We start from the raw sequence: 72089 nt of genomic DNA, 5'->3' as shown, positions 1-72089 counted from the left end.
GCATCGCAATCGCGGAAGGGGCAACAGTGGTAGGGGAGGTTATAGTGGCAAAGCCCCCTCGACTTCTTCCTCAATTGAGGAAACCTCTGAGTGCAGAAGGCCGAGGGGAAGGCCCCCGGGCAGAGGCAGACTGGGGGAACCTCCTGCGCGCATGGATTGTGGGCATACGGAACACCCAATGGTGAGATACCGCCTCCCCTGCACCTTAGCCAATTCTACTTTCTTTGTGACTGTCTCTGTGGAGCATTGCAGCAATCCCTGGGAAGATGAGGATGGCAACCCACGGGCCAACCCTCCGCGTGTTCCTGGGATTGTTCCTACGGTGGATATGGAATTCCCTGCTGTTGAGATGATGCGGCCCTTACATGACCCGGGAGCGAGCCTGAGAGAACCTGTTTGTGACTCAGGCGCTGGCCCAAGCGACCGTGGAACGCGCAACCTTGGTAAAGCTATCCTACAGCCTCCATGCTGCAAGGCAGAAGATGAACCGCAGACCACTGATGAAGATTGACATGCCCAGCTCGCGCTGCAGGTTTTACAGCAAGAATTTTTCTCAGTCAGCTTCCAATGCGGTTATATATGAGTCTGTCACTCTGTCTCTATGTAATTGTGTCGGTTTTATGTTATCTCTGTTCTGTGTCGATGTTCTTCAAGTGTTTTTGTCCATGTGTCAGCTACATGAGTGTGGCTCTAAGTCTTTGTCCATGTGTCCTATGTAATTCTGGCATGAATTCTCAGGTGTCTACTGTCTGTCCTTGGACAAATTTTACAGGGCCGCGGCCCCGTTGTAATTTTCACAATGTAACTCTGCTCTTGCTGTAATATAATAGTTTAGCTTTACTTAGAAAAAAAAAAAAAAAACATGTGAATGGAAAAAATGCAAGATTAATTGTATTAATTCAATAGAAATAATGGATATCCACCAATTTTCACATAAACCACATTACAAGAGCATTATGTCGAAACATCATAGTTGTGAAATATAATAAGACATAAAGATTAATCATGTTTATTCGATGAAAAGGATGGATTAGTCACCAATTTCCACTTAGATCGTGACAAGAAAATAAGGTTCTATCATTAAAATTATGCATAAAAAATTAAATTGATTATATAAGTTCCTAAATTTTCCAATAAAGTAAATACATTATTATATCAAAAATACTATAAAACATCACCAAATAATTATATTAAAAATTAGAACATATTCCAAATAATTAAAAATGATATATGCACTAATTCATAATGATAATTTGTTAATTCTTTTAATTTGGATAGTTACTTAGAATAATTGTCATTCTTCCCATTCAAATTCCAATCTTAAAATAACCTTATATAATGAATATAAATAATTAAAAATAACTAATTCTAAATCTTTTAAACTAAAACATATTTATTTTAATTATGACTAAACATTTATTGTTAGCGAAGTAATGTAAGCATTACTTCACTAGGAAAAAAACTAGTTGATAATGTATTGGTATATACTAGTTTTAAACTAAGCTAATACAAGGTAATATAGGTCAGTGCCTTGGGAAGAGGCCAAATAACATCTCAAACTAGACAATTTGGTTAGAATTGGGTTAAAATCACCATTATAATCTTAAAGAATTATATGATTTTTGAGACTTTGGCTTAAAATTTCTAAATTAGTTTCGATATCCGTGCAGACTAATACATAGCTAGAATTTATTATTATAAGGTTGTTTGATTTAAGTTACTAGTTTCAAAATAAAATAACATATTCCATTGGATAGATGTCATATTTAAGTTTTAAATTCAACATTCTTCATACTTCTTAGTATCACAGATTTACCTTATAATGATGTCATATCATTCTATTCATTAACATGGGAAGATTTGTAATAGTATAATTATTACTAGTTTCACATTAAAGTAACGTATTCCACTAGATGGATTTCCTATTTAAGGTTTAAATTTGGCATATTATTTGGTATATTCAAATGCATTTCTGATTTAAGGTTTAAATTTGGCTTATTTCTTTATATTCTACTAGATGGATGTCATGATTATGTTAGACTGATGTCATATGATTCTATTCATATGTAAGAAAAACTTTGTTATAGTTATTTTTTGTAAGTTTGGTAGGACTACATCTTTATCATGTCCAAATGTCATACTCTCTTCATATATAAGAAAATTTGGCATTCTTCATACTTCTTAATATCATGGATTTACCTTATAATGATGTCATATCATTCTAATCATTAATATGGGAAGATTTGTAATAGTATAATTATTACTAGTTTCACATTAAAGTAACATATTCCACTAGATGGATTTTCGATTTAAGGTTTAAATTTGGCATATTATTTGGTATATTCCACTAAATGGATTTCCGATTTAAGGTTTAAATTTGGCACATATTTCTTCATATTCCACTAGATGGATGTCACGATTATGTTACACTGATGTCATATGATTCTATTCATATATAAGAAAAACTTTGTTATAGGTTTTTTAATCGAAGACCTCTGGTTCAGTGAGACTTCATTTCCACAACCATTACCAATTGAGCTACTCCAAACAAACTTCTAATTGAACTACCCCAAACAAACTTTTATGAATATAGTTTCAATAATTATACGAAACACATATTTATTAAATAATTATGCAAAATATATATATATATATAGATATATATATAATACAAAATTAGAATTAAAATTATAAAATTTATTATTTTTTAACCTAAATTAAAATTTAAAAATAATATTACATTATTTATACATTTACATATTTAGAAAACTGTAATATTAAAAAATTTTAAATTATTATTTAAAATGTAAAACCATTTTTATTCATATTAAATTCAAAATGATATCATAAATTTCACTGTCCAAAACTTCACTTCACCAACCTCTATATGTTAATTACATCTGTCTCACTGCCAATTTTTGTTTTTTTTCCAAGCCCGATAACAAAATTTAAAATTTAAAATAATAATATTTATTATAAGAAGAATACTACTATTTTTATTGTGATATAAAGAGAAATAATATATTCAACCCATTTTCTTTAATCAAAACGTGCATTTTAAATCTAGCTATATTCAATATTCAAATAGTGAAAAAAAAATATCTTATCTAAATAATCCATAGCCGAGGACTCAGCCATGCACCAACTTTATTTTTATATAACACGAAAAATTATTTAGGTTAGCTTTGCAAATGAGAAAAATAAAATCTCAGTTATTTTTGTATAACAAGGAAAATGATTTAGGTTTGTATTGCAAATGAGAAAAATAAAACTAACATTCTCACTAAATGTTGCAAAAGAAACGTAGTAAGGCATAAATTGAGGAACAATCACTACATGGGAATGGGCAAATCTAAATGAGATGCAAATATGTAGCAGAAATGAAATTCTAACGTTGTATAAACAGAAGTTGATTTAGGGTGCCTCACACTATTTTTTATTAATTATGGAATTAATATTGCATATAAATCTCATAAAATTCAACCAACTTATAATTTAAGGCTCTGATCTAAATTTGACTTTGGGTCATTAACATGGTGATGTCGTGTCTCAACTATTTAACCACTAAACCACAGGCCAACAAAGAAAAAACTGCAAAATGTTATAGACATTACCATTGTAAACCCAATGACTCTACACACAAGAATTTATTCTTTATTGAAAGAGCATATTGCTTACCCATATCCACAAAAAGAATGCAAGGTGGAAAGATTTTGCAGAACAAAATCTATGTTATTATAACTTGTAACATTAAACTTTGTATGAATTAACATTACAGCCTTTAAAGAAACCATTAAACTTTATATGAATTAACATTACAGTCTTTTAAGAAATCAGCGAAAACTAGTATAATTAAATCCAACATAACCACCAATCATTAAGAAATAAAGAGCATAGATAGATTGTAGCAACTTATAGTCATGTGTGATGATTCTTGACAACTTCGTCAAGATTGTATAGTATGACGAAAGGGATTTTTGAAATACAACTTGAAGGCTTAGCCTCAATTGCCTTTCCATACCAACTTCTCAATTTCCTTTCGAGACCAACCCTCCTAGCTTGCAAGCTTAAGAGGACACATCAAATCGTAAGTTAAGATGGATCTGTGTGCTAAATTTTGAAATATTTTGGAAATTTATATTTGCAATGCTGAAATTTTATTGTAAAACTAAAAACAATCAAAGCCAATAAACACCATTAAATATTTATATTTCTATAATATTATTATTAATTATACTAATTATAAATTAAAATTCTCATTTTATAAAAATGATTTTTTATTATTTTTTTCTAATCTATTAAATAAATAAAAAATATGAATAAATTCAAACTTAAAAAATGCTTGAATTATATTATGTATTTCATAAAATTTTATCTTTCAAGTTTTCTCTTTCACAATATAATAATTTAATTCAATTTTTTTTTTTTTATGATAATTAATTTATCATATATAAAGCGTTTTAAAATGAACAAAAATAGTTTATAATTTCTACTTTTATAAATTTATTATATTTAATAAATCATGAAATCCTTTTACTTACCCATATAATAATTTATCTAACAATGTCACTTACTTAACAATTTAACTTTATTGCTATCACTTTATAACTCAATTATAACCACCTACAAATTAAGAAATTATACCTAACTTTATATCTTAGACCCATCTCAAAATTTATATCAACAATTCATAACTGTACATATCAATATTTTGTACGAAAATTTGTATCTTAGACCCATCTCAGAACTCTTATATAAATGATTCATAGTTAAAATATACAATAATTAGGCCGATAGGCCTTCCTTTGAATGAGTTTAGTAGTCTACCTTTTGATTCTCTGATTGACATCTGGCATCAAACTGGCATCTGGTTTAATTGACTTCTGGCATATGTTTATATGGTCTGATTAACATCTGTTCAGGTTAAATATCTTGGACTATTTCTCCCTCACCAAAACTACTTTTTGATTTCTTCTCCTCCATGATGACTTGTTTTCCGCTTTCTGCTCTTCCACGACCTGCTACCTTAATGCTTCTAGTTTTTGTTGTGCACTCCGTTGTGCACAACTTGCCTTGCTACCATAACAATGAATTTAGGTCTCGGTTATTTAGTGTTGATTCACTATTCTGCTATACCTATTCTATTCTGCTATACCCTGTTTATAGCTTGATTTTGCTATACGTTGTTTATATCTCGGTTGTTCTGTTCAAAAGTTGTTTGTTTAGGTGCTCAGAGTTCAATGGTTTTTCTAGAAAGTTTGCTTGGATAATGCAATAGTAGCAAAATGTTATCATCTTCTCGCAGATTTTGCTACAATGGCTCTGACAGTTCCAATGATTTGCAGCATTCTCCCCACAGGAGGGTAAAATACGTACTACCCATCATACATAGAAACCACTCTTTTTGTGGGTTTTTCAATTGTAAGTAGACTCCTTCAAAACGAATATTGAGAAAAGAGAATCCAGGATAAATCTCAAAGGCCTCAAGGTTGCTACCCATAAAAGAGATATTTCTATCTGGGCACATGGCCAACTTTAATAGCCCACTCACATTCACCATTTTGCTAGAAGTTGTGTTTGGATCTACATCTGTGATCCAAAAAGACGACAAATTGATAGCTGGAAGGTTTTGGGGCAGGGTATTATTGGAATTAATAAATGGCATTACACAAGCAGAACCCTTGTCTTGCTTCTAATCCCCATTTACAAAATAAAGCTCATTCTGAATGATATCTCTTAGGTTTGGATTAGAAGGTAGAGCTGAAGCCTCTAATAAAAAAGAGTGACATTTTTCCTTCACTTCATTAAGGCGACTATAAGTGGGAGTGGGAATATAATTTTTGTTAGTTTTGAAGGTAGATGGAGCATCGAATTCCAGTAATTTGTAAGGGGATGAACTGGCCTCATTGTAGTTGTTGTGGTCTAAAGTGTTTATTAGCTATTTTTGTGGTTAATTTGAGTAGTTTTGTGAGCGTGGCCTCAATGCAGAGTGTTCTTTGTCTTCTGTGCTTCTATTGTATAGTATACAAACAAATTCTAGTGAAAATTGGGCTTGCTAGGAATTTAATGCAGGACCTGCTCTACCATTGAGCTACCTGCCCTTTTGATGATGGGCATATTTACCGGTTTGATATCAAGGTGTGAATTGGTACCTCCAGCATTCCACTAGGTTAATGCCAAATGGTGTAGTAGCACATAGGTAACTTTTGCAGTGACGTTTCGGGGGAGTAGTTCAAGTTTTGCTGATATTCACCTTCTTCTACTAGCTAAAAACGTGTTTTAGGTATGGTTACTCAAGGTTGAAGTTATGATAACGAGAAAGATCAAGGCCTAGGTTTTGGGCTGAGTTCTTTGTATGTTTAATATGCTACATGTGCCTCTTGTTAGAGTTCCTTCTTGAATACTTACTTGAGTTGGTGGAACTTGGAGTTCATAACACTTTCCAGCTTATTTCAAAATTCATTCCATATTTTCATGCAGCATTGCCTCAAAGTTTCCATGGTGGAATGGATGTCGGTACTAGTTGCCTTTTCTCTAGACCAATCCCAGTTCAATTATGCAAGTACTCTTCTTAATAGAATATGTTGTGTTGGGTGCAAAATTATACATTTTTGTTATTGAAATTCAACTCAAGAATATGGTGGTCATATGGTCATATGTTTATTGTGTTTTCTATTTTCCAGTTTTAGTCTGCCAATCATGTACATGACCTTTTTTTTCTTATCTTCACAAGATAAGATAATGCATGCTATGTATGTTTAGGACTTCTTATTTTAGTAAAGCCTATTTTTAGATTTTGCTATTGATAACAAGTTTCTGTTTTTAGATGGGACCATTCATGCTTACTTCTTAGTGGCAGAACTTCAGGTTTTGATACTTCCTGTCTTTTTAGGAGGTCACTGCCATTTTTAGCAGGTGCCATTCTGGGGAATTTCAGTTACCGCGTGTCTTGGTCATTCTTTTGGCACTCCAGACTTTGCACTGGCAATGAGATGTTTTCTTGATTCGTAAAGTTTCCCTATTGGGATGACATGGAACTAGAGATCTAAATTTCCCTTCTTTAATCAATGTCAACAAAGAGTCTTTTCTTTGTCCATTATATCCGTAGGAAGATGAGCTTGCTGTGATTAGGCCTGGAATTTGACGTCCTATAGGACGTATTTTAAATTATAGGACGTATTTGATGGTAAGTGTAAATGTTTCCATGTCAATTTTGATGTGTATTAGATATTTGCAACCTGTGAAAATGACGTTTATATCTGGATTTCAACCGTCAAAATTTATGATACCTTTTTTGAGTTAGTAACGCTATTCAGGGACCGATACACAATAGATTTTGAACTTAGTAGAGTGTAGGGTTTTGGTTTAGAAAGAGGAGAGAATGATGAACAAGAGGAGTACGGAAAGGTAGATATCCATTGCATTCCTGCCTTGTTTATCATGTCTACGCATTCGCAACTCGAATTTTAGAAACTCTAGGTGGCCTTGAAATTGTGATATTGGCACAACTTCTATATAGGAAACATTGTTGATGGGTTCATTTTTTGTCGGTTCGAGACGGAGGAATTAGAGGAGGAGAATGTACTTACTATTGCGTCAAAGGTCTTTCAAACTTATCCTAAAAATCCAGACTTGGGCACGACACTTTTTCATTTTTTTTTTTTCATGTGACTCCCCGGGGTTGGGGTTTAGTTTGGCTTGGCTCCTAATTTTGAGTGTCAAGAATGGTGGAACAAGGAGGAGATCCATACGGGGAAGAATGATGGAACATGGAGAAGGAGATCCATAGGGGGAACTTCCATTGTAGTGAATATGGAGAATCAAAATTGGTCCATGGTGGAATTGCAAAGCCCAACGATGATTTCCATCACTCAGATAAGTAGGGCCGAGAAAAAATTGGCAGGCTACTTAACTGGGTTTGGCTGCTGAAAGCCCATCGCGCCGTGGGCTATGGAGCCTTCTCAAGGCTGTAAAAAGAAGAGTCACTTTGAGAAAGAATTAAAATCGTGTGACACATGAGGACAAACTAGGGAAAGGTAAGTTGTACAAAGTCATTAGAGGGTTTATGTTATTTTCCATCCTGATGCCAGGGTTTGAGATTATGGCTTATATGAAAGGCTGGCACTTTAGCCACTGTTACTTCGACTTTTCTCTGTTGCTGGACTTGCAGGGCATTTTGTATTCCATTTATTCTGAATGGGTATTTGTCAAGGCCACTTAGCTTATCCTTTCTCTTCAAACATTGGCCAACATTTGCATTGTGTTGTTTCTTATCCAATTCGTAGATAGATTGGTGTTGGGAATGGGGTGCCTGTGGATCCACTTCAAGAAGAAAGTTGGTGCCTCAATTCAAATTTCCTAGTTCTACTGCAGATTTGGAGAACAATGTGACTACAAACTATCTGATGGTTCTGGTTCAGATTCCCATGTGTAATGAGATGGAGGTAAGTTTAAGCCTAAGATCTTGTATTGCAATGTGGGTTCTTTTAGTCTCCTCAACCTACATTATCTAACAATGCTCTTGTTTTGTTTTATATTTTAGAAGAGAAGCTAGGCTACATAATGCTAGATTTGACAGGCAAAGGGTTTTGAAATTCTAGGCTTGGTGGCTAGTAAGGGTTGAAGTGGATGAAGTTGGATATTAAATTGAGTTGCAGCAAGATCAAGATACAAAGTTAGTTCTTGACATTAACTAGAGAAGAGGAGAAAACCAAACGATTGAACAACACCAAAACATCTTAAGGTAGAATAAACACATTTTTCAAGTATTTGGTGGAGCCAATGACATCAATTAATTTTATTATTAAACGTCTACTTGACATCACATAGATTATTTGTTCCATAATGGTAATTGTATCAATGTTTGTTCTCCACCAGTAACAAGAAAACCTGGTATTCATGGCTACTTGGGTAGAAGGAATTGTGAAAATTTTGACAAACAAGCCAGACTACAACAGGAGTCCTCCACAACACTTTTCTGCGAGACTTTTCTTTAAGTCAGAATGTGTACATCATTCAGTCAACTTTGCAAGGTATCGTATTACTATTAACCGTATTTTAAATGTTCTATTTTGTGTAAGAAAATCTCTAGCTTTTGGCTTTTGTTTATAGTGTGGAAAGTGAAAGATTCATTATAGTTTCAAGCATTCACATTTCTATCTTTGCAAGCTCAAACACTGCTTACTCCACCTTCCCTAATTCAATTAAATTACCACGTCTGAAACCCATGATTATTCTAGTTGATTTCAGAAATTACTACTGCAATAGCTGGAAACCATTATTATAGTTTATTCAAACAAATTTTTGCCAGTGACATATTTCTACTTCTATTACTAATCATAGTAAACTAATTTTCATGTTATGTTATCCAAAAATGAAAACTCAAATGATATTTTGAAAGCTTGATTGTATACTCACTTTTTCCACTCACTTTGTCCAAAGGATTCCTTTTGAGATGACATTTAAATATCTATTGTATGTATGATACTTACACATATAAATCCATATATTATAAAATACATGAGATTATATTTTTGCTTGAAACATTTTCATAATAAATACATAGGTTGAGAAAGTATTTGTGTCTTGCCACTGCCACTCGTAACTAGCTGTTGAGGTTCTTTTTTTTAACAAATACTTAGATTGAAGATTAAATGCACTCTTCATATATATTTATATATTGTATTTTCTTTTAATAGAGAGATCTAAAATTGATACTAAAGTAGTTGAACACTGAGAGCTAATTACATCTGACATGTTCTCCTGCTCCTAATGTTTGTAGAGCATGATGCCTCATCATTTTATCATAAACATTCAAAAGTATGAAATCATCAAAAGTATTTCTAATTGAAATCATCAATGTAGAAAAAAAAAAAGGTATAAAAGCCATATTCACATTACCACTGAAAGGAGAATTGAGTAATTGATCTATAATGTATTGAGTGAGTGAAGCCTATTAAATGCTCTATTTAATCAAGATATTATTACAACTTACTTTCCAACTTCTTTCCTCATCATATCAATATTTATTATTGATTAGGAGGGATGTCGTCTTTTCAAATGTCATACTTCTACAATGTGTTATTATTTTCCAACTTCTCATCTAATAATGGTGATTGAGGATTTTTATCATCTCAATCATGTGGTTTTTTTAGTGTTCTTTACGTGTTAACATTTAAGTATATAATCAAAATTATTAATCTCAAAAGCTAAAAAATTTCAATAAAGTATTAAAAGTATGGTTGCATGCTATTTAAAAACACCTATGTTAACTTAGGAAAACAAGGCACTCTAGGGAGATTAATGGAAGCTGGGATGTAAGAGTAGTTTCTATATAAGGGAAAACTGACACTCAGAAATTTGATTAGACTGTAAAATGAAAGACATGAAAGTTTAAAAATGTCATCAAATTTTCATTTGACGGGCAAAGAATATTTGAAATTCCAGGCCTAGCTATGATGAAGAAACCACCATTTTAGAAGACTCCCCTGAGATTTTGTATGGCCCTAGAATGGTACCAGTTAGGGGATTTTTTTTTGCCCTATTAAGTGATATAAAGTGTTGGAGTTTGCAAAAAATTTCTGGTATAATTAAATGGGAATCGACTACTGCAACACAAATAGAGTTTATTGAGGTGTCAGACATACTTGATGGAAACTATATAAAAACATTTGAAATCTTCTCAGAATTGATGGAAACAATAGATGTTACTATGGAAAAATCAGATGAGTCCAAATTAATATCACATGGATCTTTTCATGAACTATTAGTTGTACCTAAGCTAACCTTAACTGACAACACCTACAAGTCATTACCAACTCCCATGTTTTAAGATGCTAAAAAATAACTTATAGCCTTATCTGTTACAAAAATGCTTCTCCATCAACAAAAGGAGCATTCTACATCTGCAAGTGAATGGATATATTTGGATTTCCATCACTCACAGGGAGGGGCCTGCAACAATCATAATTTTTTTTCTCTTCAGAAAAATATACAAGATGAAGACAATTGCAAATTGATTAATTTTATAGATCCTTCTTTGAAAGTGACTTCAACTTTTTTGAATATAATGGAGTATTTTGATAAGAACCAGGATAATCAACCTAAAAATAATGGTCCAGAGCTCTCTGAAAGTGTTGGTATATCAGATATTCCAAGGTTCAAGTCTGAGACTGTTCTGGGTGGGGTACCTGACAACATTGACATGAAAACACAGGATAATCTGCAAAATGCACATCAGTCAAGAACTAAGAAGGTCTCTTTATTGTTGAACTCTATGTTTGTATCCAGTGATCTATCATTTTACTTGAATGTGAAAAGAAGTTTTGTAAGATATGGAGATCCTTCAGCAAAAGAAACAAGTAGGATGCAAAATTCTTTGCATACCGATCTCAATGAATTCTCAAATACTATTTCATCCGATTTTTATTGTCAAAAGAACATGATACAACTTCATCATTTTGAGATGTCCAAATCTGTCATAGACATTATTGATTGCATTCGAACGGATTCTGAAATGGTTTATGAGTTAGATAATGAGCTAAAAAGAATAGTAGATACATTTCCAAACCTGAAAAAGCTTTCTATTCTACATGTTAATCAGGGAGATCTAATGAGTTTGATCAAGGATAGGGTTTCCCAAATAGGTTCCTTGAAATATGATACAACTTTGAGAGGACTAGGCACTATGCATATATTATAGAAGAAAACTTTGATGTTTGTTTCTAAGTGTTCAGGTAGAATATCTGTATTTGATAGAGTTAGTTCAAAGCATAGAGTTTTTGGAAGATTCTATAAAACTTCCCTATTCTTTGCTTAAATATTCCTTTCTTGACCATCAATAAGCACTTTGGATGTGACAACACCAAAACAGAGAACTTTTGGAGGAGAGTCTACCATGGACTTCATTTCCATTTTGTTATACATTTGGTTAGATGTACCTAATTTGTTTAACGCATATATAATTTTTTTTGAGTTCCAATATGATGCTCACTAAAAACAAACAGATAAATCTGATGCAGCCTTGCACCAATAAGTAAATAGTGTAACGTTTCAATTTAAAACAGTAGCATTGGTCCACAGTAAAAAAGCCTTCAAGAACCATCCATTTCCTCCAACTCGCTACCTCAAACATCTTATCAAGTGATATGATACAACCTTGGCTTTTACACCAATAGGTATAATGATGTAATCAGTCAGTTAAAACAACAGAACTTGTGCACAGTAAAACAATAATGAAGGATTATCTACTTTCTCAAATTGGCTACACCATTTTTTTAGCTGTTGAAAATGCATCATATACCACATTAAAAATCAAAGAGATCTGGTGATTGACAAAATATTTTGTAAAAAAAATACTTGTTTAGATTATAACAAGCAGATCATTGCTTGCACAATGGATCACAAAAAGTCCATTTGTAAGGCAATAATAATCCATTAACTTGATCAAACAAGGGAAAGGGTACAGGGTCATAGAAAATGTGGATTCAAGTTGCTATTGTAACATTTTTTAGTAACCCACTTATTTTGATGATGTTTTTTGGTTTTGTCTAGATATTTTTCCATGAACAAGATAAAAAGTTGCAATATTATTTTTTTAAACATTTGTTAAATAAAATTTTATAGTACTCCATGCACCTACCATGCACCTCAGTTTTTTTAAACTAACTTGTACTTGGATGTAATAGGCTGTAAATCAGAATTGGAAAACAAAAGGATAGTGTGTGAAAAAGTTGAAATATAGAAAACAAAAATAGAAGTAAATCAATTTTTCACATCATATGTAAAAGAACTTATATTTAGATCTAACAGGCCATAAACAAAATTGGAAGACAAAAGAATATTGTCTCAGGAAATTGAAAACAGAAACAAAAATATAAATATCAGACTTAGATTTAGATTTAGATGAAGAAGGTTTTTCTAGTGTTTTGGGTTCATGGGTTTTGGATTTCCTTAAGGTGTAGGGATTTCATTGATGTCTGTTGGTTTTCAGTTTCAGATATTCAATGAATGATAGTGGATTGTTGTTGACCTCATTCAATTTTATAGGTTTGCCTTCTATTATTGCCCAAGTATAGAAAAGTTTTGATGTGTATCTAGTGCAGGAATTCTCCACTAATCTGTTTTTGTATATGCTTTGTAAGATGTGGGTAGGGTTTGAAAATCTGAACTTCTTGTTATCTGGGTGGGTTTGGGGAGATAACTGCTCTATTTTCTCATTTCCAAGTTGCTGCAATAAGCACTCTTGAGGTTGGGGGTTGCATTGTATAACACTTTTTGGGCTACTTTCTTTGGCTAAGCTACCAGGTTTGAGGGAGAAGTGTTGCATTGAAATTGCCCACATAACCCTTCCTAGAATTTTTCAACTTAGTTGCCAAGCTTGAGGGATAATTATTCCTTGTAATTGCCCAGGGTTGAAATCAATTCTTTTAGACATGCCACGATAGTACTTGCAATGGAACTTTCTAGTCGGACACAATAGAACCCTTGGGAAACGGCAATAAAACTACTCTTGGGTTGGAGATACCACAAAACCTAGGTAGGTGGTCTAATATTTCATAAACATCACTAATGAACCAAGGCCCTATAGGGAGGGGTGTTTTATAACTAGTCTAGATCCATCTAATTCTGAGTGGTAGCCTAGAAGACCATCTACTCTGCAAAGGCAATAATGATCCTCTTCCATGGTTTTCACGCATCAGAATCATTCAGGAAGTGCCACATGCGTTGATTTTTCTTCAAAGTACACAGCATGAGCATAATACAATCAGAGGACATGTGTTGTTTGATAGGAGGGATTTGGGGAACGATTTGGTATTCAAGGCATGTTTGTTTGCAATTCTATGGAATATTCTTAAGAAAATGTGAATGAGAATTCGAAACAGAGTATATATATCTGCAGAAGTCTGGGGTCTAAGCTCTGCTTGTTGTCCATGAAATCTTTGAATGCTTTTGTCATTTTAGATCTACCATTTTGATTGAATTCCTTTATAATTTAATTGGCATTTTTATATACTTCCAAGTGTGATCTGAGCATGATTCTAATTTCGGTTTGTGGAATTTGATCTGAAAGTGTATGGTGAAGTAGATTCGCTGTATTGTTTTGTGTTTTGGCCACAAAAAAATGAAGGGTTTTTTAGTGTTTTGGGTTCATGGGTTTTAGATTTCCTTAAGGTGCAGGGTTTTCATTGCTGTCTGTTGGTTTTCCATTTTAGATATTTAATGAATGATAGTGGATTGTTGTTGACCTCATTCTATTTTATAGGTCTGCCTTCTATTATTGCTCGAGTATAGAAAAGTTCTAATGTGTATCTAGTGCGGGAATTCTCTACTAATCTGTTTTTGTATATGTTTTGTAAGATGTGTGTAGGGTTTGGAAATATAAACTTTTGATATGTGGGTGGGTTTGGGAAGATAACTGCTCTATTTTCTCATTTCCAAGTTGTTGCAATAAGCACTCTTGAGGTCGTGGGTTTCACTATATAACACTTTTTGGGCTACTTTCTTTGGCTAAGCTGCCAGGTTTGAGGGAGAAGTGTTGCACTAAAATTTCCCACATAACCCTTCCTGGGATTTTTCAGCTTAGCTTCTAGGCTTTAGGGATAACTATTCCTTGTAATTGCCTAGGGTTGAAATCAATTTTTTAGACATGCCATCATAGAACCTGTAGTGGAACTCTCTGGTCAAACATAATAGAACCCTTGGGAAACTGCAATAAAACTACTCTTGGGTTGGACATACCACAAAACCCTGGTAGGTGGTCTAATATTTCATTAAAATCACTAATTAACTAAGGCCCTACAGGGAGGGGTGTTTTATAACTAGTCCAGATCCTTCTAAATCTGAGTGGTAGCTTAGAAGACCATCTGCTCTGCAAAGGCAATAATGTTGCTCTTCTGTGTTTTTCACACATTGGAATCATTTGGAAAGTGCCACATGCGTTGCTTTTTCTTCAGAGTACACAGTAGGAGCAGAATCCACAATCAGAGGGCATATATGTTGTTTGAGGGGAGGGATTTGGGGAATGAGTTGGTATTCAAGGCCTGTTTGTTTGCAAGTCTATGGAATATTCTTATGGAAATGTGAATGAGAGTTTGAAAGGGAGGATATATGTGTAGAAGTCTGATACTTGGGGTCTAAGATCTGCTCGTTGTCCATGAAATCTTTGAATGATTTTGTCATTTTAGATCTGCCCTTTTGATTGAATTCCTTTATAATTTAATTGGCATTTTTTTATGTACTTCCAAGTGCGATCTGAGCATGATTATAACTGCAGTTTGTTGAATTTGATCTGAAAGTGTATGGTGAAGTAGATTCGTTGTACTGTTTTGTGCTTTGGCCACAAAAATGGAGGGTTTTTTAGTGTTTTGGGTTCATGGGTTTTGGATTTCCTTAAGGTGCAGGGTTTTCATTGCTGTCTGATAGTTTTCAATTTCAGATATTCAATGAATGATAGTGGATTGTTGCTGACCTCGTTTGATTTTATAGGTTTTGATCTAGAATACACGAGATGTTGCATGTATTTTATGTTTTCATGGCGGTGAGGATTGTGTATGTTTTTAATATTACTGCCTTCTATTATTGATCGAGTATAGAAAAGTTCTTATGTGTATCTAATATGGAAATTCTCTACTAATCTATTTTTGTATATGCTTTGTAAGATGTGGGTAGGGTTTGGAAATATCAACTTCTGATATGTGGGTGGGTTTGGGTAGATAGCTGCTCTATTTTCTCATTTCCAAGTTGCTACAATAAGCACTCTTGAGGTTGGGGGTTGCATTGTATAACACTTTTTGGGCTACTTTCTTTGGCTAATCTACCAGGTTTGAGGCAAAAGTGTTGTGCTGAAATTTCTCACACAACCCTTCTTCAGATTTTTCAGCTCAGTTGCCACTCTGGGGAAACATATCTAGTAGTTCCTAAAATCTCAGTGGCTATTTCACCATTCAACTTTTCAGAAGCAAGCCTTGCTAGCCCAGAATTAGACACGTTGGAATTGTAGTTATTTTCAAGTAGGAAGTTGGTGGCCTTAAAATCCCAGTGTATCATTGGCGGGTTAATATGGTCATGAAGGTATTCAATACCTCTAGCCCCATGCGAAACTAATTCCATTCTTGTTCCTAAATCTAACAATGACGGATTGCCTCGTGAACCTATAGAAATAATTAATGAAACAACCACCTTATTTTAAAATTTCAATGTTTCTAGCATTCTTTTTGTTCATTATCAGATTTTCAATTTGCAATCTTGAGGTACATATCAGACTTGGATTTAGATGGAGAAGGTTTTTTTAGTGTTTTGGGTTCAGGGGTTTTGGATTTCCTTAAGGTGTAGGGATTTCATTATTGTCTGTTGGTTTTCAGTTTTAGATATTCAATGAATGATAGTGGATTGTTGCTGACCTCATTCGATATTATTGGTTTGCCTTCTTTTATTGCTCAAGTATAGAAAAGTTTTGATGTGTATCTAGTGTGGGAATTCTCCACTAATCTGTTTTTTTATATGCTTTGTAAGATGTGGGTAAGGTTGGAAAATCTCAACTTTTGATATGTGGGTGGGTTTGGGGAGATAACTGCTCTATTTTCTCATTTCCAAGTTGCTGCAATAAGCACTCTTGAGGTTGGGGGTTGCACTGTATAACACTTTTTGGGCTACTTTCTTTGGCTAAGCTGTCAGGATTGAGGGAGAAGTGTTGCACTGAAATTTCCCACATAATCCTTCCAGGGATTTTTCAGCTTAGTTGTCAGGCTTGAGGGATAACTATCCTTTGTAATTGCCCAGGGTTGACATCAATTTTTTTAGACATGCCATAATAGAACTTGCAACGGAACTTTATGGTCGGACACAATAGAACCCTTGGGAAACTGCAATAAAACTACTCTTGGGTTCGACATACCACAAAACCCAAGTAGGTGGTCTAATATTTCATAAACATCACTAATGAACCAAGGCCCTATAGCGAGGGGTGTTTTATAACTAGTCCAGATCCATCTAAATCTGAGTAGTAGCCTAGAAGAACATCTACTCTACAAAGGCAATAATGCTGCTCTTCCATGGTTTCACGCATCAGAATCATTTGGGAAGTGCCACCTGTGTTGCTTTTTCTTCAGAGTACACAGTGGGAGCAGAATCCACAATCAGAGGACATATGTGTTGTTTGAGACGAGGGATTTGGGGACCGATTTGGTATTCAAGGCCTATTTTTTCGCAAGTCTATGGAATATTCTTAAGGAAATGTGAATGAGAATTTGAAATGGAGTATATATATCTGCAGAAGTCTAATACTTGGGGTCTAAGCTCTGCCTGTTGGCCATGAAATATTTGAATGCTTTTGTCATTTTAGATCTACCATTTTGATTGAATTCCTTTATAATTTAATTGGCATTTTTTATATACTTCCAAGTGCAATCTGAGCATGATTCTAATTGTGGTTTGTGGAATTTGATCTGAAAGTGTATGGTGAAGTAGATTTGTTGTATTGTTTTTTGTTTTGGCCGCAAAAAAATGAAGGGTCTTTTAGTGTTTTGGGTTCATGGGTTTCAGATTTCCTTAAGGTGCAGGGTTTTCATTACTGTCTGTTGGTTTTCAATTTCAGATATTCAATGAATGATAGTGGATTGTTGCTGACCTCATTCAATTTTATAGGTTTGCCTTCTATTATTGCTTGATTATAGAAAAGTTTTGATGTGTATCTAGTGCAGGAATTCTCTACTAATTTGTTTTTGTATAAGCTTTGTAAGATGTGGGTATGGTTTGGAAATCTCAGCTTTTGATATGTGGGTGTGTTTGGGGAGATAACTGCTCTATTTTCTCATTTCCAAGTTGTTGCAATAAGCAATCTTCAGGTTGGGGGTTGCACTATATAAGACTTTTTGGGCTACTTTCTTTGGCTAAGCTACCAAGTTTGAGGTAGAAGTGTTGCACTGAAATTTCCCACATAACCCTTCCTGGGATTTTTTAGCTTAGTTTCCAGGCTTGAGGGATAACTATTCCTTATCATTTCCCAGGGTTGACATCAATTTTTTAGACATACCACGATAGAACCTGCAATAGAACTCTCTGGTCAGACACAATAGAACCCTTGGGAAACTGCAATAAAACTACTCTTGGGTTGGACATACCACAAAACCCTGGTAGGTGGTCTAATATTTCATTAACATCACTAATTAACCAAGGCCCTATAGGGAGGGGTGTTTTATAACTATTCCAGATCCATATGAATCTGAGTGGTTGCCTAGAAGACCATCTGCTCTGCAAAGGCAATAATGTTGCTCTTCCATGGTTTTCACACATCAGAATCATTTGAAAAGTGCCACATGCATTGCTTTTTCTTCAGAGTACACAGCGGGTGCAGAATCCACAATAAGAGGGCATATATGTTGTCCGAGTGGAGGGATTTGGGGAACGATTTGGTATTCAAGGCCTGCTTGTTTGCAAGTCTATGGAATATTCTTATGGAAATGTGAATGAGAGTTTGAAAGGGAGGATATATGTCCATAAGTCTGATACTTAGGGTCTAAGCTTTGCCTATTGTCCATGAAATCTTTGAATGATTTTGTCATTTTAGATATGCCCTTTTGATTGAATTCCTTTATAATTTAATTGGCATTTTTTATGTACTTCCAAGTGCGACCTGAGGATGATTTTAACTGTGGTTTTTTGAATTTGATCTTAAAGTGTATGGTGAAGTAGATTCGTTGTATTGTTTTATGTTTTAGCCACAAAAAATGGAGGGTTTTTTAGTGTTTTAGGTTCATGGGTTTTGGATTTCCTTAAAGTGCAGGGTTTTCATTGTTGTCTGCTATCTTTCAGTTTCAGATATTTAATGAATGATAGTGGATTGTTGCTAAGCTCGTTCAATTTTATAGGTTTTGATCTAGAATACATGAGATGTTGCACATATTTTCTATTTTCATGGCAGTGAGGCTTGTGGATGTTTTTAATATTACTTCCTTCTATTATTGCTCGAGTATGGAAAAGTTCTAATGTGTATCTAGTGCGGGAATTCTCTACTAATCTGTTTTTGTATATGCTTTGTAAGATGTGGGTAGGGTTTCGAAATCTCAGCTTCTAATATGTGGGTGGGTTTGGGGAGATAACTGCTCTATTTTCTCATTTCCAAGTTGCTGCAATAAGAACTCTTGAGGTTGGAGGTTGCACTATATAACACTTTTTGGGCTACTTTCTTTGTCTATTCTACCAGGTTTGAGCGAGAAGTGTTGCACTGAAATTTCCCACATAACCCTTCCTGGGATTTTTCAGCTCAGTTGTCAGGCTCAAGTGATAACTATTCCTTGTAATTGCCCAGGGTTGACATCAGTTTTTTAGACATGCCACGATAGAACCTGTAATGGAACTCTCTGGTCGGACATAATAGAACCCTTGGGAAACTGCAATAAAACTACTCTTGGGTTGGACATACCACAAAACCCTGGTAGGTGGTATAATATTTCATTAAAATCACTAATTAACCAAGGCATTATAGGGAGGGGTGTTTTATAACTAGTTCAGATCCATCTAAATCTGAGTCTGATATGTACCTCAAGATTGCAAACTGAAAATTTGATAGCGAACAACAAGAATGCTAGGAATGTTGCAATTTTAAAATAAGGTGGTCATTTCATCAATTGTTTCTACATGTTCACGAGGTAATCCATCGGTTTTAGGTTTGGGAACAAGAATGGAATTAGTTCTACATGGGGCTAGAGGTCTTGAATGCCTTCATGACCATATTAATGCACCAGTGATACCCCAGGATTTTAAGGCCAACAACATCGTACTTGACAAAAATTGTAATTCCAACGTGTCTAATTCTGGGCTAGCAAAGCTTGCTTCTGAAATGTTGAATGGTGAAATATCCACTAAGATTTTAGGAACTACGGGATATGTTTCCCGCGAAAAAGTTTCTAACTTACATCAAATGTTATTCCTTGATATAAGAAGTAACAAATGGCTAAAGGTACAAGTTTACTCCCTGGCATTTGATCACTTGATACAAATTTCACTGCAGGTATGCTTTGATAGGACACCTAACAACAAAACCATCAGATGTTTACAACTTTGATGTTATGGTTTTAGAGCTTTTGATAGGCCGTGTACCTGTAGACATGAAGAGACCTCCTAGGAAAGGCATAAGAAACAACTTATTTTCCTCTAATGATGATGAATGCCGAGAGTCCACTCAAAATATCAATCATTTTAATTAAAATACACAATTTCTTCAAAAGGAAAAACAAATTGACAACATGTTACATGTTATAGTAGTATATAATATTAAATATTATTCAAATCAATAATTACAACTATTTGTGTAGATATGCACAGAAGAAAAATCTATGCCAAGTGCTTGATGGCTTTTGGTGAAGTCTGTTCCCACTTGTTGTGAATATGTGTTGGGATTGAACTGAAGTCTATCAGGACTTGATGGACCATAAAACCCTTCCACTCCAGTCTCCAGTAAATGCTTTCTATCGATGGACTTCACATAAACTACCACTTCCTCAATCCATGCCTGCCCATTGACATCCAGACATTCCAAACATCAATACTACTGATCAACCTGGTTTTTCTTCAATTTTTTTTGGAAATATAATTAAAATATCAATTTATAATTAAAATGATATTTCAAACATTGGAAACACCTTTGTTGGCAGGTATAGAAAATGTGGGAATGTAGACGATGGATGCCAAATGTTTGACCTAACCACAAGATAAAACAACATCAGCATTATTAGTTAAGTAGTAGAGATAAGACCCAGATGTGGCTGATAATCAAGTCATTTATGGTGATTAGACCGGTCGGGCGGTGGGAGGACTGGCCACATGGCCGCCTACATCTTCTCCCATGCCAACTTGAAGGGCATTCATGGCACCTTACAAGCACCATTAAATGAGTGCTCTAGCCGAGACCTCACCATAATGTTCATAGCAATGGCCTCTACAGACCATAATGATATTCCTCCTCCCCTGCTCCATTGTGTTTGTCCTCCTCAAGCTGCAGACCATAATGCTATTTCTCCTCCCCTGCTCCACTGCATTTCTCCTCCTCAAGCTGCAGAGCCCTGCTCTCACACTATAACGGGAAGTCGCTGCTGGTTGCTCAATTGTATATACCTTGGCAACGGGTTTCACTTCTCCCACAGCAGGCTCTGCAATTTAGCTTCCACTCAGACCTCCTTTGTTCACTCTCTGCACAGTCATTCCACCAATCTCCCCGTTGATAGCCATTTTTGAATCCTACCATGGCTCGCATCTGCCACCGAATGTGGAGCAGGAGAGGAAGCACTCATGGAGGGAGCATCTAACCTCCTGCAATTCCCAGCGCAAACTTTGTCTCCCCCTCCTCCTCAATTGACATACCAAATCCTTATGGCTCCTTCTCTGGCCGATATCCCGACACCCATAGCGGTAGGGGAAGAGCTCAGCTCCAAGGCGCAGGAAGGAGGGATGTCGTTGTCCACACAACCAATTCTCCTCTTCCTCTACACCCAGCTCCCCATACAATGAAATTTTGTTTCAACAGAACCCTGCATTGACCTATTATCACTGCTACCGCAACCATCACATTCTCTGAAGAAATCGACCCGTCAGAAGCTTTGCCTGAGCACAATGCTGAGCAGTAGAGGGAAGCACCAAGAAACAGATGCAGTCGCAACCCAGGAAAATAGTAGCTCCATGAAGATGTTTCCACCCTGTTAGCGCTTGAGATTTCACCTCAGGCTGAGAAAGGTAAACCTCAAGGCAACATCAAACCATTCAGCCCCGTAGCTAGCCCTACAGGGCAGGAGAAGGCTCTCTCCGGTCAATCTCAGTAGATCTTCAATTGATGAGATGACCAAATGGGTAACACTGATATTAGGCTAGTAAACTAATAAAAAAGGTTGATTTGGGGTTTTTAATTAACTAGCGGGGTTTTTCTGAGCTGCATGGGCAAAATCACAGCTTCAAATAGAGAAATATAATGAACAACACAGGTTGACGACTGAGGCAAGGTAGGCAAGGAATTTAGCATCAAATCTAGATTTTAAATGGGATGGCAAGACTGGTGAGGAGCTGACAAGGGCATAGAACTGAATCCTTGTCAAACAGAAAAAAACATTGAATTGAACAAACTTATAAGCAGAGCATATAATACTATGAATTCTACTTAAACACTTCATTTGCTCAATTAGAAATGATTATGAAGTGAATGAAACATGGCAGTTTACATATGAGACAAAGAGAAAACTTATACTAAATTAACATACCACATGAATCTCAAAAGTTAGAGCTGTGAAATTTTCATTAAAAATCCCTGCAGAAAACTGTACATTGAAAGCTCTGTTCCAGCACTCAGCACTCAGAAACTCTCCCCTGACTAACTCTCTCTCTTTTTACACATAAAAATTTTAATATAATAAATACATGCTGCTAAAACAAATCGACCCAAAATCAGCGATTTGTTTTATCATTATTAATATATAAAACTAAAAAAAAAAAGATCGGCGCTGCTGAGATGGAATAACGCATCCTTTCACAAGTAGCGTTCACAGGTGTCAATCTGAAGATATAGGCAATCTAATCGTATATGCCATTTTGCAACTGCTCCCCAAATCTTGCCATCTTGCAATGCGTTGGCCATTTTACCGAACTTAGGAAAAGATTTTGCTGATCTGGAGTAAATCCACCGCATATTGAATTGAATGCCGGAGTATTCAATTGCCAGAACACAGAATCTTTCTTATCCAATAATGATGGGCATATCTGTTGAGCATGGTGCGATACCGATGAAACTAACACATGAATCTACGCTTTCAGGCATCTGCGGCTTTTGTTGAATGAGAAACGGCAAAGACTGCTCTTTCCAGATGTCCCCAGCCCCTTTTATCTCTGTCACTTGAATGTTTTTGTTCTTTCTAAAAAAAACTTGACACCCTTGAACGCAATCCCTCTGTTGTCTCCGTTGCAGGTTCTTCTACATTCATACTTCCATATTCACAATTATTCTCGATGCTAATGGGCTCGTGTTGGTTGTCATGATCTTCAACATTAGGGAGAGAATGACTTGGCAAATGGAGCCAATAAAAGTTCCTCGATAAAGGTTTTGCTGATGTATCAAGAAGCATGAGGAGAAGAAAATAAACCGGCTTTGCATTATATGATTTTGGATACTGCATTTCAAAAACTGGAAGTGTTATTTTTGATGGCACTGATATATTTTTGTTGATTTTGTGGTATGGACAGGTCCCTTCCAAATCCCATACTGAGACCTCCACTGTAACATTTGACAGGGGACTTGATGTTGTGTTCACTATCTCAATAAAATATGTTGCCAGATTCAACTGCACATGGATTGGTTCTGCAGCTGAACGGACACCATAGAATCCTGCTGTCTGTTCATGAAAATAGTCATAAAATTGACCTCTCAAACCCGGCCATGGATTCTGGGTTTTCCAAATTAGAACACCTGTGTATTTTGTCCACATCCTTGACGTCCACCCTTCCAAAGTGCCTTATATTGAACATAGTTGACAAGTTGTGCCTTCTCACAGAAATCATCCAGACTCTTTGGCTCTCCATACATTTCAATTTGATCATGGACCGTTCCAGGGTTAGAATATGGGATATACTTGTAATAGTCCCAAACAGGATTTGGCACTTCTTTAATGTAGCCATTTGGGAGCTTCTGAAACAGTGGAATTTGCCATGCTTCTGGAGGCATTGTTGCTCTGATAGTGGTTGCAAGTGGCATACCTACAGAACCCACCTCAGGATTAAACCCATATTTATAAAAGTCATCCTTGAAAAAGTCTTCTGGATTTTGGATATTATAGGGGCCATCTGTAAATTCTCCATCTCCACTGGCAAATCCATCCCATAAAGATCCTTGTATGTATACACGGGTTCCATCAAGGTATCGGCTAGGATCTTCAGAGGCTTTGGGCCATGTATGTGAATTCATTAAATTTGTTCCAATGTCAGGGGACTTCGAATAAGGATGAAGCTGCAAGTCATTCTTTAGAGCTGCATTGATGTCATCTGGTGGGTGTTGCTCATTACCTCCAACCCATAGTGCCAAAAGGAATGGCAGCCAGAGAACCATAGAATGATGTTTCAATACAAATCTAATGCCAAAGCGAAGAGAGATGCCGTAAGAACCATTGGCTTTGTCCAGCGCTTGCCATCATTTACAATTGAGCGAACTCGGGTAGCATATGAAAGAAAATTATGGGTCTCATCCATAATGGATTCCGCTGGGGATATATTTGCAAACATTAATGTTTTGGCATCGCCACCAAGTGCATCACTCATAAGCATCGTGAGCTTGTGATTTCTGTATGCCGCCCTTCAGAAGCCAGTGCACTAATAACATCCCCCAGGGCTGAAAGAGACCGATTGATATTTTGAGCCACTTTCATTTGATTGCCTGTTGATCCCTTTATTTTATGTTAACTTAATGAAGACATCAACTTACACTGCAACTGCAACTTATTATATCTAGTGGTCCTCTACAACATAGTAGTTTTTATACACACGGAGTAGAAATTGAGTAATGCGCACAATTCCTCAAAACGACACTTTAATTCCCAATGATGCCATGATCTGAGAGATAAATTGTGGGTGTGCAGGCCAAGCTGCTGCTGTCACTAAATTCCCATCTCTGAAACACGTAGTTATAGGTTCTGGCTCTAACCATTCACCGCCAGAAAGCAATACATCAAGCTTTACAGCTGGATACGCAGTACATGTTTTCTCTTTCAATATACCTGCACCAGCAAGAATCAATTGCCCACGACAGATAGAAGAAATGAGCTTGTTTGAATCAGAAAACCGCTTGACCAATTTAAGAACAGATTCATTTAGAGCTAGGTACTCGGGTGCCCTTCCTCCAGGAACTATCAACCCATCATACATGCTTGCATCAATGTCATCGAAAGATGCTGTCAAAACAAAATAGTGGCCTCAAATCGTGCTGCCATTCGAACAAACTCTGCCTTCTCAGGCCGAAAGAGCTTGCATTGCTCACCCTTCCGATGTAGGGCTTCACGAGCACCTCCAGGGTACAAAAGAATAAAGGAGTTGGATGATAAAAGCCTCAGTAAATTCTTTCCTGAAACGGGCACTGCACCATGTAATCTTAATAGATCAAATAAATGTGGTCCTTGCAACACTTCTTCCATAAAGTCACCCATCGCCACCGGGTGTGCTATTCCATGAACCAATATATTCCGTTGCTTAAACAACTCTGAAACAAGGACACCAGTCTCAAGTCCGAACAACAGGTGTATTCCTACAAACAAAACAGGTCCTTCTTGGGGAAGTCCTGAAAGTCCTTTAACAATTTTCCCATGTTGATTTGTAGAAAACATAACTGGGCTGGTTAGCATTCTCATTATCTTCTTTGTAGCTTTTTTCCCATTCTTCTAGAGTTGGAGGTACAGAATCAAAAATACAATCATGTGCTCGCGAGTGGCGGTAAAGCGAAACGCCCTTCATTATTGTTGATAAAGAAATGTCTTCTTCCAGTAAAAGAGTATGACCACTGTCTTTGAAATACCGGATCTTGCAGTTTTTCAAAACACTTTTGAGCCGAAGTGCCTCCTCCCTGCTTGGAAGAAACTCATGCTTCCCACTCACCATCAATAGCACATTATGCTTTACTGCATGCAATCTAAGATTTGTATAGATCTCTGCTGATTGAAGCATTTTGAACTTCCACAGTAAGGATTCTCGTGGTATTGTTTTCACCAATGTCCAGAATGCTTCTTGTGTAAAAGGGATAATTGAGTAAAACTCCTCAATCAGAATTTCCATCAAAGAAAACCAAGGGCGAAGAGGCGATTTGCTGAAGCAAGTTGCAGGATTCACCAAGACCAGGACAAGATCTATATCAGGATTATTTGCAGCAAGAGCCAAGCCCAAGGATCCACCCAAAGATTCTCCAACTAAATAAATTGGTCTTGAGGGTGCACGTTTAAACTCCCTTTTCAATGTTTCCTCAACAAAGGTCAAAACTCCTTCAAAGGATGTGCGATCCATTGATGGAATATGCAGGCATAGAACCTTAAACAATTCCCCAAGAGACTGATGATGCGATGCCATTCCCAAACCGTTTCCATCTATGCAAGGGTATATGAGGCTATGAATATTTGATCAAGATCTGGAATGGATGAAGGAGCGGAAGGCATTGTTGATTTGATTATTAAATTGCCAGACTTTGATTGCTGATGATGCTTTGTTTTGTGTTTGTGCTTTTACAGAGGTAGGATTTTGAAGTCGCTGCCAGTTGAAGAGCTGAAGAACAAATTACATAATCTAGAGCAACACATTAAATGATTTCTTCTTCAAAACAGGGTTTTGAAGAAGAATCAATCTCTGACATGAGACGGAGTCTAACACACCCCACAAGACAAAGTGTTGGTTGGCAGTCAGCAAGCTGCTGAAGGCAGAATTGGTGACACATAGGCTTTGGGAAGCAGGCTGGGAGACATGTCCGGACCTCATGCAGTTGCGGGTAGCTCAGCGGACGCCATTCCAACACGGGGAGGCAGCACGTCAGCAGAAGAGGACTATTGGTACAAGTATGCGTGCCTAATTGAGGAAATAACTGCCCCAGACAACCTCTAGATTCGACATTTGGCAGCCAGGTGTCGCTCTCTGCTAGATGGATGCTTTTTCTAATGATTGGAAAATTTCGGTTATGTTTTTTTTTTAGTTCTGTTATGTTTATGCAATGTCTGATATGTTTTTTGGACAAAAATAATAACCCCTGTGTGGGTTTTTTTTGCTTTTATGGACTGGTTTCCCCATTGTTGGGGCAGTCAAGGTTAGACAGTCATATTTTTTTATGAATGATGCTCAACACTACTAAGGCCTGTGCCTCACTGTAATTATACTTTGTCTTATATTAATAGAACAATTTTACTTAGAAAAAAAAGCAGTAGAGATAAGAAGAAAGTTGCATTCTTTTATAGATGTTTTTCCATATTCAATACACCTTACCAATTTAAAAAACCCCCACCTTCACTAGATATTTTCGGTATCCATTCTTTCCTTAAAAATTTTTATCCCCTTAATATTTTTTCATTAAATTTGAGCTCTATTTTTTGTACCTACCAATATAAAAACCCTTTACCTCCTATTATATTTTCAATATATTATATCATTTTTTCCTCAATTTATATCCCCCAATATCAATGCATGTGGTATGATATTGCTCCCCTAGTGAAGCCCTCGTGGGTTATATATGCATTTTTTTATCCAAAAAAAGATAAATTGATGTAAATGGATGGGATAGTTGACATATTTTTGAGAGTGGTGTGGGGCCTCAATATATATCAATAGAACTAAGAAACTTCTTTGAAACAATGGTTAGTAGCAAATTTTATGACATTCTTTTTTACTTTTTGATAAGATGGACACCTAAGGGCAAATGCTTTTTGAGGAAAAGAATTATAACTCAATAAATATTTAAATCACTTTATCAATATGAAACACCCTAAAAATATGTTTCATTGTTCATGTAGAAAAATGAATTAGCTATCCCATCCAAACCAAACCCCCTAAAAACATGTTGCGACATTCATGTGGCAAATAGAGATCGTTATCCCATCCAAACAGAGTAACAATGGTGGCAAGTCAAAAGGAAATGTTACTTCTAAATTCTAACCCAACCAGAAAGGTATTTCTCATGTAAATAGTAGAAATTTACCACAAAAGTAAAGGTCTTAGTCTTTCAAGTCTCAGCGGCTTTGATGGCCCAGAGATGAAGCATATCTCAACAAACAAGAATATGTGCAAGTCCTAGGTGAAACAAAAAATAGATATCCATTGGTTATAGAACCTGAATAAAAGGTATAACCACATTGAGAAAAAGGCCATTTACCATCCCCCGTCCCGGTTAAAAAAAGGGCGCTCACTCAGAAAACATAACAAACTACATAATGAAAATTGAAAATACAGAGATGAAAATCAACCCACTGAAAAAATAAATAAAACATAGACCTGCAATCCCCACCAAAAAGACAACAACTTACACAATGAAAACATAGATAGACATTCCTAAAGGGTGTATCTCAATTAGCAATCCCATGATATGAAATATCATGTAAACAATGAAATTCAAGATTCAAGGCCTCATAGGCTCAGCCAACCAAAAACAAGAAACTACACATAGATATGAAAATCAACTCAATGAAAAAAAAAACTAAACATAGACCTGCTATCCCCAGTAAAATACATATTATAGAAAAGAACATCGTTGTTATAGACATTTTTGTGCCTCGCGTCAAGGAGCATGGAATGCCAATAATTACAGGGATCCTCAGTCCCTAAACATGTTGTTCTTACCCCTAAAAGAGCAAGGTCATCAAACAACAGCACTTCCAATCAGTTCTCCACCTGAAAGCACTTCAAAACAGGCTTATTTTGGATCATGTCAGCTGCTCCACTGAGCTTCTGCGCTGGAATGCAACTGTCCCTCCTTGTACCTGCGCTGGAAGTCAAAACTAATGAAGGCTACCTGCGCTGGGCGAGATTGGCCAAGTGGCACAGTCATTCTGCAAGGTGTCAACTGCCTAGGAAGCTTCCAAACTGACACTTGGTTCATGAGATTCGCCCTGTGATGAGTAAGAGGTACTTGATCACCATGTGTAAGCAAGGATCTCCAAGTGGACTCAAGGACTGAAGTTTAACTGAAGAGGGAGAGGACACAAGGCAGCTTCATGTCAGTCTCAAGCTGACTCATCCTTTCCTCTTCTCTCCTATATATAGAGCTCTTCTATGAGGTCTAAGGAGGCTGGAATTTTGTATAAGCAAGGAGGTGCTGTTGGTATACTGCCAGGATTATTGGGTGATTGTTTTACTAGAGGTGAAGAAGAGAGTTCTTGCTGCCGAGGAGGTGCTGCTGGATTGGGGCCAACATCATTGGTTGTAACTTCCTCTGGAACCCTGTTACTTTCTATCAATAAAGTTTGCATGTTCTTCTATATACTTGTTTTACATAGATGCTTTTGTGTTTACATGTATATTTGATGCAACCTAATCCATGCTTCAATTATGATTGCTTGTATCTCGTAGTTTGCTCCCTTTTGTTGTGCAGATTCTGTGTGTAGCTGGATCGGCTTGGAGAGTAAAGAGCTGGGAACGGGATACAAAGCGAGAAGGACAAGGATCAACTAAGCGCAAGACACCAGGTTGGTTGATCCTCTTTCTATTCTCTCTGTGCTTTCATAAAGATGAACATGAAAACTTTGTCATTCAGTTGTTGCTAAAGTCTGTCACCTTTAGAAAGGGTTAGTGTCATCCGCATCGGATACTTTTCCCCACAACAAACTGGCGACTCCGCTGGGGAGATCCTAGTATCTTGTTGTTGTAGTATTTTGCTATTCATTTCTTGAAGAAAGGAGTACCGAATCGAAAAGCTTTTGACTCTATCAAAAGCGAAGTAGAGGGTTTTTGCTACTCTTGCTCCTTTGCTGAGCAAATTCAAGATTTAAAGAGCTAATCTACAGATGAATCCTTACTCTTTGTGATAGATCTTTATCCTCTTGATCATCCCTTAGCCTGTACTTAACCCATAGCATTTTATTTCAGTCAAAACAGTACATTTTTGAGCTTTTTATGACCCGGAATTCTTAGCAGACGTAACTCTCGTAAGTCAGTGCAGGCTGTCCACAGGCAGTCTGCATTACAGCGCAGGTGCTCCCTTCGGGAACTGCGCTGAGAGTGAGATTGGCAGACCAGTACCTGCGCTGGTCCAGTTGGCCTTAGTCTAGCTCAGCTCTTCCTTTGTGTCTTGGCCCTGTTTGCACTTGTTTTGACTGATTGCTTGCTGGTTATTGTATTTGCTGTAGACCTTATCTCCTTGACATTATTCTGCCTCAGTTGTGTGATGAAATTGTAAACGTTCTTTCAGTATTTCTTGTTTCAGTTACAATTTCCCATTGTGAAAAGCGAACCTAGTAGCTGTGGCCTCTTAGATTGCGATCTTATGAGTTAGTGTTATTACTGTTCATAGCTGTTTAAGTTGGTTTGTTTTCACTTTATGGTTTGAATTCATATATTTTTGGTGTAAAACAAGTACCTGTAAAGCGTCTTTTCATTTAGACAATACTTGTTTGTTTACGCTTCAAATTGAATTCGAAAGTCATACAACAGTTTTCCTTTTGTTAAGCATCAACATTAAAGGAAAAGAAAAGAAATACATGCATCTTGCATTTGCATTTTTGATAAGTTTGGGTGTCTGATCTAGGAGAAAGTGCATTAGTTTGTGCTTTGTGCTCTGTGTGGAAAGATATTGTTTTTCTCTCCCCTCAGTAGTTAGGATTTTCAAAGCTAAAAGGATTGTGAAAGCTTGCTTATCATTTTAGCTGCATTTAGGAATTTGTACCAATACATCTCGTGGTGATCCTGAAAGACAAACTGATAAACAAGATCAACTTAAAATATATTGAATGAATCTAAAAACGCATTGTAACATAACGCTCACAATAGAGGTCTAGGTAGAGACGTGTTCCGGCGTCGTTAAACGTAGTGACTGTCGATCTCTACGAAGGTGGGTGATTCCTCCTGAGGGACGATAGCACTAATACGGATTTGAGCTCCCGCGTACCGTCGCGTATATTGGGAGACCCCTATAGGCAATTATCCTTTATCCTTAGGAAGCCGTGTCGACCGCCCTACTGATCGCGATGCAGTGAACACAGCATTCACGAAGTTCGACCACCCGTACCGTAAAACGTATTCTGTGGTTTCGCGAAAGGTTTGGCACACCCTCTGCCTAGATCTCCAGAGCAGTTTCTTTTGGCTCTTTTCAAACTCTATAATTGAAAAGGTCCAACCGAGCATTTGTCACTTCGGGCTCGTTAATACATCGAAGGCGACTAGAGTCATCTTTAGCTTTTTCTCGACTCTTAAAACATGAAAAAGCAAAGTTGTGTCTAAAAGCGTCTAATAAAATTCATTCAATACGGAAACATAATTCCCCTTTTTGTATTTTAGTTGATCAAGTAATCCGCAATCGTGGAGGAAAGTCAATTAAAACCCGTCGTTCAGGGAGGCTTGCAGGTCGACCATCTTTGTCTCCGGAACCGAAAGTAGTACGAGCAAAGCGATCTCGCTGGACCAGGTCAAAATCTCCTTTTAAAGTTAGAACGGAAGTTCCAACAACATCTGAGATTCTGGTCACTCCCAATATTTCTGGAATCCCTGCCTCTATTGAAGAAGTTCAACGGCAACAGAAGGACAATTGGATTGATCCTAGTCTGAAAACAAGTACTTGTTTAACTGAACCAGTTCCATTTGAAACCGGTCCACAGAGTCTTGTTGTTCAAACAACTGTCGCTGTCGAAACAACCCCTTCTTCGGCACCAGAAATCTATTACGGACCTGACGGTCTGCCTCTTCCTCCTGTTCTGATCGCAATAGAAGAAATCGTAGAGGACCAGCAAGCAAATACTCCAATTCATTTTGGAGTAGGTTCCACTCTTTTTCCTTCTGCATCAGAAGTTTGTCTATCGCCACAAGAAGTTCCTGAAGAATCGTTAGGAAGTTTATTGGATAGACTTAAAATGTCTGAACAACCGTCGACATCTAGAACTGTGCCAAACGACACGGCGACAGCAGAAGCTCCTGCTGCCATTCCAACGATGTTTGCCGGCATACCATCTGTCCCAACTAGTTCTCATCAACTAGAAGGAGTCCACCCAAGGACTATTATGACAACTTGGTCTGTTCCAGTTTGCTCTTCCGGTATAATACCCGGTAATTCTTATGTTGAAACTAGACAAATTGATCCCTTTGGGAATCATTTTGGGCCATCCAGTCCTCAAAGGCCATCTATACCCTTGAGCTCCGGATTGTTACCGTATGGGGGGCAATATGCCCTTTCACTTCCTCTTTCGGGAGGATACCCATACGGCAGTTTTCAACCACATTCAGGTTTGACTGAAGTAACGACGAGTGGTTGGGTACCTATGTTACCCCAACAACCAAGAGTTGTATATTCTATGCAACAAAGTGTACCTATGTCTCATATCCCGACGACGCCAGCAATTGTAACCGTGTCGCAAGTTCAATCGATGCCTGTTGTATGTCAACCCCAAGTTGTAATGCAACAGCCAATTGACCCTGCAACACAACCACAATCGCCAACTGCCGGGATGACACAGATACAAACGGGGACCATAACCCCGCATCTTGGGCCGTCGGTTAGTGTTGCACAACAAAACATGGCTTCACAACCATGGATGGTGCAATACCAACAACCTCAGTTTCAACAGGTATACCAGGGATCTGAGCAACAGATCTTTGCGAATAGTGGGCAACCCTATATTCAGAATGGGTTAAACCAACCACTTTACAGTGGCCAAGCCCACCAACCATATCAGTCATATCAACATCAGTTGCATTATGCTGGTGTGCAAAGACCTACTGCTCAGGCGATTCCATCGTATCCTGGGTACGCCTCGCCAAACCTGAATCAGCAGTTGCCATTCGTGGCGACCTTAGAATTACCAGATTTACATCGATTGACAAACGATCCAATCGCCTATGCCCATTGGTGGCCAGCGATTCCTCACAAACTTCCTTCGGACATTCCTAAATTCAATGGAAATCCGGGCGAAGACCCGTCAAATCATGTGATGACATTCCATCTGTGGTGTTCGTCGAATACCTTGAATGATGATTCGATAAGGCTTCGCCTTTTCCAGAGGACATTGACTGGTCCGGCGGCTAAATGGTATATTGAATTACCTAGAGCCTCTTTCGACAATTTTAGTTCCCTAGCCACAACTTTCTTAACACACTTTCAGTTACCTATAAGGTACGAAACTGGAACCGAGATCTTAACCAATTTCAAGCAGACAACGGCCACACATATATCAGATCATATACATGAGTGGCGTCGTCGTCGCAGAATGGTAAAGACTTATGTTCCAGATCAGCTTTTAGCTGAGTGGTTTATAAAGTCGCTTCTTCCTACTATAACAGAAGATGTGGCCAAGGGAGGCGTCGTAACAGAGGAGCAAGTTATTGCTCGTGCCCAGTATTTAGACTTAGTATATACTCAGTCTGGCACGCTCTATGACAAGATACCTGACGCCCCTAGACCGGAATTTTCAATTCCTCCCCCTCCTGGATCAAATAGTGACTCTCATGCCGGCGATGGTGTGATTGGCACTGCAAACGCAAAGTCAACATGGGATTCGTCTAAGAAAACCCGTAAGACTTCGAATCAAAATGCAAATGAAGAACTTCTTGCCTCGGAAGTAAGTGTCGTGTTGGACGACAAGGGCAAACAACTGAAGCAACCAGGGGGCAAGAAGAAAAAGAAAGGGAAACCCCCTTCGGGGTGTCATATATGCGATGAGGATCATTGGACAGCAGATTGTCCATGCAAAGCTGAGCTTAAAAGATTCTTTAAGAGTCCGAAAACCTCAGCTGTGTTGACTGATCCGTTTCCTAATCCTGGTCAAAATCTGGTTGCCAATCAAAATGCTTCCCGATCCCAAGTGCTTATGTTGTCCACCTCAAAGCAGCAGAATAATGCTTTGACAAGGGATAAAGGTTACCGGAATCCACAGCGGTCGAATAACAAGGCTGATAAACAACCTAGTAGTTCGACAACAACTTTGAACGAAGTTGTGCCACCCATCGTTCCTAAGCCGATAATAAACTCGCCAAAGGGAGTAGTACACAAATCGACATTTAATCCTCGTGCCAAAATAGCACAGAATTATAATATAATAGAGGACCTGGCCCAATCGCCGTCCGCTATGTCGACACTTGAGGTACCGCAAAATTGCCCCTCCCAAGAGAAAACTTTATTATCAGCAATAGGTGGGATTGGCCCAATGGATTCCAATCTTGCGGCCTTTGATCATAAAGGATATGACCCTAAGTTACCAGCTCAATTAGCTTTCCTTATTCAAGTGAAAGCCCTCAACAAAACTGTTCATCGAACGATTATTGATGAGGGGGCATCTACATGTCTTATGTCGATGAGTTGCTGGAAAGATTTAGGCTCACCACCCTTGTCGAAATCGTCAACGATGTTAAAAGCATTTGATGGACGATCATACACTCCATACGGGATTTTAAGTAACTTGCAAGTTGAGCTAGGGGGCAAAACAGTAGGAATTGATGTTGAAGTAATTGATGGAAACCTCGATTACAACATCCTACTAGGAAGGCCCTGGATATATGCCATGGCCGCAGTTGTGTCGACCTACCTCAGGAGGATTGTATTTCCTTTTCAAGGAAAAATTACAATCGTCGACCAACAAACTTTTCTCCCCAACAGTTCTCAAGTTACGGGAAGCAGCACAATGATCCATGAGAGTAATCAATCGCTCCAAAATATTGGAGTAGGTCTCCTAAAAGACCCAACCTTAATGGGTACTTTTGCCCTACCGCCGGCAGGTAATCTGGCGGAAGTAGCCACAGTGGAAACCTACAATATAAAATCTTCCATATCCAACGGATTCGGAAGATTCCTAAATATTTTGTCAGCATGGATCGTCGCCCTAATGGAAATACTGTAAATACAGTGGGCCCCGAGGACGGTTCTTGTCTCGTGCCAACCTCGTTAAAAAATGAAACAAAGAGTCGAGGATAGTTCCTATCTCATGTCAACCTCGTTAAAAAATGAAACAAATCCCCTTTTCAAAATTCAAAGGTAAACCTTCATTCCAATCACCGAGTTGATTGCAATGAAGCTTGGGGGGCACCCTCCTTTGACATGCGTCATTATGATGCTGGGGGCATGCAAAGATCCGAGCAGTTTTAGCGTCATAGTTCATGCTCGTTAAAAAATAAACATAAGCTTTTGAGCAGTGTTTTGGCGCATTCAAGCTCTTTAAAAAATGAACCCAGTACCGGTAAATAACCTTTTGAGATCGTAAATTCATCAGCCATAAAAGCCTTGGTCGTGTTTGTGCACCGTCACCTCCACTTTTCATTTGGCCGATCATTCACTTCCATTTGTGTGTTTACCCATTTTGAGGAACATCTGCGAAGAGTGATTTCACCTAGCCATCCTTGTGACGCTGCCGTGATTGGAAAATTCCAACCTGTACCTGGAATCTGCTGCTATCCCTGTTTATCACTCGTTCCTCAAAAGACGAGTCTTCTTTGAGCTCTTTTCACTGACTCGTAAAATATGAAAAGTTTGCCGAGTTTTGGCCTTCCAGCTCGTTAAACGACCGGAACGCTATCCCTCCTCTAGATTTTAATCTTTTTTGGACCTGAGGGATTATTGCACAAAAAGATCGAGCGCTTGTTTTGTTCGGCTCGTTAAAGCAATCGAAAATTCATCCCTTCTGTATTGTTTTATACTTCTTCGGACTTAAGGGATTAGCTGACGTAAAAGGAATTATGGAGTTAACTTTCTGTACCTTTTCAGACTCTCTAAAAATGAAAAGGACCGAGTTTTCCTTGTCGTTAGACTCGTTAAAATGATTAAATAGCGACAAACTTGTCTTTAGACGAGAACGAGTTTCCCTATCGCTAGGCTCGTTAAATCATAGCGATGGGCTTGCCCGAAGGGCAGGTTATAGAACAAGCATATGTTATCCTCCTCAAGCTTGACAAAAATAAAGAGGTACTGGTCAGAAATGACTGGGGAAAAATTGGGAGAACATCAAAGTTTAAAGGTAGCAAGTCACTCTTGAACATGACACTTTTCCTCCGTACCACATCGGGTTGGGTTGTTTCATTCACCGGTCTCATCACCATGGTCCTCGCCAAGCCATCCACATTTGGGGTAATGCTACCGATCCATCGCATCAGTGTCGTTATATGTTCAAGAGGGGTCATTCTGAAAGTGTCAACCGTGTCCCATCCACTGCCATACATTATCCTTCATCCATTCATGATCGCCACCCTGAATCATATGTCACAGTTTGTTTTCACCTCCACTAAAATCATTAGCTCCGTTCCGTGTCATTGATGTGGGATTCATTAAGGCCCTCCTTTGACGGATCGCTTCTTGTCGACTTCAACTCATTATCCAAGAAGTTGATCTAGGAACACCCCCATCAGTACTTTGAAGCTTGCATGCCTCAATGGCAAGTTTCTCACTTCCGGCGACAGGTATACATCAATGACCTTCGACCAAAAGATTTTGCGTGGCGTTCGACGCCAAGTCCTTTATTCACGCCACGTGAATTGTACTGCAGTACCTTGAGGGTCATCGTCATTATTGGTGATTCCTCTCGCGCTTGTTAACGGTTTTCATTATTGGCCGGTAATCAAGCGATGTCTTTCCATGTTCGACTTCAGCGAAATTCTCACATGGATCGACTTGTACTTAGAGTGAAGATCGAACGAGTTTGAAGACCCCGGATCTAGTTTCATCCATTCGGGCTGCGATATATATTCAGGAAATATAAAAGCATTTGTCATGTACATCATTGCAGCAGATGATCATCCTATTCAAAGGATGATAATTTCAGCAGAAAATTATCAGTCTACTTTCAGACGATCGTCTGTCATATGTACCAAAATGTATTTATAAAGCTGAGCATGGGAATGCCCGCCTCAGCTAGATCATGAAAATTGAATGAAAAATAATGTATTGTATTGTATTGTATTACAGGGCGCCTCCTCAGCACTGGAATGAACTTCGGACCCTCTAGATAAAGCATTTCACCCGATAAACGGCCTCATACTTTAGGGGGCAACTGTTATAGACATTTTTGTGCCTCGCGTCAAGGAGCATGGAATGTCAATAATTACAGGGATCCTCAGTCCCTAAACATGTTGTTCTTACCCCTAAAAGAGCAAGGTCATCAAACAACAGCACTTCCAATCAGTTCTCCACCTGAAAGCACTTCAAAACAGGCTTATTTTGGATCATGTCAGCTGCTCCACTGAGCTTCTGCGCTGGAATGCAACTGTCCCTCCTTGTACCTGCGCTGGAAGTCAAAACTAATGAAGGCTACCTGCGCTGGGCGAGATTGGCCAAGTGGCACAGTCATTCTGCAAGGTGTCAACTGCCTAGGAAGCTTCCAAACTGACACTTGGTTCATGAGATTCGCCCTGTGATGAGTAAGAGGTACTTGATCACCATGTGTAAGCAAGGATCTCCAAGTGGACTCAAGGACTGAAGTTTAACTGAAGAGGGAGAGGACACAAGGCAGCTTCATGTCAGTCTCAAGCTGACTCATCCTTTCCTCTTCTCTCCTATATATAGAGCTCTTCTATGAGGTCTAAGGAGGCTGGAATTTTGTATAAGCAAGGAGGTGCTGTTGGTATACTGCCAGGATTATTGGGTGATTGTTTTACTAGAGGTGAAGAAGAGAGTTCTTGCTGCCGAGGAGGTGCTGCTGGATTGGGGCCAACATCATTGGTTGTAACTTCCTCTGGAACCCTGTTACTTTCTATCAATAAAGTTTGCATGTTCTTCTATATACTTGTTTTACATAGATGCTTTTGTGTTTACATGTATATTTGATGCAACCTAATCCATGCTTCAATTATGATTGCTTGTATCTCGTAGTTTGCTCCCTTTTGTTGTGCAGATTCTGTGTGTAGCTGGATCGGCTTGGAGAGTAAAGAGCTGGGAACGGGATACAAAGCGAGAAGGACAAGGATCGACTAAGCGCAAGACACCAGGTTGGTTGATCCTCTTTCTATTCTCTCTGTGCTTTCATAAAGATGAACATGAAAACTTTGTCATTCAGTTGTTGCTAAAGTCTGTCACCTTTAGAAAGGGTTAGTGTCATCCGCATCGGATACTTTTCCCCACAACAATCGTAATATTTAAACTCCCCATTCAAATATCCCTAGATGGACTAAAATAAAATCTTGTACTTGTGCCAATGGATCCTTGGTTTGCTGTCAAGTCCATAGAGTATTAAGCCATTCACAAGGTTTCCATTCTCATTGTGATCACAAGGGTTCAATTCTTATTGTCATATGCCCCACCTAAATGCAACATTATAAAAAGGATGAGGCCAAATATGAGTCCTGTGTGATTTGGGAATAATAACTCTAAGGCCCGACATATGAACCGAAAATATTATGTTTGTTGGAGTGTAGCACTTTGGGTTAGGGCATGTTTATGTTTCTTAGAACCAAATTTTCAAAAAAAAAAGAAAAATGAGAATGAAAGTTTCAACAAAATTCCCAGGTGCCTATATCGATCTAGCAAATGTACAATATTATACACACCTACAGTAGTCACAAGACTCTTTGAGAATGGAATCTTGGATCTCCTCTAATAATTTATGCCCACTTATATGACAATCCATTTAAAACTAATAAAACATTTCCCTAGATGTACTCAAAATTATAAAAAAAAAACAAGTAGAAGAAAAAGAACTAAATATGTGAAATGAATTTGCCTCTTTAAGTCCTGGCTTTGTAACCTAAATTGATAAGAATACCAAAGGTTCATAACTAGATTCGTTATCTCACGACTTTATCTCAAGTATCTCAATTCATTTACATTGGACAAATAAAACTCGTGTCTCAACCCCTTAGATTTGGAAAGGAAGAATGGAAATCGCGCTATGAAAAATACAACTCAAATATTATATTTCATGTTCCTTCCACCTTTATTAAGTTTTTAAGTCTAACAATTATCAATGAGTTACAGACTATAATTCAATGGATTGACATTTTCACTCAACAAACACGTTAGATATTTTCAATTTTAATAGCATGTCATTATCAAATTAATTGAGTAAAAAATTAAGATATATATTGTATCAAACAAATTTATGCTTCCAAATTTTTAAAATTGGCCTATTATGTATCTTTTTTCAAAAAGTCTCCAACATAGTTTGAACTTGTCAATTTGAATCTCCTCTCCTTTCCTTTTGAACTTGTCAATTTGAATCTCCTCTCCTTTCCTTTCCTTCTGATTACCAATTTTCACAGATATTTGTAGTAATATTAGCAACAAATGTGACTTGCACTCATAAATTTGAATCTCTTTCCAGCTCCTTTTGGCCACCCATTTTTCAGGTTGACAATAAATTTGGTGACAAGCTCAACTACCGGGACCTGTTACAAGAATCAAAATATTTGAATGATCAACATCACCCACGAGAGTACTGAGTTTCACCTCACTCTATCCACTTGTCAGTGTTATCATAATTCACAAGCTCAAACTAAGACGGGGAAGGACAATGAGGCACGTTTCCTGACCTTTCCTGTATATGAACCTCATTTGTCAATGAGTAGAACTTATTTCAAATGAAAATGTCAAATACGAATATTGGAATTTTTTAATAGGTGTGGACAATCTTCTTAGCATACTGAATTGATTAAAATTGAGTTTTGGACATACCCATAACTGTCATAGTCTTCCTAAAGAACATTAGTATATAAACATCCACTAGGAAATTTGAGAGATACTCATTATCTCATGGCTCTGGCCCATAAAGTTAGTTGTTTCAATTTGGACATGGTTTTGATATTTTAATACAAAGTTCCAATAACTAATTGGTAATTTATATGATTTAATATGGATGTCTTCTTTCTGAATGTTGAACATTTCAACAATCTATTATACTATTTCATGACCACAATGAGGTATTTAGAAAGCATTATTATTGGTATGGTTCCATATCATAAAGGGTGTTGGAGGGGGAAATATTGGGATCTTTATAGCCTCTTTTGGAACCAAAATCATATGGGAAACTATGGTGGATCTAGCATTAGATTAGGAACTATGGAGAACCTAAATCTTGGTTGGTACTCATCATCAATCTTGAGTCTGTAAAGTAATCACACACTAACAATGAGGATTATCCACCTTGTGTTGAAGGCACATCCCAAACGTGATACTATCTCCAACAAGGTTAAGAAGTTTCCCCAATTTTGATGATCAACCAGCTCAAGGTACATAATCTGCTCCTAGAAACAAAGAATATTTGTAACAACTAGAATTTTCTTGAACCAAGGTAGTTAAAAGATAAGAATCGGTAAGGATGGAGTTGGTTAGGACAAAATTCATTAGATCAAGGGTGTGAATATGGTATGTGGTTTAGTGGGCCGCTAAATTTATTGTGTTGTTTGCAACATACATGCATTTTTTTATATGAAGAGTATTTTGTTCTTTTAAAGTTATAGTATATTCTTATTTTTGAAAGTGAGAGTTCCAACCATGACTCCAAATAAAACTCCCAAAAAACATGGCTATGAAAATTGACTCTCTGAAAATAGCCTATTCAATTCACATGCCAACTTTTGTGTAGAATAATATTATCATATGCTACAGTTAGATATTCGTGCTTTTAGTATTAATCATTAAATTTTAACTTCTTTGAGTAGGAAGGGACTCATAACACTACTCTTATGTAATATTATACTGTGTGTTTTATACATGTGTGTGTGTGTGTGTTGGAAGGTTCTCTACAAGAGACTTTGGGTCCGGTTCCAAGGTAATTGTAGGTTTATCCTCTACATAGTTAAAATTACTCTGTTTTATTTTTACGAATGGGCCAAGTTTTTCCATACCCTTTTTCATATAACTTCAAACAAGTTTTGGGATCCTATGTGGCAAAAGAGAATTTCAAATTGGGATAGGGGTGTCTGCTCTTTTAGTGAACAAAGTTATCACAAGAGCCTATCTGAGAAGGATTGATTTTTCAGAACCAATGTTTGCATTAGAAGAGTTGATAATGACTTTACTGAGTTGACTAGAATTTTGATGATTGTGTTAGTGTCAGTATATGCATACTTCCATCAGGGATCAAATCTGATCTTTGAATTTTCATTTTAGGTGTCTCATACTAAATTTTAGATCATTCCATTAGGTCATGTTAAATGATCCACTGATGGTTGTCTTTTTCCTAGAAAATCAAATCTTCCCTCATAAGGTACATTTGTTGACCCATTTCCATGTTGTATTCAGTGGAGGTTTCAAATATGTTACTCTAGGTGTCAAGGCAGTTGTCTTTCCATTAGGTTTTAGGGTTCATTTCCAAGGTATTTCCATTAGGTCTTAGTGTTGAAAATGACAACAAGAAATGCTAAAAATAGCACTGCTATAAATAGCAGTTTGGGTACCAATGCTGGATTGAGCAACAAGGAATGAAAAATGGAAGTGCTAAAAATAGAATTGCTATTTTTAGTAGTTTGGGATGGATTCCAATTTTAGTCAGTCCCTAGACTAAAATAGGAAGTAAAATTCGAATTTGAACCTAACAACTGTTTGAAAATAAATTAATTAATTCACCATGAGTTAATTAGTTGTGAAAAATCAAACATGAAGTCTATCTGAGGACATGCAACAGTTTCTCCATTAATTGAGGAATTTATCCATCAGTTAAAGAGATAAGGATGAGTTCTAATTTGAGTTGTAATTAGTTGGCTCAGTTAACTGAGTGAAGTCTAGTTAGATTGATTTAAATAGTTTGTTTAAATTAGTGTGAGTTCAGTTAGTTAATGCATGCTTGCATATAATTGTTGGACTTCAGATAACTGAATATTCTCTCATGAATAACCCATGCATGTCAGTTCAAATAGAGAACTAGTTGAGATCAGAGGAGGGACAATGTACTATCAGCTGGATGGATTTTTCCTATAAAGGAAACTCATCTATGCAGAAGGATTTATCTCCTTCAAGATTGCGCAGTTGGATCAAAGGTTAGTGAGTATGTGAAGAGGCCAATTCACATAAGTGGCTACACTGGACCCCAAGGAAAATTGCGCAAAGAAATAGGAGGCTTGGAGGGCAGAGGAGAAGGTTTGAGAGAGGCCTTTGACTGTCTATGAGTAGCAGAGGGATTGCAGATAGAGCAAGATAGCTTGTGAGCTGATTCTTTTTGTAATCTAGACTATATTTCCACTTGTATGATAATACAGAGTTGGGGTTTTAGGCTGAGGCTTTCCCCTGGTTATTTATTTTGTGTTATGTGTGACTGATTTCTTCTTATCAGTTATATGTGTTCAATTAATCTTGCTCAATTCGATTAAGCTTCCGCATAATTGGTTGTAGAAGTAGATCAAGTATTTTGCTCTAGTATATATTGCATTATCAGGTGATCTATAGGTGGGAATTTCTACATGGTATCAGAGCTAGCTGATTTGTAGAAAAAATCTACATGGTATCAGAGCAAAGGTGATCAAAGCGATGAACAATATATTAGAGGAGATTTCAAAGTTTTGAGTTTTGGGCCGCGAGTTTTCAGAGCAAATCTGAAAATTTTTATGCAAAATTTTCAAAAAAAAATATCAGATTTGGATTCCTTGCAGAAAAGGACCTAAATTCAAAAAAAAAAATGGCTGAATCGAAGTTCAGATGAGGGAGATATCGCTGATTTAAAATCAGGTTTTTTTTCCAGAAAATTTTGTGACGGCGGGAAAGATGAAACAGATTGGTGTGCTAGCCAAGAACCTGTATGCACTTGAGGTACAAGATGCATGCAAAGCCTTGACGAGCAAGGCAAAGGTTAGATACTTGGTGGTTGAGAGGGAGATTAAATTACCTCTCAACATGCAGCACCAGAAGAAGTCTTAGACAATTGTGGAGGAGCCACAATTGGTGAAGCAGCTTCAGGAGGTTGTGGAGTAGCCACAACTAGAGAATCCGAGAGGAGATTGAGGGGAGGCATCCACTCATGTAGAGACCTCTAGTAGGGGGAAATTTCGAGTCAAGTGGGTAGAGGGATCGCATGCAGCCATACCTCCAGGTGGGAGGTGGGGCGATGTGATGTGATAGTCCCAAGAAGGCTGAAATAGGGTCAAGATCCTCAAGATACCCAACCTCTTAGATTAGACCTTGCTAGGGGAGCCCCAAAGAGGAGTAGAAGGACTAGCTAAGTGGGTACAACCAGAGGCAGATGGAGTGATAGAGAGAGCTACAGTGCATGAGTCCCAAGACTGTGTAGAGCTAGCAAGCTGCAGCAATGTGAGAGGCAAAAGAGTGTTGCACTAGTGCAGGATGGCACAGAGAGGTGTGCAATGGTGAGAGATGCATGGAGTGTTGTAGCAGCTCAGAGGTCAGAGAGGGAGCACTTTTCAGTGGTAGAGGGAGCTTCAGCATCAGAGTATGTTTCTAGCCCAACAGAGAGGTATTGGGAGATTTTTTGTTTCTAGAGTTGCTGGAGCAACAACACTTGGAAGAAGTGTTGCATGCAGAACATTCCAAAGGTTCAGGATTGGGTTTGAGTTGAATGCCTTTCTTGTTGAGAGGGAATGTTGAAAATGGCAAAAAGAAATGCTAAAAATAGAACTACTATAAATAGTAGTTTGGGTACCAGTGCTGGATTGAGCAACAAGGAATGAAAAATGGAAGTGGTTCGAGATGGATTCCAATTTTAGTCAGTCCCTAGACTAAAATAGGAATTAAAATTCAAATTTGAACTTAATAGCTGTTTGAAAATAAATAAATTAATTCACCATGATTTAATTAGTTTTGAAAAATCAAATATAAAGTCTATGTGAGGACATGCAATAGTTTCTCCATTAATTGAGGAATTTATCCATCAGTTAAAGAGATAAGGATAAGTTCTAATTTGAGTTGTAATTAGTTGGCTCAGTTAACTGAGTCAAGTCCAGTTAGATTGATTTAAACAGTTTGTTTAAATTAATGTGAGTTCAGTTAGTTAATGCATGCTTGCATATAACTGCCGCACTTTAGATAACTGAATATTCTCTCATGAATAACTCATGCATGTCAGTTCAGACAAAGACCCAGTTGAGATCAGAGGATGGATAATGTACTATCAGTTGTATGGATTTTTCCTATAAAGGATACTCATCTATACAGAAGGATTTATCTCCTTCAAGATTCCGCAGTTGGATCAGAGGTTAGTGAGTGTGTGAAGAGGCCAATTCACACAAGTGGCTGCACTGGACTGCAAAGAAAATTGCGCAAAGAAATAGGAGGCTTGGAGGGTAGAGGAGAAGGTTTGAGAGAGGCCTTTAACTGTCTATGAGCAACAAAGGGATTTCAGAGAGAGTAGGATAGCTTGTGAGCTGATTCTTTTTGTAATCCAAACTATATTTCCACTTGTATGATAATACAGAGTTGGGATTTTAGGATAAGGCTTTCCCCTGGTTATTTCTTCTGTGTTATGTGTGAATGATTTCTTCTTATCAGTTATATGTGTTCAATTTATCTTTCTCAATTCAATTAAGCTTCTGCATAATTGGTTGTAGAAGTAGATCAAGTATTTTTCTTTAGTATATTGCATTATCAGGTGATCTACGGGTGGGAATTTCTACGTGGTATAAGAGCTAACTGATTTGTAGAAAAATTCTACACTTAGGGTTCATTTCCAAGGTCAAAAGCATGATTTCAAGTGTAAATAAAGGGCAGAAAAGGTATGAGGATGACAAATAAACAGAGTAATTGCTAATAATTCATAATTATTGTATAAATATATTTTGTCACTAATGTAATTTTCATCTCAAAAACATGTTTTTGAGATGAAAATAGAGTATTTTTAGTTGATTTATATTCTTTTGATGTAATTCAATTCATTTTATGTAATAAGTGTTCCTAGCTACCCCAAACATGTCTCCTTGCTGCAATAAAATGAAACCATTAAAGAAATCAGTTCAATCAAAGCACCATCCACCTGTCAAGAGCAAAAAATGTCAGAAAGTTAAAAAGGCATTATACTGAGAACTTGAAAAATGACAAAGAACTTTAGAAAGTGGGTATTCGAACTCATAAATTAAAGTCGATTCAAGTATAAATCCTCTCAAGACACTCATGAAAGCCTCATTTGCATTCTAGCACTCTAACAACTCCTTAGAAAAAGAAAATTGGCAATTTTAAGGTGAAGTTGGGCAAAACAAAGCGAGTGGATGCATTCAGCAAGGCTGCTGCGTGTTTAGCCTGGTAGTTGTGCTCCTGTAAAGGTTGCTGCACATTTTCCAGAGATCACAGTGTTATTTACAATGGTGCTACGCTCATGTAGAGGTCGCTACACATTTGACCAGGTCATTGCACGTTCACCTGGAAGGAGCTAAAACATGCTAGAAACCCTCCATCGCCACCAAGTTTCCAAGTTGGTCATCATATACTTTAGCAAATCAGGTTGGTGGCAAATTTACTCACTCCTTCCCTCCATTATTCACCTACTTAGGGTTTAAGTTGTTTGTTTTTATTCCTAAGATCAAACCCTAGCCATACATTCCCACCATCTCAAATCACATTTCCTAGCTTTCATCACTATCCCCCCTTCACTTAACAACTATCCCCTATCACCTCCCTCATTCCACACATCCCCATCTCCTCCTCATCATCTCTCCTCACATCATTCCACATTTCCCATACCCATAGTCCATTCTACCATTTCCCTAGGGTTTTGATAGCAACAAATCATGGCAGAAGAAGAACACCAAAGTCAGAGTGAGGAAGAAACACAACAGAGGAGGAAATATAAGAAAGGAGGAAAAATTATCAGATATGAACCAACAAACACTAGAGAACTCATGGCATCTCCCATCACTGTCACAAGATTCAAACATATGGGTTGTTTTGATTTTTGTGAGAAGGTGGAAAGGATACAACATCATTCCGAATTGACTAGACAATTCATCATCAACTTCCATGAAAACCAAGAAATCCTTGCCGGTGTCACCTTTACCATATCTTCTCCTATCATATCAGCTGCTACTGGGATCCCAGATGTTGGGGAAAAATGGTTTAAATAGGTAGATTTGGATTACTGCTACTATGAGCCATACCTTAAACCCAACCACAAGAATGAAAGAAGGAGGATTTTTATTTTCTCTTACCTCCTAAACAGATATTTTCCTATGATGAAAATCATCATGAAGTACTTCACATGTGAGGGAAAGTTTTCTAGGCTCTATTCCTATCATATTTGGTTACTCATGCATTTTACAAGAGTTAGAATGCCGATCTGCCCAACTACCTTTACTAGGATATTGATAATATGTCATACGTTGCCAATATGAAAGATCGTGATCATCAAATGCATAGCATATTTAACCATTCTCTCATCAAGATGATAGTCCTACACTGCTTAATTAGCTTAACATTGCATGGGACACTTTCATATCCAATGAGATTTTCACAATCCCACTATTCAGCACAGATAAGAAGCCCCTTCATCCTCTCATCCACACACCTCCATTCCTCCACCTCAACCTATACATAATTCATCTTCATCTCATGATTCAGCCACACCATCACCTCCATCATCACCATTTCATCAGCCTATTCATTCACCTGGCAGAGATAAAGGAACTAAGCAGGAGCATATTGAGCATGGTGAGAGCAGCAAGCCCAAAAGGGCTAGTTTAGGTACCTTGGAACATACCTATCAGAGAGGGCATAGGCAAGTGTTTTCCTCATTGATTATGGGAGGGGCATTGCCTTCTTCATCAACAAAGCAGGTACATAATGGTAAGGAAAAAATTGTAGAGGTAAAGGTTCAGCAACAGGAGCAAAACCTCCGTGAGATAGAACATGAGTTTTAGTTAGTTGAGTCAGATGAACATGATGATAGTAAAATCACAACTATTGTCATCAAAGAGAAGAATGCACTCATAGGAGAGCTTGAGGCCAACTTGCAAAGGGCCAAATGGATCATTTCCTACTATGAGCAGGAAAATAATCAATTTGAGGTAAAAAAATGAGCTCGTGGAGATTCAACTCAGAAAGGCAAAGAGAAAGGCTGAAAAGGCAAAGGCCTTACTTGATGAGGCATATGGACAATATGGTGAGCCATTTGATGAATAAGTGCCAAGAATAAGGCCAAGGACTAGAGGCCTAGAAAGAGCCTTGGAGCAGGAAAGGAAAAGGGAGGAAGAAATGGCCAATCAGCTCACCTTGAATGAGCAATTTGCCAAGATGGTAAATGAAAACCAAGAATATTGGCTTGAGAAGGTAAATGATCATCTAGAGAACCTCCTAGGCAAGACCAAGAAGGACAATGATATTCAAAGAAGGATGGTGAAGCACTATGCTATGAGAGACAAAATTGCAAGAGCAAAGCTGAAAAGAGCTCATGCAAAAATTGAGGCTTTGACCAAGCAAGAGGAGAAAAAGAGGTTGGATATCCTTGCCAAGGCATCACTCCATGCCTTAAACATATAGCCATCTGTCAGCCCACCAATTTTGGCCATTTTTAACAATTTTAACAAGATGTTTTTTGTTGTCCTTTTTGAAGAAATTTTGGCACAATCAACATGGTCAAACACGTAAGCTCAAAAGATCTCATGCAAAAATTGAGGCTTTGACCAAGCAAGAGGAGAAAAAGAGGTTGGATATCCTTGCCAAGGCATCACTCCATGCCTCAAACATATAGCCATATATTGGCCCACCAATTTTGGCCATTTTTGAATAATTTTAACAAGATGTGTTTTGCAGTGTTTTTTGAAGAAATTTTGGCACAGTCAGCATGGTCAAATGCACAGCACCTAGGACACTGCACTTTTGTTTGGGGCATCCAATGAGAAAATGGTCAGCATTTTTATATTCATAATGATGAGTACATGCACCCTATACTTTTTCTAAGAATTTGGAGCAAAACTAGGTCAGCCAAAAGGGTAAAAAACTACCAAAAAATCACCTTTCTGCCTCTTTTCTGGCCTAGTTGCTGTGCGTTTGAGCAATCTTGGGAGATTGCAATTTTGGAGGAGTAAATGAAGCCCATTTTGAAAAATAAGGGCAGTTTTGGAAACTAGATAGGTTAAGCTTTCCAATGAGATATCATGCGCTAGATTTGGACATTTGGAAGATGGTCAAAAGTCATCTTGAAGAGGACGTTGTGCGTTTAACCAGGGTCATTGCATGTTTCCCAAAGTCGATGCGCGTTTGACAGTTTTCCAGAATTTTCACTGTTTCATTCTAGGTTGAATTTTATCTATGGGAAATTCAAGTTTTACCTATGTCATTGATCTAGATGATGTAATTATCATGTTTTTACCTTTACCTAGGGTAGATACATCAATTAGATGGCCTATGTGGCATGTAATGAATCAATTTGCTAGAGTGAGGAATAAGTCACTTTGACCACCCTACACTTTAGCTATTAGTTCAACATTTCTTTCAATTGCTCCTCCACTCATGGATTCAACCCCCGATTCTTAGGATGAGTTGGTTGTTGGCCTATATTATGTATTTTCTCAATCATTTTACAAGTTGGACTTAGCTGGATGCTTATGATTTGAGTAGACATCATTTTGTATCAGTTTAGCAGGAGATTAATGAAATTTGTAGCTATTTCTTTAGGATCCAAGTGGTATGATGCTCAGTTCAGTTTTTCTTATGTTTTAATACGTTATAATGTATTGTTTACTCCATTCATCATTTCATTGCTTTTATGTGAATGTATACAAGTCTGAAAGGTGGAATCCATAGCTTCTATGCTCTGTTTTGGGTAGAAATTCAACAGTCTGTGTTTTCTTCAGTTTAGGAAGAATCCATGTGGTTTAATGCTATTTCTAGCTCGTCACCTATCTTTTCACATCATCCATCAAACCCTAGAGTGTTGAACCTTTTGCCTACCTTGCCCCATCGAACACCCTGCAATTTTTACCTAATTTCTTGCCTTAACTGTTTGGCTCCTCCTGATCCAGAAAAACCATTCAAAATAAAATCAAACCTTATGCTACTATACCTAGCCTAATATCATTTTCTTGATCTAGTCATCTTGGTTGAGATCCTTACGAAGAGAGCCCTCTCCTGGCCTAGTAGGGCTAGCTGCTTGGCTAAGCGTGGTTTGTATTTACCCTAGAATTGACTTCCTTCAACCTGAGGTTCAATCTAGGTGATAACATAGTGGAGACCATACTAGGGAACGAAGCATTGATCACCCCAGTAAGATGTTTCATTTAAATTCTTAAACTTGTGGATGATGAGTTTTAGAATTTACTAGGCTGAATTGGAAAGTTGTAAAGCAATATATAAAATTTCAAAATTAGACATACTGGCTTCTCGAAAGTACACCAGACCCAATCCATATCCAAATCCTCCAACCATTGTCAATGATCCTCATAAAATTGGGTGGAAATCTAAGAAAGTTATAGAGAAATTCAGTTTAGCCAAAGAATAATCAAGAGAGGATTTCATTCCTCATGTTAATTCACTCCCGGGAAGGTTAGACACTTTGCAAGACATTGAGTTTGATGTTAATTTTGAGCAAAGTTTATTTCACAGTAAATATTTAAGTTGGATTGATCAGATAGTTTTTTATTCTTCTATATCTTTTGATAACCCCGTTGAAGAGTTGTTTCCACAAAGTAAATTAGGGTCACAGCTTATTCATACTCTCGATCAATTGCAGAACCTTTCTTCAAACTTAAACACTTGGGTGAAAAATAAGACTCATAGGCCATCTTTTGATTTTCGAAATATCTCCTTTGCATCTACTGCCACCCAAACAATCCCTTACCCACTATCTTCTCCTTTACAGATTTTTCACACCACTCAAGCTATTGTTAATCCCCCTTTGAGTATACTGAGTACCCCAATCCTTGCTTTAAATCCACCACCTCCCCCACCTCCAGTTATGGTTGCCCGATATGCACCCCTTGTTTTACCTCAAAATCCTGGCACGATGCCTACTAATTATCAAACCAAAATGCCTTTGTTTGATGGAACCCAAACCATTATAGCTCAAAAACACGTAGACAATATGAATGATTTCTTTGACCTCCATGAAGTTGAAATTGAAGATGTGATGATGAGGCTTTTTATACAAAGTTTTGGAGGAGAATTTCAGAAATGGTTCAGAGACCCACCAGAGCTTCTATCACTACTTTACCCATCCTCCATAGGCAGTTCCTAGATTGGTGGGAGGTGAAGAAAAATCCCCTTCAGATTCTGCCTAAATATGAGAACATCAAAAGAAATGTTGGCGAGAGTGTGCATGATTACTGTGTAAGATTTAATGCAGTGTACAATGATATCCCTACAAACCTCAAACCACTAGAGGGATTGGCTTTGCTTAAGTTTCCATATGGATTTGATGCTGATATGGCATATCAGTTGTGTGAACGTGATCCTACAACTCTAGAAGACATGCAAAAGAATGTTGTGAGCATAGAAGCGAACTTGCTAGCCAAATGAGCAAGAATGAGATTAGAGAAAAGAGTGACCGTAAAAGAAGAAGCTTCTACTTCAGATGTAAAAATGGATACATTGATTTGAACAATAGAAAGGATGGTTGACCGGTTTTCCATCACAGACAGACCTAAACCACAGATTCAAAATCCAAACTTTAGAGGGCAGTAGCAACCCCAATTCTAAATCAAGCAAAGAGAAAATAAAGCACCAGAACAACCAACACAACACAACAACAGATTAGAACTCCCTTACAATAGAATTAGGTTCAAGGAGTGGAAGAATAAGACGAGGAAGATCCAGTAATTAAAACAAATCACTTTTTCACTGCTAATGGTATGCCTATATTTCTGACCAAAGATGAAGAGTATGACGAAAGTTTCAACATTCAAAAGGATGAAGACTACATTTTGACAAATAATGTTGTTTTGGAGGCAGAATATGATGATTATCAGCGTGGTTACATGAATGCTTTGAGTGCACAATAGAGGCAATATCCTTTGAGGAGTAGAGATGTACCGGTCAATCCTATTCAGAATAGGAAGGATGTTCAATCGAAAAATGATCCCCCAAACAATCAGAAAAAGGGAAAGGAGCTTGCTGATCAGAATTCTAGCAAGGTAAATCAGCCATCAACAATTACAACTGCAAAAGAGAAAGACAATCAACACAAGGATAGTGCAACGAAGGATCAAATAGATAAGAGAGACATCGATGTCAAAGAGGTAGAAAAAGTCACGTCTTTTAATTTAGAAATTGAAATTTCTAAATTGAAAGAAAGTGTCCATTCCTTTGACTGAGCTTGTTAAGAATAACCATTAAAAACATCATGTATCTAGAACACTACAAATTGATCCTTTGTTTGACATGGTGAATGCTAAGTCTTAGATTGCATGAGTGTATTCTTCATAATGCTATGCTTCATTCTAGAGCTTCCCACAATTTGATGCCCAAGGCCATCATGGAAAATTTGGGCCTGGATATCACCCAAAAATATCATGATTTGTACTCATTTGATTCTAGTAGAGTTTGCTGCATTGGTCTCATCAAAGATTTGGTGGCTTCTTTAGATCAAATCCCAGCCAAAAATGTCTTGATGGATGTGGTAGTAGCTGATATACCACCTCGATTTGGTATGTTTTTGTCTAGATCGTGGGGAGCCAAACTCAAAGGCACTTTACAACTTGAATTCTCTTATTCTACAATCCTTGTTTTGGGCCAATTGAGGAAGTTGTACCGGGAAAAGAAGATGAAGTATAAGATTGCTAGTAAAGAGAAACCCATAAATTATCCAATAAACACTGTACATACAGATTTAGAGTTTTTTGTTTTGTATACTGATAGTGGATTGAATGATGCAGATATTCAGCTTGTAGAAGTAGATGATGTACCAGAAATTTCTAAGAGTTTTAGAGTGGTTCTTAATCAAGAAAAGGAAAAAATAGTAATTCCTTCTGAGCAGCCTCCACAGAAACAAAAAGATAGTGAAGAGCAGAAAAGTGAAGTAACCAGCAAAGGTAAGATTGAAACTAAAATAGAATTCCAACATCTAAAGATGAAGCCAACCTTTGAAGCATGGACTTCGATGGTGCAAGTATTGGAATTTGGATTCGAAGTCCTATTTTTCAGCCAGACAAATTCCCAAGTAATGTTAGAGTGTGTTCCTATAAATTAGATTTTGATTGCTCTAATAATGAAGCAGAGTACGAGGCACTGATTACAAGTCTAAAAATTTTAAAGAAGTTGGGTGCGAAAAGGATTTTTGTTTATGGTGATTCAGAGCTAGTAATTAAACAAGTAAAAGGAGAATATCAAGCAAAGCATCCACAGATGAGAGCTTATAGAAATGCGGTCCTGGATATCTTGAAAATGTTTCCAGAATAAATATTGACAGCGGTGTTGAGAGGTCAAAACATCATTGCTGATTCACTTGCTACAGCAGCAAGCAATTTGAAAATTCCAATGAATTCTAGCAATAAATTTGAAATTCATGTCAAACATAGGCCTGTTGTTCTTGATAACCTAAGATATTGCAAAGTTTTCTGGGATGACAATGAAATTAATTCCTTTTTGCTGAATGAAGGGAAGTTTAAGAATGCTTTCATTGATGATGTTTGTGATTCTGATGAACAAGACATTGAGGTAAATCAGATGGAGGTTTTACAACTAAAGGATAGTGTTATTCCTAGAGGTCTTATACCTTTAGAGGAGTTGTTCGATCAAGATGATGTGGCAAGAAATCAGACCTTGGTTCCTACTGACAAGGGAGTTGAAGATGTAAACCTTGGGACAATAGACCAGCCCAAGCTTGTAAAATTATCAAAAAAATTGTCTCCTGAATCAAAGGCTAAGTATGTTAAGTTGCTTTCTGAGTTTTCTAATGTTTTTTCATGGGATTACTCAGATTTGAAAGTATATGACAAGAACATCATTCAGCATACTATTCCTATCAAGCCAGATCAAAAACCTTTTAGACAAAAGTTGAGGAGAATCAATCCAAAGTTGTTGCCATCCATCGAGAAAGATGTAAATAGATGGTTTAAGGTTGGTATCGTTGTTCTAATTAGATTCTCTAATTAGATTTCAAATTTGGCCCCAATACGGAAAAAGACCAGAGAGATAAGGTTGTGCATTGATTTCCGGAACCTAAATAAAATATCCTTGAAAGATAATTATCCTCTTCCTAAGATGGACCATATTCTACAAAGAGTAGTTGAAGCATCACGGATGTCACTACTAGATGGCTACTCAGGTTACAATTAGATCTTGGTGCATGAAAGAGACTGTGACAAAACTACCTTCACAACACCATGGGGAATTTTTCAGTATGCCAAGATGCAATTTGGGTTAAAGAATATCGGAGCCACTTTTCAACGGGTAATGGATACATGTTTCACTAAAGAGAAGGATGTTCTCTTGGTAGTTTATTTAGATGACTTGATAGTATTTTCTGGTTCTGATGATGAGCATTTACACCACCTCAGGATTTTTTTCAGAAATGCAGGAAGTTTGGGATTTTTTAAAATCCAAAGAACATTTTTTCCATGGAGGAAGGTAAACTCCTCAGTCATATAATTTCTAAAGATGGTATTCACATTGATCCTTCAAGGGTGGAGGCAATCCAAAAATTAGACTTTCCGCGCAACAAAAATGAAATTCAAGCTTTTAATGGTAAGATGAACTTCTTACGCAGATTTATACCAAATTTAGCTGAGCATTTATGTGAGTTAACTAATATGTTGAAGAAGGACAATGCTGTCGAATGGACCGAGGATGCCATGAAATATTCTAACTTGGTAAATATTTCTTTGACCACAGCCCCAGTTTTGATTAGTCTCGATTATACTCATGATTTTATTATATTTTCATTTGCGTCTGAGCACACTTTGGCTGCAATGTTGATGCAAAAGAAGGATCAGGTGGAATAGCCCATTGCATTTTTTAGTCAGATTATCAGAGATGCTGCTTTGCACTATAACATCATTGAGAAGCAAGCTTTGGCTCTTATAAAGGCATTGAAGGATTTCCGAGTTTACATTCTACATTCACATACCATAGCATATGTTCCTAACACAGCTATCAAAGATGTCCTCATGCAACTCATCCGAAGGGAAGAAGAGGCAAGTGGATAATAGTGATTTTAGAGTATGATCTTGAGATTAAGCCTACCAAACTGATCAAACATCAAGGCTTCACGAAACTCATGGCTAGGTCAAATCTTCATGCTCTAGACATAAATCTCATTGCAACAATGTCAGATGACGAAGATGGTGTCACACTCATTCAGGTATCAAATATGTTTCTCAACTCACCTTGGTATTCTGATATAGTATATGTTCTTCAACATCTTTCTCCTCCTCCTGGAATGTTAAGAAGTAAAGGTAGATCACTAAAACTAAAGTCTGCAAATTTCTACATTTTAGATAGTGCTCTCTATTGGAAGATCCGGGAGGGGTTCTCCTTAATTGTTTGGTTGAAGATGAAGCTCAGAAGGTAATGAATGATTTCCATAGAGGAGATTGTGGTGGTCACTTGTTTTGGAAAACAACAACTAATAAAGTTATGAGAGCAGGATATTATTGGCCATCTTTGTTTTCAGATTTATATAAGACAATCATGAGCTACCATGAATGTCAAGTTTTTAAGGGAAAAAGGAAGCTACTTCCTCTTCCTTTGAAGCTAGTTGTATATAATGCACCTTTTCAGCAATGGGGGCTTGATTTCATAGGAGAAATTCATCCTACATCATCAACACAGCACAAATGGATTTTGACAGCTACCAATTACTTCACCAAGTGGATTGAAACCATTCCGAAAATGCAAGATACAGACATGGTAATCATTCAGTTTTTAGAGTGTAATATCTTGTCTCGTTTTGGTTATCCTCACAATATTATTACAAATAATGCATCAAAATTTAAGTCGAAGAGAATGGTTGAGTTTTGCAACAAATACAACATCACATTGGGTCATTCCACGACATACTACCCGCAGGGCAATGGACTAGCTGAGTCTTCAAATAAATCCTTGGTAAAAATTATTAAGAAGATGTTGGAAGAAAACAAAAAGAATTGGCATAGGAAGCTTGTCAATGCTTTATGGACTGACAGAGTGAGCAGTAATAAATCTATAGGTATGTTGCCTTTTGAGTTGGTATATGGTACTAATACAGTGTTTCCAAGATCCCTTGCAGTCCTGGTCATGAGATTATTTCAGGAAGCCAACAATGAGGAGGATGATATTCAGCACCTAATTAATCAAATGATTCACCTTCAACAAACAAGAGAAGAGGCTTCTCGAAACACTTTCCAACTACAAGAGAAGATAAAGAAGATTTATTACCGCAAAACCAAGGCAGAAAAGTTTCAGCTGGAAGATGTAGTGTTGAGATGGGATGCACGAAATGAAGAAAAAGGAAAGAATGGTAAGTTTGACAATCTATGGAGAGGACCGCATAAAATCTCAGCCTATTGAGGACATAATGCATTTTTATTACAGGAAATGGATGGTCAAGAATGCTCAGGAGGACCAGTGAATGGTAGGCTCCTGAAACACTACTATTTCTGATGCAGTTTGCTGAAGTTGCTTCACCATCATTGTGTATATAAGTTTGCTTTCCTTGCAAGATTTGAAGTACACTGTCATTTGAGCTTGGGGCCCGAAGTGAAGGCTATACAACTTAAATGATTTGTGCTAAGTTTTACTTGATTTTTGAGTTTGTATAAAGTCATCATTCTTCAAGATTTTCAAAAAGTTTGCAGTCTTTCATTTGTTTGACCATATTGGCCCAATCAACTAGGCACTAGGTCTACAGTGTTCTTGACACCTCCAAGGAGTTTCCATTCCCAATAAGGCCAATGTTAGTGTCATTATATGCATACTTCCATCAGGGATCAAATATTCTCTTTGAATTTTCATTTTAGGTGTCTCATACTGAATTTTGGATCATTCCATTAGGTCATGTTAAAATGATCCACTGATGGTTGTCTTCTTCCTAAAAAATCAAATCTTCCCTCATAAGGTACATTTGATGACCCATTTACATGTTGTATTCAATTGAGGTTTCAAATATGTTACTATAGGTGTTAAGGCAGTTGTCTTTCCATTAGGTTTTAGGGTTCATTTCCAAGGTATTTCCATTAGGTCTTAGGGTTCATGTCCAAGGTCAAAAGCATGATTTCAAGTGTAAATAAATGGAAACAAAGGTATGAGGATGACAAATAAACAAAGACTAATTGTCAGTAAGTCATAATGATTGTATAAATATCTTTTGTCACTAATGTAATTTTCATCTCAAAAACATGTTTTTGAGATGAAAATAGAGTATTTTTAGTCGATTTATATTCTTTTGATGTAATTCAATTCATTTTATGTAATAAGTGTTCCTATCTACCCCAAACATGTCTCCTTCCTGCAAGAAAAGGAAACCATTGAAGAAATCAATTCAATCAAAGCATCATCCACCTGTCAAGAGCAAAAAAAGGTCAGAAAGTCAAAAAGGCATTAAAGTGAGCATTTGAAAAATGACAAAGAACTTTAGAAAGTGGGTATGAAAACTCATAAATTAAAGTCAATTCAAGTATAAAGCCTCTCAGGACACTCATAAAAGCCTCATTTGCATTCTAGCACTCTCACAACTCCTTAGCAAAAGAAAATTGGCGATTTTAAGGTGAAGTTGGGAAAAATGGAGCAAGAGGACGCGTTCAGCAAGGCTGTTGCATGTTTAGCCTAGTCGTTGTGCTCCTGTAAAGGTCGTTGCACGTTTGCCAGAGATCCCAATGTTATTTACAACGGTGCTGCATTCCTATATAGGTCGCTGCGTGTTTGACCGGGTCATTGCGCGTTCACCTGGAAGGAGCTAAAACGGCCTAAAAACCCTCCATCACCACCAAGTTTCCAAGTTGGTCATCATATACTTCAGTAAATCAGGTTGGTGGCAAATTTACTCACTCCTTCCCTCCATTATTCACCTACTTAGGGTTTAAGTTGTTTGTTGTTATTCCTAAGATCAAACCCTAGCCATACATTCCCACCATCTCAAATCACATTTCCTAGCTTTCATCACTATCCCCTTCACTTAATAACTATCCCCTATCACCTCCCTCATTCCACACATCCCCATCTCCTTCTCATCATCTCTCCTCACATCATTCCACATTTCCCATACCCATAGTCCATTCTACCATTTCCCTAGGGTTTTGATAGCAACAAATCATGGCAGAAGAAGAACACCAAAGTCAGAGTGAGGAAGAAACACAACAGAGGAGGAATATAAGAAAGGAGGAAAAATTATCATATATGAGCCAACAAACACCAGAGAAGACATGGCATCTCCCATCACTGTCACAAGCTTCAAACATATGGGGTGTTTTGAGTTTTGTGAGAAGGTGGAAAGGACACATCATCATTCTGAATTGACCAGGTAGTTCATCATCAACTTCCATGACAACCAAACAACCCTTGTCGGTGTCACCTTTACCTATCTTCTGCTATCATATTAGCTGCTACTGGGATCCCAGATTTTGGGGAAAAATTGTTTAAACAAGTAGATTTGGATTACAGGAAGAAACACAATGGAGGAGGAAATATAAGAAAGGAGGAAAAATTATCAGATATGAGCCAAAAAACACCAGACAACTCATGGCATCTCCCATCACTATCACAAGCTCCAAACATATGGGCTGTTTTGAGTTTTGTGAGAAGGTGGAAAGGACACAACATCATTTTGAATTGACCAGATAGTTCATCATCAACCTCCAAGACAACCAAGCAACCCTTGTCGGTGTCGCCTTTACCATATCTTCTACTATCATAACAATTGCTACTAGGATCCCAGATGTTGGGGAAAAATGGTTTAAACAAGTAGATTTGGATTACTGCTACTATGAGCCATATCTTAAACCCAACCACAAGAATGAAAGAAGGAGAATTTTTCCTTTCTCTTACATCCTAGACATATATGTTCCTATGATAAAAATCATCATGAAGTACTTCACATGTGAGGGTAGGTTTTGTAGGCTCTATTCCTATCATATTCGGTTACTCATGCATTTTACAAGAGTCAGAATGCTCAATCTGCCCTTCTATATTTACCGGGATATTGATAAGATGTCATACAATTGCAATAGGAAAGATCGTGATCATCAAATGCATAGCATATTTCACCATTCTCTCATCAAGATGATAGCCCTACACCACCTTGATCAGCTTAACATTGCATGAGACACTTTCATATCCAATGAGATTTTCACAGTCCCACCTATTCAACATGGACAAGAAGCCCCTTCATCCTCTCATCCACACACCTCCATTCCTCCACCTCAGCCTATACATCATTCATCTTCATCGCATGAGTCAACCACACAATCACCTCCGTCATTACCATTTCATCAGCCTATTCATTCACCTGGTAGAGATAAAGGAACTGAGCAGGAGCATATTGAGCATGGTGAGAGTAGCAAGCCAAAAAGGGTTGGTTTAGGTACCTTGGCACATAACTATCATAGAGGGCATAGGCAAGTGTTTGACCCACTTATTGTGGGATGGGCCTTGCCTTCTTCATCGACAAAGAAAGTACAAAAGAGTAAGGAAAAAGCTGTAGAGGTAAAGGTGCAGCAGTAGGAGGAAAACCTCTGTGAGATAGAGCATGAGTTTCAGTTAGTTGAGTCAGATGAACATGATGACTGTAGGTTTTAACCACGTACAGAAATTACCTACATATGAATTCTAAAACATATAAAATAAACAATGTGAGAGCATAACACATAAAACACATATACACAGAGATTTTCCCCTGGATCCCAAAATCGGGACTACCAGCTTGATTTTTCATTATGTTCCTTTCAATGTTATAATACATATTTATACATACCGAAGCATCCAATACCATGGACCGAAAAACAATCATGTCTAATACCATGGATCGAAAACCATCACGTCCAAAAAAAACATGTTCGAAAATCATGCACAAAACCATAGGTGGGTTCGCCCAACCTAACATAGGGTCCAAAACCAAAATTTTCCAGGGCGCTGCCCTGAACCCCATAAAGTGTGGTTACGGGTACACCTCAAACCCCCAGTGACCCCCCCTCACTACACAATCGGCGCAACGAAGGGGGTGCTCTGCCCCCCCTCTAAACCCCTGGTTAAATACGTGGGCTAGTTGTGGAAAGAATATAACACAACCCAACATTCTCCCACTTGTTGTTTCCTTTCCACAGGGGGCCACAAGAGAGATTAGTCATTTTTCCAGCCCTCAAATGCCCATTGTTTCTCTACACCAAGAGAACTTCTCAGACCTCATAGATTTTGTCAATGCATCTATAGTATTCTTCAAAGTGTCCACCTTTACTAGCAACACCTTTTTGTCTTATATTATATCCCTCACAAAGTGATACTGAACATCCAGGTGCTTTGTCTTTGAATGATATGCGGGGTTCTTTGCCAAGAAAATTGCACTTTGGCTGTCACGGTCTATCCTTATAGCTTCCTGTACTAACCCCATACTTGAACACAATCTCTGCAACCAAACTACTTCCTTGCTTGCATGAGTGGCTGCCATGTATTCTGCCTTTGTTGTTGATAGTGCCACTACAGATTGTTTCTTACTCATCCAACTGACAGCACCTCCAAATAGGTTAAACACATACCCACTTGTAGATCTTCTCTGATCCAGATCTCCAGCCCAGTCTGCATCAACAAAGCCATGAATATCCAACACTCTGTCCAATCCTGGTCTTCCTTGGTAGTACATACCATAATCACTAGTGCCATGCATATACCTGAAAACCTGCTTCACTGTTGTCCAGTGCTCCTCCCTTGGTTTTGACATAAACCTGCTCAATACTCCCACTGCATGTGAAATGTCTAGTCTAGTACAGACCATTGCATACATCAGGCTACCAACTGCACTTGCATATGGAACACGGAAAATGTCCTCCTCCTCTTCTTGTGTCTTGGGACACTGTTCAGCAGATAACCTCACACCTACAGGAATAGGAACCTTCACTGGTTTACTATCCTACATATTAAACCTCTATAGTATTATCTCGACATACTTCCTCTGGTTTAACCAGAGCTTCCTCTTTGTATGATCTCTTTTAATTTCTATACCCAAAACATAGTTTGCAACACCAAGAACTTTCATGTCAAATTTGGAGGACAATTGGGTCTTCAAATCCTGGATAATTTGTTTGTCATTTCCAACCAGCAACATATCATCCACATACAAGACCAGATAAATAACACAATCACCAATTAATTTAAAATACACACAGTGATCTGTTTTGCTTCTGGTGAAGCCAAGTCCCCATATAAATGTATCAAATTTCTAATACCACATCATTGGTGACTGTTTTAACCCATACAGAGACTTCTTTAACTTACACACTAGTTCTTTCTTACCCTTCACCACAAAGCCTTCAAGTTGCTTCATGTAGATCTCCTCTTCTAGATCCCTGTGAAGAAATGTTGTCTTCACATCCATCTGTTCTACCTTAAAATCAAAAGCAGTAGAAATAGATAAAAGTAATCTAATAGAAGTTACCTTGGCAAAAGGAGAAAAAATATCACCAAAATTAATTCTCGGCACCTGGGAATAACCTTTTGCTACCAACCGAGCTTTGTATTTCTCCACTTTTCCTTCTGCATTTGTCTTCTTTTTGAACACCCATTTGCTGCTAATGGGTTTCCTTCCAGCCGGCAACTCCACCAGATCCCAAGCCTCATTTTTGTGCAAAGATTCCATTTCATCAACCATGGCCTCTTTCCAGAGTTTTCCATCCTCTGAATCCACTACTTCCTTCAAAATTCTGGGATCATCATCAGTAACTGAAAAAGCAAAATTTGAACAAAAAGTAGATGGACTATACCTTTTTGGCTACCTTCTTTCTCGAACTGATCTTCTCACAGCCAGAGTTTGTGGCTCTTCATCTTCTAATTCCTCCTCTGTTGTAGAGTCTGATTCTTCCTCCTTTAGCTCAAACTCTATCTTCTCAGGTTCCTTTGGTTGGACTTCATGTTTAATAACATCTTTTACCTCTCTAAACACCACATCTCGGTTGCACACAACCTTCTGTCACTGGGTTCCAAAGCTTATAACCCTTTAAACCATCCTTATACCAAATAAAGATGCACTTTTCAGATTTACTATCCAACTTTATTCATTTCTCCTTTGGAACATGTACATATGCATCACATCCAAATACCCTCAGATGTGAAAGAGAGGGTTTCTTACCAGTCCATACCTCTTGTGGAGTCTTATCCTCCAATGCTGATGAAGGTGACCCGTTGACCAGGTAACATGCAGTATCCACCACCTCTGCCCAGAATTCCTGTCCTATCCTGGCACCACTCAACATGCTTCTTTCCCTTTCCATCAACGTCTTGTTCATTCTTTCTGCAACTCCATTTTGCTGAGGTGTATATGGAGTAGACTTATGTCATGCTATACCACACTTCTTGCAGAATTCTTCAAATTCCTTACTGCAAAACTCTGCACCATTATCTATCCTCAACACCTTTATCTTCTTCTCTGTCTGGTTTTCCACTAGAGCCTTAAATTCTTTAAACCTATCAAAGACTTTAGATTTCTTCTTAAGGAAATATAACCATGTATTCCATGAGAAGTCATCTATAAATGATACATAGTACATAGACTTACCCAGTGATGGAACCTTCACAGGTCCAAACACATCACTGTGCACAAGCTCTAATATATGTTTCGCCCTCTTACCACCAGAGGGGAAACTCACCTGATTCTGCTTCCCATATACACAATTTCACAGAAATCAAAATACAGAGAGTTGTTACTCATACCTTCTACCATACCTTTACCATGAAGTATTTGAAGGCCCTTCTCTCCAGTATGTCCAAGCCTTTGATGCCACAGTATGGTCTTTTCTCCAGAGACCACTAGATTTTTTGCTCCACTTTCAGGAACCATAGAACTATTGCACCCATCAATAATAGTGCTACCTTGCAGCTTGTACAAAGTTCCAATCTGAACTCCCCGCATCAATACCAGTGCTCCCCAAACCATTTTGCAATTATCCTTCTCGAACAATGTTTTTACACCTACATCATCTAGCTTGCTTACAGAAATCAGATTTCTAGCTAATGCAGGAATATGTAGAACACCTGGAAGCATTCTAACCCTTCGACCTTGCAACTTCAACTTTACTTTTCCACGACCAATGATTCTTGCCTTCCTATCATCCCCCAAGAATACATCACGACCATCATATTTCTCATACTCGCAGAACCACTCTCTATGGGGAGTGAAGTGAAAGGATGCACTTGAGTCAATCAACCATGCCTCATGATCTTCATGTGTACTTGAAGAAGCCAAGTACACATCCCCACCTTCATCTGACGTGGTTTTCACCTCTACAGAAGGAGCCTCATCGGATCCCTTTCCTTTGTTAGGAGATTTAGATTTGCAGTCCCTTTTGAAGTGACCTTCCTTTCTGCATTTCTAGCACACCACCTTTATAGGTTTTCCTGGAGATTTAGATCTCCCTCTAGATTTAGATCTCCCACTCGATGACTTATTTTTGTTTCTGTTCTGGGACTGTCCTCGTACAGACAAGGCATCACCATTTTGTCTCTCCATATTTTTCCGTCTCATCTCCTCCGTCAGCAAGGCTGAGACTATTTCATCAAACTGCAAGGCAGTTCCATTGCTACCTATTGCAATAACCAGACTATCACATGAATCTAGTAGAGAACACAACAAACTGATGCACTTATCTTCATCTAAAATTTTAATATCAACAGATGCTAATTGACTTACCATAATATTAAAAGCGTTCAGATGCTCTGTCACCGAGTCTCCATCTTTCATCCTCAGGTTATATAGGTTTTTCTACAGGAACAGTTTATTCACCAGAGACTTAGATTGGCACAAAGTCCCTAACTTATCCCAAAAAGCCTTCGCCATAGCTTCCCCTGATACATTCAGCAATACTGAATCTGAGACACACAATTGTATTGTCATATTTTCCTTCCGATCCAACTTCTTCCATTCTTCATCGGACACTCTCGTTGGTTTAGTACCCTGATCTACCGTGATCTACTAATCTTTATCCACAAACAGATCCTCCATGTTGGGTTTCCACAACTCAAAACTCTGACCATTAAATTTCTCGATCTCTATCTTTCCATTGCTTGCCATCTTCTTTCACCACCAGAATCGATCTCGCAGATCTCCCACTAAAAAGGGTCTACCACAGGCCCGAGTGAAACCCCTCAGCAAAAAAGGCGTCCCCTTGAAGCCAAATCTACTATGATACCAAATGTAGGTTTTAACCCCATACAAAAATTACTTGCATATGAATTCTAAAACAAAGAAAATAAACAATGTGAGAACATAACACATAAAACACATATACACAGAGATTTTCCCCTGGATCCCAAAACCGGCAGTACCAGCTTGATTTTTCATTATGTTCTTTTCAATGTTATAATACATATTTATACATGCCAAAGCATCCAATACCATGGACCAAAAAACCATCGCGTCTAATACCATGGACCGAAAACCATCGTGTCCAAAAAAAACATGTGCGAAAATCATGCACAAAACCATAGGTGGGTCTGCCCAACCTAACATAGGGTCCAAAACCAAAATTTTCCAGGGCACTACCTCGGACCCCATAAAGTGGGTTTACGGGTACAACTCAAACCCCCAGTGACCCCCCCCCCCCCCCCCGGCTACATAATCAGCACAACGAAGGGGGTGCTCCAACCCCCCTCTAACCCCCAGGTTAATGACGTGGACTAGTCATGGAAAGAATATAACACAACCCAACAATGATAGTAAAAGCACCACTATTGTCAACAAGGAGAAGAATGCACTCATAGGAGAGCTCAAGGTCAACTTGCAAAGGGCCAAATGGACCATTTCCTACTATGAGTAGGAAAATAGGCAGTTTGAGGTAAAAAATTAGCTCATGGAGATTCAGCTCAGAAAGGCAAAGAGAGAGGCTGAAAAGGAAAAGGCCTTACTTGATGAGGCATATGGACAGTATGGTGAGCCACTTCGTGAACAAGTGCCAAGAAGTAGGCCAAGGACTAGAGGCCTAAAAATATCCTTGGAGCAGGAAAGGAAAAGGGAGGAAGAAATGGCCAATCAGCTCACCTTGAGCAAGCAATTTGCCAAGATGGTAAATGAAAACCGAGAATATTGGTTTGAGAAGGTAAATGATCATCTGGAGAACCTCCTAGGCAAGGCCAAGAAGGACAATGATATTCAAAGAAGGATGGCGAAGCACTATGCTATGAGAGACATAATTGCAAGAGCCAAGCTCAAAAGAGCTCATGCAAAAATTGAGGCTTTAACCAAGTAAGAGGAGAAAAAGAGGTTGGATATCCTTGCCGAGGCATCACTCCATGCCTCAAACATATAGCCATCTGTCAACCCACAAATTTTGGCCATTTTTGAACAACTTTAACAAGATGTGTTTTGCTGTGTTTTTTGAAGAAATTTTGGCACAGTCAGCATGGTCAAACACGCAGCACCTGGGATGTTGCGCTTTTCTTTGGGGCATCCAATGAGAAAAGGGTCAACAATTTTGGATTTAGAATGATGAGGACATGCACCCTGTACTTTTTCTAAGAATTTGGAGCAAAACTAGTCAGCCAAAAGGGTAAAAAACTACCAAAAAATCACCTTTCTGCCTCTTTTCTGGCTTGGTCACTACGCGTTTGAGCAGTCTTGGGAGATTGCAATTTTGGAGAGGTAGATGAAGCCCATTTTGAAAACCAAGGGTAGTTCTGGAAACTAGACAGGATAATCCTTCCAATGAGCTATCCTGGGCTAGATGTGGACATTGGGAAGGTGGTAAAAAGTCATATTGAAGAGGATGTTGCGTGTCTAACCAGGGTCACTGCGTATTTACTAGGGTCACTGCGCATTTGACAGTTTTCCACAATTTACACTGTTTCATTCCAGGTTGACTTTTAACTATGGGAAATTCAAGTTTTACCTATGTAATTGATTTAGATGATGTAATTATCATTTTTTTTACTTTTACCTAGCGTAGATGCATCAGTTAGATGGCCTATGTGGCATGTAATGAATCAGTTTGCTAGAGTGAGGGATGAGTCGCTTTGACCACCCTACCTTTCAACTATTAGTTCAGCCTTTCTTGCACCTTCTCCTCCACTCATGGATTTGACCCTTGATGCCTAGGATGAGTTGGTTGTTTGCCTATATTATGTATTTTCTCAATCATTTTATAGGTTGGACTCAGCTGGATGCTTATGCTTTGAGTATACATCATTTTGTATCAGTTTAGCAGGAGATTAATGAAAAGTTGCAGCTATTTCTTTGGGATCCATGTGGTATGATGCTCAATTCATTTTTTCATATGTTTTCATATGTTAGAATGTATTGTTGACTCCATTCATCATTTCATTTCTTTTATGTGAATGTATACAAGTCTGAAATGTGAAATCCATAACTTCTATACTCTGTTTTGGGTAGACATTTCACAGTCTGTGTTTTTTTCAGTTTAGGAAGAATCCATGTGGTTTACATGCTCTTTCTAGCTCCTCACCTATCTTTTCACCTCATCCATCAAACCCTAGAGTGTTTAACCTTGTGCCTACCTTGCCCCATCGAACACCTTGCAATTTTGACCTAATTTCCTTGCCCTAACTGTTTGGCTCCTCCTGATCCAGCAAAACCCTTTAAAATTAAATCAAACCTTTGCTACTATACCTAGCCTAATATCGTTTTCTTGATCCAGTCATCTTGGCTGAGATCCTTACGGAGAGATCCCTCTCCTAGCCTAGTAGGGCTAGCTACTTGGCTAAGCGTGGTTTTTGGTTACCCTGGCATTGCCTTCCTTCAGCCTAAGGTTCAATCCAGGTGATAACAAACAGGACAACTCAAGGTACATAATATGCTCCTAGAAACAAATAATTTCTATAACAACTGGCATTTTCTTGAACGAAGGCGGTTAAAAGATAAGAATTAGTAAGGATGGATTTTGGTGGGACCCAAGTCACTCGATGCAGGGTGTGAATTTGGTATGTGGTGTAGTGGGCCCCTAAATTTATGGTGTTGTTTGCAACATACATGTTTTTTTTATATGAAGAATATTTTTTTCTTTTAAAGTTATAATATATTCTTATTTTTGAAAGTGAGAGTGCCGACCATGAGTCCGAAGAAAACTTCCAAAAACCATGGCTATGAAAATTGACTACCTAAAAATAGGCTATTCAATTCACATGAAATTTTTTGTGTAAAATAATATTATCATATGATAGAGATATATATTCGTGCTTTTAGTATTAATCATGAAAGTTTAACTACTTTGAGCAGGAAGGGACTCATATGACTACTCTTGTGTAATATTATACTAGTGTGTTTTTCATGTGTGGGTGTTGTGAAAGGTTCTCTACAAGAGGCTTTGGGTCTGGTTCCAATGTAATTATAGGTTTATCATCTACCTAGTTAAAACATCATGTTTTCTTATTGGGAATGTGACAAGTTTTGATACATGAATAATGGCAAAAGAATAATGAAGATAGTGAGCAGATCTGAGTAAATCACCTGGGCACCTCCATGTCTGATCACCTCCACGTCCAAGGAAAATATCTTGTTCATCAGACAACAGAAGGGACTCCACAGTCTGTGCATCCCTTCAGGTGTCACCTTTGGCCTTCAACTCATCAAGTTTATCTACAGTGAATGGATAACCTTCAACATCATATTATGCAATTTTATCCACACCTTTAGTGGTTAACTCTTCCCTCTTTGTCCAGAACATCAAGCCATGTAATACCAACATGGAACTCCATCGACATGATCAATTTTTTTCTTTGTATTTTCATCTGAGAATGGGAATTCAAGCCATGACATGGTCTATTAGGTCGCTCACAAAACCTCTCTAACTAGCTCCATCCAAAGTGACATCTCTATCAAAATTGACAACCCTTTGGGATTTTTAGATGTGGCTGCCCAAGGTTCTCCATTTGAAGGAGGTGCTAGTGGGCCTCTTTTTCTTTCCCACTCACATTGTGTTTCTTTTTCAGCTAACATTGGCCCTGTTTCAAACAACAACGTAGACTTGAAGGCTCCAAAATCTCTTCATCTCACTCAAGAACACAAGATATACTACCTCCATATCTAGGGGGCTTCATGTTAGTCATAAATGGGTTTAAAGGAGCTTCTAGAGTTATGAGCTACCACTTGTACCCACTTTTTCAAATTATTAAACAACAATTTTCATTCTTTTGTTACATCTCCTTTGACGATGTCCACAGGAACAAAAATCAAGAGGCAACTAGATTGTCCATGACTAGAAAGGAAATGGACCTAGGCACATTGAAAATCACACTAACAAAGGAATTCCAACCTACATAACTTCTTTATGATACTTGGAACTAAATGAAAATGCTACTTTTTATATGTTTTTGTCTTTTCAAGAAAAAAAAATTCCACAGGATATATGTGGTTATATATGTATTTTTGATCCAAAACAAGGATAAGCTGATGTAAATGGATGGGATAGTTGACATGTTTTTTAGAGTGGCATGGGGCCTCAATATATAGTAGGAGAAATAAGCTATTTCTTTGAGACAGTGGTTAGTAATAGATTTTATGACACAATATTTTTTACTTTTTGATAAGCTGGACACGTGAGGACGGAAATGTTTAGAGGAAAAAAATATTTCTCAATAAATATTTAAATCAATTTGTCAATATGAAACCCCCTAAATATATGTTTCAGTTTTCATGTAGTAAATAGAGTTAGCTATCCCATATAGACCAACCCCTCTAAAATCATGTTGAAGCATTCATGTGGCCAACATAGATAGTTATCTCATCCAGACCGGGTAACAATGGTGGCAAGTCATAAGGCAAGGTTGTTTCTAAAGTATAACCCAACCAACAAGGTCTTTCCCATGTAAATAACAAAAAATTACCACGAAATGAAAGGTCTTATTCTTTCAAGTCTCAATGGATTTGATGACCCATAAATGAAGCATATCTCAACAAACAAGACTACTTGCAAGTCCTAGGTGAAAGATATAATAGATATCCATTGGTTATAGCACCTGAATATAAGGTATAACCCACAATGAAAAAATTCCATTTACCATCCCCTAGCCTGATTAAAAAAGTGATGCTCACCCAGAAAACATAACAACTACACAATGAACATTGAAAATACATAGATGAAAATCAACCCAATAAAAAAATAAACAAAACCTAGACCTACAATCCCCACAAAAAAGACAACAGATTATACAATGAAAACATAGATATATATTGCCATAGGGTGTAGTTCAATTGGCAATCCCATGATATGAGGTATCATGTAAACAATGAGATTAAATATTCAAGCCCCCATGGGTTGAGCCAACCAAAAAAAAGAAAATACAGATAAATATGAAAATCAACTCACTGAAAAAGAAAAAAGAAAACATAGACCTGTTATCCCAACCAAAATACATATTATAGAAAATAATGTTGTAATATTTAGACTCCCCATTCTATCCCCATTCAAATATCCCTAGCTGGTCTACAATAAAATCGTGTACATGTGCCAACGGATCCTTAGTTTGCTGTCAAGTCGATGGAGTATTAAGCCACTCACAAGGTTTCCATTCGCATTGTGGTCACAAGGGTTCAATTCTCATTGTGATCTTCTGCACCTGAATGGGGCATTACAGAAAGGATGAGGCCAAATACAAGTCTTGGGTGATTTGGGCAAAATACCTCTAAGGCCTGACATATGAACTGAAAAGACTATGTATGCTATAATATGTAGCACTATGGGTCGAGGCATGTTTATGTTTCTTAGAAGCAACTTAAATAAAAGGAATGAAAGTATTAGCAAAGTTCTGAGGTACCTATATTGGTCTGGCAAATGTACAATATTATACACGCATACAAGAGATACAATAGTCTCTGAGAATGGAACCTTGGATCTCCTCCAATAATTTATGCTCGCTTATAAGAAAATCCCTTTAAAACTAATAAAACATTTTCCTAGATGTATTAAAATGATCAAAAAATGAAGTAGAAGAAAAAAGAACTACAAATGTGAAGCAAACTTGCCTCTTTAAGTCTTGGGTTCGTAACCTAAATTGACAAGAATACCAAAGGTTCATAACCATATCCATTAACTCACGACTTTATCTCAAGTATCTCAATTCATTTACATTGGACAAAGAAAACTCATGTCTTACCGCTTTAGCTTTGGAAAGGAAGAAAGGAGATCGCACTTTGAAAAATACAACTCAAATATTTTATTGCATGGTCCTTCCACTTTTATTAAGTTTTTAAGTCTAAGAATCGTCAATGAGTTACAAATTATAATTACGATCTCAAACGATTTTCCCATTACCTTGAGTTTTTTGCATATCTTTACAAGCTCTTGAGTGAAAGCTTAGCAAAGGGGGACCAACGAATAAAAAAATACAAGGCAATTGTCTTTCCCACAAGCTCAGCTACCGAGACCTGTTACAAGAATCAAAACATTTAAATGATCGATACCAACCAGGAGAGTACTAATTTTCACCTCACTTTTTCCACTTGTCAACGTTCTCATGATTCACAAGCCCAACTAAGATGGGGAGGCCAATGAGGCACTTTGCTTGACCTTTTGTGTATGTGAACCTCATTCGTTAACGAGTGGAATTTATTTCTATGGTTTGATACATGAATAATGACATAAGAACAATGTAGGTAGTGAGTAGATCTCAGTAACTCAGTTGGGCGCCTCCATGTTTGATCACCTCCATGAACAAAGACAAAATCTCGTTCATTAGACATCTGAAGGGACTCCACAGTCTGTGCATTCCTTGAGGTGTCCTCCTTGGCCTTCAGCGCATCAAGTCTCTCTATAGTGAATGGATAACCCTCAACACCATATTCTTCATTGAACTCCACACCTTCAGTGGTTATGAATCTACCTTCTTTATATTGAACAAAAAGGCACGAAATTACATTGAGCTCAAAGGCCGGATCAAGTTTTTTCCTTGTGTTTTCATCTCATAATGGCAAGGCAAGCCATGGGATAGTGTGGTGGTATTCACTAAAATACCACTCATCGTGATCTACAAAAATGAAGACAATATCAAAGCACGCCTTCTCTGATAATAGTCGATAGCCCATAGCTTAAGCCCGAAGGCGTAAGGTAAAACCCCAGGTTAGGTTTTTCTTCCCATTCGAAGTCCTTGAAACCTACAGTTAAAGTGTGCCAACCTAGAAGAAAACAACACGGTTGTAATCAAGAAACCCAAATATGGCACTAAGGTTGGGTACAAGTCTGAATATCTAGCTTAGGAGTAGGTTGGGGTACATGCAACCACGATGATGAGAAGACAAGAGCAATAAGATTAGTGACGACTCTCTCTCTGACAGAAAATAAGTTAAAGAAAAGACATACATTTTTAAGTAAATCTTGTTGGAGAAATAAATTTCTCACTTGAGCATAGTGTGATCACAGCGCCTCTTCACAATAGGGTTCCAATCCACCTATTATAGACATAATTGGGCACTGCAACCCTAATCACATATGTCCATAAATCAAGGGCTTCTAAACCCATAAAAGTGTTGTTTCATACCCTAAAGGAGCAAGGTCAACTGATAACATCATTTCCCAGAAGTTCTCCTTGAAAAACTGCTCAGAACTGGTCAAAACTAGACCATCTCACCTGCTCCATGTTGAGGATGAGATGCATCTCACCTATTACACATGGGGGGTGTGATGCATACTAAAAATTCCTTCTATAGGGTGCGATGAGTGAGAGTATACAAATGGCAGAGGCAGTTTGCTAAGTGGATGATCTTGGAATCTTGAAGAAACTTCCCCAGGTCACTTGTCTCTCTAAATTCGCCTAGGGATGAGTAAGAGATCATGAAATCTCCAAGTGGAACCAAGAACTATCAGTGAAATGACACTAATCAAAATCCCAGAAGTTGACTCACTCCTCTGCAAACATCTATATATGGATCCCTCATCCTAGAGATCCAGGAGGTTGGAATTTTGTAAACTGTAAGGAAGTGATGTTGGTTTCTCTTTGAAGACATTATTGGGTGATCTTGCTTTGTATGAGGTGAAGAGGGCTTTCATGCTAGGAGGATGATGCTGGATCAGACAGCCTCATTGTAATCCTATCTCCTACTACTTCTATCAATAAAGCTATTTGAGTTTCCCTCCATATGTTTGTATATCTATGAATCTTGTTTGTGTATGCATTTTTATGGTTAGTGTACATCTGATCCTACATTATTTATGGTTATAGATCTCTATGATTTGATGGTATTTTGCTGCCTTGACTCTGCAAGTGTTCTTTGAAGCAGGACAAGCAAGAAAGGAGTGGCGAAAGCTCTATCAAAGGAGAGAGGAAACAAGAAAGGAGACTAGCTAAAGACTGAGGTTGGTGCTCTCTGCTTCTCTCTCATCTATCTCTCATAAAGGAAAATGCAAGTAAATTTAATCTATTTGTTTCTAAGATAAGTACCCGTCTTAGTGGGACTAGCAACTCTGAATGGACACTAGTTTTCTCAATAACAAAATGGTGACTCCGCTGGGGAGCGAATAGTTTGTTTGTTTTGTTACTATTGTTTGCTTTATAAACCACAGACGGAGCCTGAAGTTAATCTAGCTAGCCTTTGAACTACTTTTGCTATGCAACTGCAAAGTAGATCAATGCTACTTTAGTCAATCTCTGGGTTGGTTTATGAATTGAACATCTAGCTTGCAAACATCCTATGTGCCCTGGTGGTAGCTCAAATAACCTCATTAGATCAGCCCCTATACTTTGTGTTTACTGACTATCATTAGCTCAGCCTAAATCCCTGAACATAGCTACAAACTGTGAGTGAAAACCAAGCACAATGTTGTCCCTGGACCATAGCACCGTCTCTTCTAGGAAATATGGATGCATCGCACCTCCCGTGTGTTGCAAGTGAGATGCATCCCTATTTCCCTGTGTTACAGGTGCGATGATTGAATGACTGTTTCTACCTCGAGATTTTGGTTTTTTCTTCATTATCTTCAACTTTATTCAGTAAAATTGTTGTCTGTGATCAGTATATCTCTATTGAAACCATCTTCCTTTGCATTATTCGGCCTCCATCATAAGGAATTGTGAATGTTTTTTTATGTATTTTTCATCATTTACAGTTCTCCTTTGAAAAAAGTAGCTTAATCGAACTGTCATCTTTCGATTTGAAAGTGTCGCAAGTGTCGTTTTCAGTCAAGAAAAAGAGTGTCACAAAGCATTCCTCTTTTAGATAATCGATTAGACTTTTGCCATTGTATTTGATTTGAATCATTAGTATTTCAAGTGTCAAAAACAATTTTAAATTCGAAATCGCAAAGTGTCGTCTTGTCTTTACTTTTGTTTTTTGAAAAGAAAATTGTTAGTATTGTCGCTTTGAAAGAAGATAGTTCAGATCTATACTTTGTTTTCTTTTGTCATTCTCACATTAAGGAAAATTAAAAACAATACATGCATGTGCATTTTCATTAAGACTGTATGCTAAAGTTGATTTATGAAAAGTGCATCTAGTGTGTGTTCTCCGCTCTATGTTGAAATAATTTCATTTCTCTTTCCTTAGTGTCTAGGATTTTCATTG

The 72089-nt window shown here is 37.7% G+C and overlaps 3 pseudogenes; all 3 read right to left on the bottom strand.

Moving 5' to 3' along the window:
- Positions 1 to 23170: 23170 nt before the first annotated feature.
- LOC149263593 (mannosylglycoprotein endo-beta-mannosidase pseudogene) lies at positions 23171 to 24094 on the bottom strand (annotated as a pseudogene).
- Positions 24095 to 24543: 449 nt separating this feature from the next.
- Positions 24544 to 24891, bottom strand: LOC149263592 (protein DJ-1 homolog D pseudogene; annotated as a pseudogene).
- Positions 24892 to 24920: 29 nt separating this feature from the next.
- Positions 24921 to 69617, bottom strand: LOC149263591 (phytyl ester synthase 1, chloroplastic pseudogene; annotated as a pseudogene).
- Between the last annotated feature and the right edge of the window lie 2472 nt (positions 69618 to 72089).

The sequence above is a fragment of the Pinus tabuliformis genome, chromosome 6 (genome assembly GCF_031772625.1).
Source record: "Pinus tabuliformis cultivar Carrire ecotype Pingquan chromosome 6, CPIR1, whole genome shotgun sequence".
In the NCBI taxonomy this organism is placed as follows: domain Eukaryota; kingdom Viridiplantae; phylum Streptophyta; class Pinopsida; order Pinales; family Pinaceae; genus Pinus; species Pinus tabuliformis.
This window is presented reverse-complemented; position numbering and strand designations above follow the sequence as displayed.